This window comes from Cryptomeria japonica, chromosome 9 (assembly GCF_030272615.1).
Source record: "Cryptomeria japonica chromosome 9, Sugi_1.0, whole genome shotgun sequence".
Classification (NCBI taxonomy): domain Eukaryota; kingdom Viridiplantae; phylum Streptophyta; class Pinopsida; order Cupressales; family Cupressaceae; genus Cryptomeria; species Cryptomeria japonica.
Genome location: NC_081413.1, coordinates 218,313,721 through 218,385,809, shown reverse-complemented (window position 1 = coordinate 218,385,809; position 72,089 = coordinate 218,313,721).

Here is a 72,089-nt window from a genome sequence, read left to right as displayed (position 1 = left end):
CAAAGGTCCACGATAACATTTGAAGATTACCTAAGACAATGTAAATCAACAAATCATTAAGATTATACCATCACATATCCAATAGGATTTGGATCTCCATTCTTCCTATCTCCATTGATCTTGCTTGATATATTTGCTCTCAGATTTTATGTGTGCACAAGAGCTCAACAAAGAACAGAAATGTGGTTGCAAGTAGGCTTGATTGCATAGGAAAGTTTGAATGCTAGAATGCTTGAGAGTGCTAGTAGTTGAGAGTTGATAATGAAAGAAGTGTCTCCTTATATAGAAGGCACTATAAGGAATGGTGGGATAAGATTGAGAGGTGTACAAGATAAATGGTTGGCTAGGATTAGAGGGTAGGTAGAGGAAATAAGAAAATAATGAGAGGGTAGGTAGTGTAGGAATTAAGAGATGAATAACATGTGTCATGGGTAGAAAAGGCTAATTAATTAATTAAATAAATAAAGATTCATTTAATTAATAGAAGAAATGGGATGAATTAAATAAAAAAGTATTTATTTAATTTAGGAAAAGGGTAATTTAAATAAATAAATGTATTTATTTAAATGAGAAATAGGGCTAGAAGAGGATAAATGAATTAATTAAATAAATAAATATTTATTTAATCAATAGAAGATTTAGGATAAAATAATTAAATAAAAAAATATATTTATTTAATTAGACAAGACAATTTTAGGTGTCTACATTTTGCCCCTCTTTAAGACAATGCAGCTTGTCGCGTTGCTTCAAAGAAGATAAGATGAACTGATACAAAGTTGCCCCAAGATGGGAATGATATGCCCCCTCGAGAGATTGGATGAAAATGTCTGAAAAGATCGCAGACAATCTCTCGATAAGAAAGAAAGGATAGAAAGGACTAACAAGATAGGATAGAGTAACAAAGCCACAGGATAAAGAAGACTGACTCGGGAGACTAGGGCTAGGGTAGTTTATAAGATAGACTATGAGGGAAAAAATCCTCATTGTCATCCACACACCTAAGAGATCAGAGTCCAGAGAGAGCAGAGAGAAGTCAACAGTCAACAGCGATGGCATTGGTGTGTAGATTTGATCGCGCTTGTCGATATCAGAGGCCAGCAAATGCAAGAGAGCCGGTAAGTACCACAAAACCTCCTTGTACTTTGTTGCATTAATTGTTGTCATAAATATAAATTTTGTTTAGGTAGGGTGAAATAAATTTCAAGTAGAGGGAAAAAATGATAAGGCATGTCTATGTTGGTGCCAAGCACGTCTGGGTAGGCTAGGCACGTCTGTGTTGGTGCCAAGCATGTCGGGGTAGGCTAGGAATGTTTGTGTTGGTGCTAGGCACGTCTACAATTTTAGTAGTGTCTATCTTTAATGCATGCACGTCTGTAAAATGCAAGTGCATTTGTGAAAGACATGCGCATCTCTGCAAAATAGAGGCATGTTTGTGTGATTCAGGCATGTCTGTGCAGAGCAGGCGTGTTTGTGAAGTATGCAAGCACGTTTGTGTCATGAATGCATGTTTATGTCTTCAAGGTCAAATCGATAGTTTTGTGATAAATATACATTGTCGATTGGATAAACTGCTAAGAGGATACACTCAAGCAAGTCCTCTAGGGAAGACTAGGATAGAAAATAGGGCAAGGATTGACAATTCTGTGATAGAACATATGTTGCCAATCAGAAAAATACTCAAGAGGATACACTCAAGCAGAGGCCATAGGATAGGATAGATTGAGGCACTTTGTGATGAACAGGGAGTACCATAGAAATTGACAATTTTCTGATAGAACATATGTTGTCAATTGGATTAGCTACTCAAGAGGATACACTCAAGTAGGTGCCCTAAACGATAAAAGCAACACTTTGTGATAAATAGGTTGTACTACTAGGATAGAGTGCCATATGATAGATATAAGTATCAGGATAGAAAAGAAGCACTTTGTGATGAAAAAGGAGTACCACTATGATAGAGTGCCATATGATATATATAAGCACTAGGATAAAAAACAACACTTTGTGATGAATAGGGAGTACTACTAGGATTGACACAGTTGATTTGCTTGACTGTAGGAGGACTTATCTATGATGGAGTCACATGAGAGATTCCCTTCGACTCAGAGTTTGCGAGCAGAGCTGACATTCAAGGATAGAGCAGAAATGGAGGCTATGGGCTTGCGATATATTATGTATGTGCTGGAGTTTCAGGCGAACATGGGATTGTTGACTGCATTAGCTGAGAGATGGCACTCAGAGACATGTATGTTTCATTTGTCAATGGGTGAGATGAAAATCACCTTAGACGATGTATATAGGATACTGAGGATACCAATCAATGGGAAGTTAGTTCATTATGATCGAGAGGGAGATTGGGAGGCACTGAGACAAGTGTTCTAGGATCCAGTACTGGAGATGAGGGCAGGACATGTAGCCTGGGACACCATGACAGTAGCAGGATTAGCGCTACTGATGATGTTGGCGGGAGTTATCAGTGGATTCATTTGTCCAGATAGGGAAACATGAGGGTTAGCTGTGGGATGGGGGAGGACACTGGAGACATTGGTGATTGAGCACACCAAGTTTGCATGGGGACCGTGTCTACTACAACACTTGTACTATGAGCTGTATCACTTTGTGTATCATGGATCAATAGGATTGGGATGTGGAGTGACATTGTTGTAGGTATGGGAATATGAGCATTTGTTGGTTACACATCTAATACATTTTAGAGGCAGGGGACATGGGCGCAGTTATGTACACCTATATGATATGATCACTTCTTAGCCACAGATTGGGAGGCTAGAGTATTGGCATCAGGTTATTGATGAGGTAGATAGTGTGGTATGGAGGCCTTACTTAGACTATGAGGAGTGGGAGGATGATGCAGTGGAGCTTCCATATGTGTTCAAGAGAAGGAATCTGATCGGTCGGACACCATATATTATTGAGAGACATTTTATAGACAGGGTATGCAGGCAGTTTGGTAGGATACAATGGATGCCACAAGGGTAAGGGATGTATGAACAGATGGTGAGGGATCAGGTGCATTTAGGTCTATTATTGTATTATGATCAGGGTGTGACATAACTTCTAGAGATGGTTCCCATGCCTTGGGACATATGGGTAGATGTAGAGGATGCAGGGATGGATGCAGAGTACACTGCATATTAGCCAGAGCATCCGTTTCCATGGCTGATAGATCTAGGGGAGCCGATAGAGGGTGATGGTGGAGGTGATGAAAATGATAGTGGGGATGGAAGAGGCAGAGGCCAATGATGGAGGCAAAGGTGGGGGGCCATGGTAGAGAGGAGAGTGGCTCAGAGGCGAGAGGGAGAAGAGGAGATACAAATGCATGTAGTGAGGGGTTGAGGTGGATTGCCTTTATAGGTGCTAGTAGCATAGGTTCCCAGACATGTAAAAGGATGGGGATAGGGATAGGAGAAGCCATGGGGACAAGGTGAGGGGAGAGAGAAGGAGGAGGAGCTACTATCCTTGAGGGAGATCTGCCAGGGATAGATAGATGAGATCTAGGATCTAGAGAGGGATACGGCTAGGCTCAAGAGATAGCTAAGGGACACTAAGTGGGAGAGAGATCAGGCTATTTAGCACTATAAAAAGGCTGAGACAACACTGAGGGCAGGGAGGTAGGCAAGAAAGGACATAGGGGCTAGATATGCCTATGTTCTATGGGCAGGGGAGGAGATAGCCTACTAGAGAGACCTGTACTATGGAGTGGTGCCACCAGATCAGCGGGCTAGGAACTTCTAGAGACCATCACGAACGACGATGACCTCTAGAGGGAGAGACAAGATAGATGATCCTAGGGAAATTCCTTCTAGGGCTCAAAATCTGTCGAAGCCAACTGGCTCTGAGGGAGGGAGTTCATCATATCCTTAGAGGGCTTCCTATGTATCAGTGTTGTAGCATTTTTGTATGATGATGTAGACACCTTCAGGTGATTGTAGCCATATGTATTTTGACATCATTGTATCATTTCACTTATGATTTTTGATATATATATATGAGATTATTCATCCTTGAGATAGCTATATGAATGTGTACCTATGTGATGTTGCTTCTATGTGATGCATGTTTCTATGTGTTAATGATATGGATGCAAATATGTACATGATGAAATGCAATATATTTTTGTTCTTTTATGTTTTTAAATGTTATGAATATGTGAATGTGAATGTATGAAATGTAGATGAATATGATAATGCAAATGACTATTTACATGATGAAAATGTAAAATGTGCTAACATGTGTCGTGTGCAGGATGTGATGTAATTGTGATATCTATATGTATGCATGAAACAATAATATGCGGTAATGCAGGTGCAAACTACATGAAATGTAAATATTTTTGGTGTTTCATTCTACTTAGTCATGTGATAGTAGGCTACACAAACTCAAGAAGGATGATGGAGGTCAATCAAGAAAGGGGGATGAAAGATAGAAGATATGGAAGTGAAAGAGCTTCTTATGCTATTATCATCATTGAGCTTTTATTATGGAAAAGAGGTTATGGCAATCAAGGTATACGTTCGACCCAGAAAGTCATTGTACCTGTTTGCATGGAGATCAAATAGTCACAAACAAGGAATGCCCTAGTTCACACTAGACTCATAGTGTCCTCATATCCTTGGACAAGTTATACCATTACTATGAGACAATCCATAGATAGCAAAGAAAAATAGGTGATGATACCCCATCCTTGCCTTTCTAGTAAAAGACATCATGGAGATAAAATCTCTATTCAGAGACATCTCGGAAAAGATAAAAGACATGTCACCAAAAGATAAAATCAAAAGAACACCAAGACTCGACACCAACATCCACTGTAGTCCTCAATTTTTGGTGTCTCTTGTCACTTGTATAAGTCTATTTGATTGTGGTCACAATGTTTTTGTTCACAAAAGGATAAATAGAACTGAACCATAATGTTGGCTGAGATTTGATTTGTTGAAGCCCATTGTTGCTATTGTGTCTCATCTAAAACTAACTGAATCCATGAAACTGATACTTTATTGCAGAGAAGATGGAACTTTATTGTGGATTGGTGATGCAAGTGTTGCTTTATTGTGGATTGTGCACAGATAGACTGTAGAAAATTGGAAGAAACTATACTCCTCGGAACGTGTGATGCTCTTAGTTCCACACCCATCACTAGAATTAGGATTTTCCTTATCCATAGATAGGAGTTGCTTTATCATGGATGGAAATAGGTGAAAAGGAGGGATTATTATGAATGGCAAACCAATCTTGGGTAGATCAATAACAAGCCATGATGAGAATGGGTAAGTTTATTATGGATGGATAGGTTGTGAGTGTGTGCTGATAACTCAATGATGAGAAAGTAGTACCAAACTGGTACTAAGAGGGGGGGGGTGAATCAATACAGGCAAAAATATAGTCTTAAACTAGTTTGACAGCAAACACTTCAAAAGACTGGTAGACAGAGATACCGGTTTGAAACAGAGTGCAACTGGTAAAGCTAAGAATGTCTGAGACAAGCATTAACTGGTTATTCACTTAGCCTTTCACTCAACTTGAGACTACAATACCATTTCACCCTTATGCAGAAACAGGTGATCTATCATCAGATCATAATAACAGCTAGTTCAACATGTTTTATTAACAGGCATAAAACACAGAACCATCATATGCTTGACAAACAATAGCGAAGCATCACAAGATAAAAGCATCACACATGACACACATATTTTTCACATGGAAACCCAACTGGGAAAAACCACAGTGGGGATGAATACCCACAAGCTATTTTTGAACTCTTTGGAAGTCCGCTCTATTAGGAGCCTTGTCCGGTTAGAGACATTACAATAGGTTCTGCTAGGAACCGATCCTGTTAGAGATCACCCGGTTAAGGGATGGCTACAATACCCGATTAACGGTTAAACCCTGTTAAAGGTTACCTTGTTAGAGGATTTCAAGAACTCAATAGCTAAAGGACTTCAAACTCAATAGCTTAGAGTTGCCCTATTAAAGGATTTACAGCAAGCCGGTTAAGGCTACCTTGTTAAGGGATTTTCTGATTGTTGAGGTGGTTAGAGATCAACAGGTATTACAATGATCTGGTAACAACACTCGATGCTAATGTAGATCCGCTTAAGCTCCTCTTTTCCTTCTGCACATACACTCTGTAGGTATCACTTCTCTCCCCTTGGTCTGGCAAGAATCACGTATCCCTTCTCTTGGATACTCACACACAACTTTTGCCAACAACTCTAGAAAGAGTCACAACATCGACCTTATAGAAAACAATTAGGTTGGTAGCATAAACCCTAAACCCTAAACCTAATAGGTTAAGGAATTCAAACAGTTCAATCCTGACCATTGAGCATACTGCATTAATCTCCATCATTCATTTTCCACCGTTTTCATGGCGGCTGATAACCCATCACATGTTATCATCATTTTATAGTCTTCTCATATTCCCAAGGTAGATAGGCAAGATCTTCTTCATGCATGATCCTTCATGCACACAAGGCTTATGTGGAAATATGATCTTGTTCTTTGTTATCATGCTAACTCATTGCACAAAGCCATCGGTTGAGCCACACAGGCTTGAAACACTTCAACCGGAAGCCCTAAAGTTGAGACTACCAACCGGTAGTCATACAACACTTCCATGTGTCGGTTCCCATAACCATATGTTGGTTCACCTTGAACAAGCACACCACTTCACTTTGGCACAAATGCCCATTCATAGTGTTATACCGGTTCTCACATATGCCAGTTCACACCTCTGCAACATATTGACATCAATGACAACATACAATGTCATTATGTCCTCATACCAGTTCACATAATGCCAATAATCTCCCCCTTTGGCATTGATGGAAATATACAAAGATATCTCTCTGCTTCACATCTTCTCCCCCAATTTCTACAGATATCTTCTTCGCTTCACATCTTCTCCCCCTTTGACAACAATTCCAAAGTGGAGGCACAGGCTTCCCTGTTCCATTATGCTGCTCCCCCTGAGGAGTAGCATCCTTCAACACATCGATCCAAAATAAATTTGACTATGCAATACCTGACTGATGTGGAGCATATGCTTTTAGTTAATCTCCTGAAGGGGCAGTACCCCTAATTCACCTCATAAGTATGTAAATGTAGTCTTTGGGAGAGGCTTGGTGAATATGTCTGCTAACTGCTCCTTACTGGAAACATGCTCTAGTGCAATCTCTTTGTTTTGAACCTTTTCCCTCAAGAAATGATACTTAAGCTCAAAGTGCTTGGTTCTAGAATGTAAAACTGGATTCTTGGAGATATTAATTGCACTAGTATTGTCACAAAATATACTTACCGGTTCAGATACGGGAACTTTGAAGCCATTCAATACATGGTTCATCCAAATTGTCTAAGTACAGTTCATGAAAGATGCAACATACTCTGCTTCCGCTATAGACTGAGAGATACAACTCTGCCTTTTACTCATCCATGAGACTAGTCTACCACCAAGGAAGAATGCACCACCGATTGTGCTCTTTCGGTCATCTACATTACCAGCCCAATCAGCATCTGTGAACACTTTTAGGTTAAAATCATTATTGTATGGATACCATAACCCATAGTCAATAGTTCCTTTCAGATACCTAAGAATCCACTTGACTGCAACCAAGTGGGATTCTCTTGGACTTTTCTAGAATCTTGTAGTAATGCCAACTGCATATGCAATATCTGGTCTGCTATGCACTAGATAATGTAACTTACCAATCATTGATCGGTATTCCTTCTCATTAACCAATGCAGAGTCATCCTCTTTGGATAGTTTACAACCGGTCACCATTGGTGTACCAACCAGTTTTCTTTCTTCCATGCCAAAGGTCTTCAACACCTCTTTGACATACTTGGACTGAGTGATAAAGATTCCATCTCTCATCTGTTGGAACTACAATCCAATGAAGAACTTAATCTCCCCTATGAGTGACATCTCAAACTCTTTCTTCATCTCATCTGCAAATTCATGTCTCATCTTGTCATCATCAAATACCTCACATATCAAGATCTAATCTCCTTCAGACTTCAAGTAGATATTTCTATCTTCACTTGTTCTCTCAAATCCAATCTTCACAAGATGGGAATGTAGGGATTCATACCATGGTCTAGGTGCTCACTTTAGACCATATAAGGCTTTATGTAGCCTACACACCATGTCACTATCTTCAGATAGGGAAAACTCATCTGGTTGCTCTATATACACCTCCTCTTCAAGTACACCTTTTAGGAATGTATATATTACATCCATTTGATATACTTTGAAGCCTTTAAAAGCTGCATATGCAAAGCATACAAACTCCTTCCAATCTGGCTATAGGAGAAAAGGTTTCTCCATAGTCTTCTCCTTCTTCTTGGGCATATCCTTTGCACACCAATCTGGCTTTGTTTCTAATCACTGTGCCATCCTCATTCAACTTATTTGTGAAGACCCATTTGGTACCAATGAAATTTTTGTGCTCCGGTCTGGGTACCAAGGACCATGTACCATTTTTCTCTATCTGGTCAAGTTCCTCTTCCATTGCCTTGATCCAGTCTTCATCCTTATGTGCCTCTTTGAATGTTTTAGGATCGAATTCAGAGATCATACATGAGTTTTCTCTGATCTTTTCTTCTTGTAAGGATTCTTGCATCCTTATCTCCTATGACCTGCTTAGGATCATGATTCAGCTTGATATATCGAGGAATGGTCTTGATAGATTCCTCTTTCATTTCTTCTTCATCCTCATCTCCATCAGTATCAACATCTACATCTACCGGTGTAGGAACATTGTTACTGGTACTCGGTTGATTAACAACCGATTCCCAGAAGGTTGCAACCGGTTCACTTACCGCTTGCTCACTACCGGTTTCCTCAATTTTCTCAGAGGTTTCATCAACTCTTATATTGATGCTTTCCACAATTCTCTGAGTCCTATTGTTGAAACACTTGAGAGATTTTCTCTTGGTGGAATATCCTAGGAATATTCCCTCATCACATTTCGCATCAAATTTGCTTTGGTGTTCACTTCTCTTGATATAACATTTGCTACCAAACATTCTAAAGTAGCTAACCACAGGTGTCTTACTGGTCCAATACTCATAAGGAGTTTTATCCTTACCTTTCTTGATGAGTACCCAGTTCATTGTGTAGACTGCAGTGCTCACCGCTTCTCTCCAAAAGGTGTGAGCTACCTTTCCTTGAATCAACATGGTTCTAGCTGCTTCAACCACAGTCCAGTTATTCCTCTCTGCTAGGCCATTCTGCTATGGAGTTCGGGGGGCAGACAGTTGCCTCTTGATGCCATGTTCTTCATAGTACTTGTTGAATTCACCGAAAGTGAATTCCCCTCCTTGATTAGTTCTCAAACACTTGATCCTTTTACCACTTTCCTTCTCCACTAATACTCTAAAATCTTTAAACTTTACAAAAGCTTCAGACTTGTCTTTCAAGAATGTGACCCACATCATTCTTGAGCAGTCATCAGTGAGAATCATGAAGTACCTATCACCCTGCATACTCCTAGTTTTCATAGGACCACACAAATCAATATGCACAAGATCAAGCAAGTTGTCAGCAGTGAAAGATTTACCTTTAAAGGTTGAGGAAGACATTTTCCCCAATTCACACTCTCTGCACAAGGTATTATCCGATTTGCCTAGCACTGGCAACCCTCTAATTGCCTTGATCTTACTGGCCTTTACAATGTTATCAAAGTTTACATGGCAGAGTCTCCTATGCCATATCTAGCTATCATCAAATTTAGCCATAAGACATGTACTTATATTTGCATCCAGATGAAATAGGTTACCTTTGGTCTACATGCTGGTGGCCACCAATTCACCATTCTTTCCTTTGATTCTGCAAATTCCATTCTTGAATTTCAGAGTGAGGCCACTATCATTTAGTTGGGAAACACTCAGAAGGTTGTGTATGAGACCATCAACCCAATACACATTGTCAGCACTACTCTTTCCATTCAGAGAGATGGACCCTCTGCCTTTGACCATGCATTGTGCATCATTGCCAAAGTGAACCATACCACCATCATACTTCTCCAAGGATAGAAACTTGCTCCGATCACTAGTCATATGGTGAGAACAACCACTGTCAATGATCCACTCATTGGAATTATCAAACCAGGAGACAAGAGCCTTCTTGTCTGACACATCTTCCTTGACAACAACAAACACAATATCTTCATTTTCTTCATCCTCTGATTCTTCATTTGTGACACCTTCATCAACTGCCACAAAATAGTTTCTTTGGTTTCCTCCTTTGAATTTATTGAACCTTTTTGGTTTGTCCTTGTTGTTGCCATTAGGACAGTTTACAACAATATGTCCTATCCAGTTGGAAGAAAAGCATTTCAAAGGTAGCTTACCTTTGTATTTTCCAGTTCCCTTAGGAAGTTTCCTGACAAGGAGAGCTTTGAAAGCCATCAAAATCTCCTCATCATCCATTTCTCTACTCTGTCTTGGTTCACCACTAGTGCTAGCTTCTTTTCCTTTTCTAAATGGTATAGCAGAAGCTTTAAAAGCTGATTCAGTCTTTTGAACACTGCCATCAAAACTATTTAGCTCATAGGCTGTCAACTTTGCTATGATGGAGTCCAAGGATACCTTAGTCTTGTCTATTGATCTCAGCTCCTGAATAGCAGCAACCCTTATTGCATAGTTCAGAAATAGGGATCTCAGGACTTTGCTTACCATAGTGGAATCTTCTATTTTACCACCTGCACTCTTGATATCTCCAACAATGGTTTTGATGCTTATTCCATACTATTGAATGGTCTCACCTTCAACCATTCGCATATCTTTAAACTTCCCTCTCAGGCTTTCTTCCTTAGCCTGTTTTACATGTTCATCACCACCATAGATATTTTCAAGAGCATCCCATACCTCTTTGGTATTTACCTTGTCCTGAACATCAATAAACTCAATGTCAGATAAACTAATAATTAGGGCTTCCATGACTTGCCCATTTTCTTGTATCTCTCTCTTTTGGTCATCGGTGAGAGTACCGGTAGGGGCAACATAGAAATTCTCAACATAGCTCCAGTGTTGAGCACCCATGCTTCTGATGAATATCTTCATCCTGTCTTTCCATTTATTGAAATTTTCCCTGTTAAACTTTGGACCTTCCCTCTTCATCATTTGATTGTGATCTTTACCTCAAGCGGTTAAGCTTATAACATAGAGGACCTGGAGGATGCTCTGATACCAATTGATAACTCAATGATGAGTAAGTAGTACCGAACCGGTACTGAGAGGGGGGGTGAATCAGTATAGGAAAAAATATAGTCTTGAACCGGTTTGATAGCAAACACTTCAAAAGACTGATAGACAGAGATATCGGTTTAAAACAGAGTGCAACCGGTAAAGCTAAGAATGTCTGAGACAAGCATTAACCAATTATTCACTTAGCCTTTCACTCAACTTGAGACTACACTACCATTTCACCCTTATGCATAAATAGGTGGTCTATCATCAGATCATAATAACAGCTAGTTCAACATGTTTTATTAACAGGCATAAAACACAGAACCATCATATGCTTGACAAACAATAGCAAAGCATCACAAGATAAAAGCATCACACATGACACACGTATTTTTCACATGGAAACCCAACTGGGAAAAACCACAGTGGGGATGAATACCCACAAGCTATTTTTGAACTCTTTGGAAGTCCGCTCTATTAGGAGCCTTGTCCGGTTAGAGACATTACAATAGGTTCTGCTAGGAACCGATCCTGTTAGAGACCACCCAGTTAAGGGATGGCTACAATACCCGGTTAAGGGTTAAACCCTGTTAAAGGTTACCTTGTTAGAGGATTTCAGGAACTCAATAGCTAAAGGACTTCAAACTCAGTAGCTTAGAGTTACCCTGTTAAAGGATTTACAGCAAGCCGGTTAAGGCTACCTTGTTAAGGGATTTTCCAACTGTTGAGGTGGTTAGAGATCAATAGGTATTACAATGATCTGGTAACAACACTCAATGCCAATGCAGATCCACGTAAGCTCCTCTTTTCCTTCTACACTTACACTCTGCAGGTATCACTTCTCTCCTCTTGGTCTGGCAAGAATCACGTATCCCTTCTCTTGGATACTCACACACAACTTTTGCCAACAACTCTAGAAAGAGTCACAACATCGACCTTATAGAAAATAGTTAGGTCGGTAGCATAAACCCTAAACCCTAAACCTAATAGGTTAAGGAATTCAAACGGTTCAATCCTGACCATTAAGCATACTGCATTAATCTCCATCATTCATTTTCCACCGTTTTCATGGCGGCTGATAACCCATCACACATTATCACCATTTTACAATCTTCTCATATTCTCGAGGTAGATAGGCAAGATCTTCTTCATGCACGATCCTTCATGCACACAAGGCTTACATGGCAACATGATCTTGTTCTTTTTTATCATGCTAACTCATTGCACAAAGTCACCGGTTGAGCCACACAGGCTTGAAGCACTTCAATCTGAAACCCTAAAGTTGAGACTACCAACCGATAGTCATACAACGCTTCCATGTGCCAGTTCCCATAACCATATGCCGGTTCACCTTGAACAAGCACACCGCTTCACTTTGGCACAAATGCCGGTTCACAGTGTTATACCGGTTCTCACATATGCCGGTTCACACCTCTGCAACATATTGACATCAATGACAACATACAATGTCGTTATGTCCTCATACTGGTTCACATAATGCCAACATGTGCAAAGTGAAAGGATGAAATGGAATTCTGGTGGAGGGAGGAGTAATGTCTCTACACATGGTGTGAGTGTCTCAATTTTCACCATGGTACTTGCCCAGGGTGCTACCAAAGTGATTTTCACCATTGGACGAATTTTTTTCTCTTTACTTTTTTCGATTTTTAATTTTTTTTTTGTCACAAGGCGCTTGTTTGCTAGGTTTTTACCAAGTAACGATTTTTTATTTTTATGATTTTTTTGTATTTTTTAATTTTTCAATTTTTTTAATTTTATTGTATTTTTGATATTTTTGATTTTTTTGTATTTTTGAATTAGGATACCTTGTCAATCTATGTGTAAAACCTTTGAATGTGCATGTTGTTGATAGGATCTTCAAAAGGTTCTCTAGCTAGTGTTCAAAGCTGATATGCATCTAATCCATAGAGTGTTGTGATGATGTAAGGACCAAGCCAATTTGGTTTGAACTTTCCCTTCTTCTCTCTGTCTTGCTGATTTCTAGGATTTTCCTTGAGAACTAAGTCACCCACCTCTAATATGTGAGGATTTACCTTATGATTATAGTTGTGTTGTTCCTAGACTAAATGATAGTTATCTCAAGTGACTATCTTCCTTGATAAAGGAACTGAGATATAATTACTAGTGTGTGAACTATGTAGGCCCATATGCATATCACTTAAAGAAGTTTGAGCATCCCTGACAACAAAATCCCACGAGGAAGCTCCATTAAAGGCCTATGATGTATCGCTAGAAGGGAAAGGATCTGCAGAACAAGTGGATGAGTGTTGAAGGCTTATGATTATGAAATGAAGTGAAAATATCATGACATGATGGAGACTTAGGATCAACAAGTATGCTTTTTGACTTAAAATTGTAGAACGTTTGCCCCAATTATTTTTATATTAGGGGAGATCATCTCTTTCTCTTTTTCTTTCATAGGATTTTTATCCTTGATCTTGATTTTTTTATAGTCCAATAGCTTTTGATTTTGATTTGGACTAAAGGACTTCTCTTTATTTTTTACTTTTAGATTTTTCTCTCCAAGGCTTGATTTTTCATCCCTAGTGAGTAAGGGCTTTTGTGATTCTTGTTGATCCAAGTCTAGGAGAGGAATGGAAATGGAATGAGTGGATGAAATGGTAAAGCTATGTGAGTTCTTAAGAGGGTTGGCGATATATTCAATAGATTCTTTGTTGGAACCACTCTTAGGACTATTGATATCAAGAGCTACTTGCACCACTAGAGGAGATTTGCATTCAAACTTAGTAGCCACAACAGTAGGTGGTTCACACCCAATTCCTTGGTCTTTCTTGTAGACTATTCCTGTTGACTAAATGTCTTAGGAGATAGTGGGAGTTTATCAACATGAAATATATACTCACCACATCCCATGTATTTAACCTTGAATTTTTATTTTAGCTCTCCTTGCTTTGATGCAGAAGCTTTCAAGAATTTTGGATCAAGATATGCTGATGAAGGAACAACCTCTCGATTGATTGGGATTGTTATTTCTATTCTAAGTCACAGATTGTTGCAATATATGAATGGGTTTGGATCCACTTTGACAGTCACTTCAACTCCATTGTGTGGAAACTTGATACATTGATGATATGTTGAAGGAAAAACTCTCATTTCATGAATCCATGGACGTCCCAAGAGTATATTGTATGTGAGATCCAGGTCTAGGACTTGACAAACCACATCCTTCGTAACTGGCCCAACTCTGAGAGGTAAAGTGATTGTGCCTTTGGATGAACGCTCTTCATCATCATATGTCTTAATGGTGATTGCATGTGTAGAATTCACAACTTTTTCAGAATATCCTAATTGTTTAATAGTGCTAAATGTACAAATGTTCGGACTTGTTTTATTTGGTGTTTGTGTAGGAAGGATTCAATGTGTAAAGGTGCATTATGCAGTTGTCTTAGAGAGGTGTCGTGAGCTTTGGTGAATGTAAGAGAATGTGGAACAGAAAGATATCCCACCATGGCTTGAAACTGGTCCACGTTCAGATCAGTGGGGAAAGAGGTTTCTCTCAAAGTTTTATCAAAGCTGGCTTTATATGCGAGGGATATGTGTAAAAGATCAAGGATAGAGATAAGTGTTGGCGTCCTCCCTAACTGTTCTACCAGATCATACTCAGGTTTGGCTGATCAGGAAGTGGTTTTTTTAGCTAGAGCACCTTGCAAAGTGACCTTACCTCGATGAGTTGTGACATTACATTTAGAGGTAGATTTAGAAGAAGGTCCAATGCCTTTTAGGACAACTTTGGCTCTTTGGGTAGAATTTTTCAGATGTTTTGTCCTTTATGATAATAGTAGAAACATAGTTATCCATCAAAATGTGATTAACAGTTGAATCATAGTTATAAGATGCTCTGGTATAATTGGTCTGCTCATTTGTGGCTTTGGCTTTTCCCTTGTCATGTTTAGGGAATGGTTCCTTAAACATCTCATGTTCTTGATTGGATTAATGTCCTTCAATCATAATGTCACCTCTATCAATAAGATCTTGAATGATGTTCTTCAGTCGATGACAATTTCTTGTTTTATGTTCCTTTCTCTTGTGATACTCATAGTACTCATCATCATTCCACCAATTTGGTTTGACCTTTGGCTCATATGGAGGATTGTCTGAAATTGTTATTATCTTGTTTGCCACTAGCTTCTTGAAAGTTGATTCAAGTGGTTCTCCCAATGGGGTGTATTTCCTTCATGGTTTTGAAGTTGCTTGAGTGTTCACTTGGTTTTTTGTAGAACTTGATCCAGAAAGGATGGTTTTGGGACTCACTGTGTTAGCATCGACAAAACCATCATTTACTGTGTTCTTGTTTTTTTCTTCCAAAATCATGGCTTGTCTTTTCCTTTAAAGTCCTCTTTGTTTTCTTTGAATATCTTAATGACCCCTTGCTCAATTAAGACCTTCTCTATTGCTAAGCCTTTCTCAATGACATCCTTAAAAGTAGAGAAACAAGCTTTCCTTAAGTCATAACCAATTTCTCTATGGACATTCTGTGTGAACATCTCTACCATGTGTTTTTGTGGGATTTCACAAGAGCATATGCTGGCTAAATTCCTCCATCTTTGTAAGAATGATGAAAATGACTCCCCATCCTTTTGCTTGGTGTTGCACAAAGTGGTGACTGATATGTTTGTCTCTATGTTGTATAAGAAATTTGGTATGAAAGCTTCCACTAGATCACCCCAAGACTTAATTCCAAGTGGAAGTTGGGAAAACCATTCCATAGTTTGATCACCTAAGCTTTGTGGGAACAATCTCATCAAGTATGTTTCTTCTGATGCTACCTCAATGCAAGCTGTAAAAATTAGTCTTATATGTGTCTTAGGGTCTCCCTTGCCTCTACACTTATCAAACTTTGGAGTCACGAAATGTGTAGGGAAAGGAGGTATTGGAATGCTTTTGTCAAATGGATAGGGACATATGTCTCTCATTGTGTAAGTTGGATTTGGTGTATTTATATCCTCCATTTTATTTTGTAAGTCCTTTATTTGTTGTTCCAAATTATTCTTAGGTGGAGATCGACTTCTTAGACCACATCCCATGCCCGAGCCACTGGGTGGAGGAGGAGCATACTACATGTATGGATGGTATTGATCATAAACATGTTCATATGGGGGAGGTCTATAATGATACTACATATAGGAGCCACCTAGTATAGAGTCATAATGAGGAATGGAATATCTTCTTTGTCCATGCATATCATATTCTATAGGCATGTCATGAGTTTGTTCTTGTGTAGTGCCCCAAAATTTGACACGGGGTTTTCTTGTGTCCAAATTTTGAGCATTCCTTTGGATATCCAAATATTTTGGAGGTTGGTCCTTAGCATTGGTATGCAATTGAGTGTATTTATCTACATAATATTTCCATAAATGTTTGTAGAAACAAAGTTGTTCATGAGATTCTCTTTCATGAGTATCATAAGCTTGCCCATGTGTATTTGGGACCTCAGGTTTTCGAAACAAATATGATGGTGACTCGGGCATGAAACATGGTCCTCTAGTACCTCCACTATTAAGACTCCTTTGATCCATGTTGAGTTGAGTTTCTTGCATAGGTCGATTTTCCACTATTTGAGACATGTCAAAATCATGAGGTATCTTAGTTCCACTTTGTGCCATCACTTGTAAGAAATATTGTCTATCTCTTCTCATGTTTTCCTCAACCAATCTATTAAAATGGGGATCCATAATAGAGTCTTCCACTTCTGTTGAATGTACTGAAATGTTGTCCATATTGTCATTGTGTGTATCATTGTTGTTTGTATTATCCAAGTTCTCAACATTTTGAATGTTTCTATAGATATCTATGTCAGGTAATGTGGTAAAATAAGAATTGAAAAAGATATCATTGTCATACTCATAGCCACTCATGTTTGTGGACTCTTGAGCCTCTTTAGTTTCTCTCCTAGATTTTTGGGAATGGTTTTCAACCATGAACTAGGTCTTGACCAAGATGTGTGAGACTAGATGAAAATGGAAAGAGTATGGAAGACCAAGAGTTGGATTGAATGTAAATGAATCTTAGGTGTACCTACAATGTCCAAAGTGTAAGACCAAGTATGTATGTAGTAGAGTAGGTGTGACTTCCAAAGAGATGATAGATTCTCTTGATGAGGTAAGTTGACTTTGACTCTAAGTAAGACCAAATGAGACCCAAAGATGATAGACCCTGATGAGGGACCACTTAGCAAAATGTTGTTGTATGTATTATGTTGCAAAAGCAAGATGAGGACAAGCAAGTGACCTTTTGACTCAAGTTTAGACAAATGTGAATGTAATACAAGATGTGAAGCAATGATGGACTTTGTGAGACCTAGAGATAGGTTTAATGCTAGATGAAAACTCAGAGAAACAACCTAGGAAGTTCAATGAGTATGAAACTAACTACTCTTGTTTGCTGGACTGTAAGTATTTTTCAATTCTGAACACAGACGTGCCTATATACTTCACAGATGCAATTAAAGGACACAAACATTTTTGAACACTGTACAGACACATTTCTGAGATTTGTGAATGTAGCTTTACTTGTGATAACACAGACGTGTTTTTGTCCTACACGGACGCGATTAAATGTCACAGACGTGTTTAAACACTACATAGACGCGTTTCCAAAAACTGAGTGCAATTTTTCCAATGTGTAAAGTTGTTGTGACCAAATCTGAATTTTTTTGACTGTTTTTCATGACAAGAGGATACAATATTGATGAGGACTCAATGTTTGCAAGTGTTTGGAGTTAAAATGACTCAAAATAAAGTGTGTTGTTTGATGTAAAAATGTTTTGTATACACTTGAAGACACAAAAGACACAATGTTTTGATGTTTCATCTTGAATGTTTGATTGTTCAAAAGAAGACAAGCACAATTCTTATGGTTGGCTGAGACAATAGTTTTTTATCCCACATGGGGTTTCCCCTGAGGCTACGCTATTCAGAGCAGATACTTAGATGCTTGACCCCATTGGCTCCACCCTCAACACTCACTTCTCTGGGGAGGCCAAGCACCAATCCCCACAAAAAATCCCTGTGGTGAACTTTGTATCTCTACTAAGAACCGTATGTGTGTGGGCTGCTCTAGAGGTTTGACCTCCTGCCCCAACAACTAGAAGGATTTGGGATTTCTAAAACAAAAAGGTGCTACTAAAGGCATTCACTCATGTGGCCATACATGTGACACTTTTAGCTCTATAAATACAGAAGGCTCCTAGTTGGCAGGGGTTATGCCCTACAACTGATCAAATAAATTTGATCAAACGAGTTTATGGGGAGACATAGTGTCGGTATGAACTAATCAGCACACATTACCCATGGCTTTCACCATGGATACAATTATTTATAGTTGTTCAAAAGAGGTGGGTTTTTGTCACTACCACTTCAATCGTTCCCTCCTCACTAGTAGTCCTAGTGACCACATGGGGAGGCAGGCCCTCTAAAGATTAAACACAGAGCCTATTGCCCAAGACACAAAAAACACTGGTTCAATTTTAGTGCACCAATTGAAGTGTTTGATAATCTATGAAAACAAGGCACACAATGAAGATCAAAAGAAAATCCTTGCCAAAATTTCTGCAATAAATATTTGTTAGTACATTTGTAATAATACCCCTCTTGCAAGCACACAAGTTAGGTAAATTTTAGATCCAAAAGACTTTGTGAAATAGGGGCCTTTGACAAGCGTTTTTTTTTATAGATTCAAAGATTTGATTTTCCATGAGTTATTTTGCATCATAAAAAACATACCACCTGTAAAATTTCAAGACATTTCCAGAAATGTAAGAAAACCCAAAAAAGTTTCTAATTTGCTCCAAAAATAATTTTTTTATGAAAAATCATAAACAATTCATAGAAAATGTAACATTGATCCAAAAAATCTGAATTTTTTTACTAGAAACTCCTGATAGCATTCCACACCTGCAAAAATTCCAAACAGTTTGTGAGATATGAGCAAAATAATATAAAACCCTAATTTCAAAAGATCCGATTCTTAAGGAATTATTTTCATCAAAATTAAAATCACAATGAACAGATCCTATGTATAACTATGAGAAATTTCCAAAACTATAAACAAATTGAAAAAATTCGCTTATTTCCTCTCAATTTTTTTTTTTATGAAAATGCATAAAAAATTCATAGAAAATTCAAATATTCTCCCAATAATCTTTTTTTTTTATTGAGCATGTCTGATATGCTTTTTAACCTGAAACAAAAATTTTATGCCAAAATTCAAAGCAGTTTGTGAGATCTCATCAAAATAATGAAAAACCCTAATTTTTAAAGATCCAAATTTTTTTGGAATTATTTTGCATCAAAATTAAAATCACAAAGAACTAATCATGTGTATAAATCAGAGAGTTTTCCAACAATATAAGAAAATCCAAAAAATTCGCTTATTTGCTCTCAATTTTTTTATTTATGAAAATGCATAAAAAATTCATAGAAAATTCAAATATTCTCCCAATAATCTTTTTTTTTTTATTGAGCATGTCTGATATGCTTTTTGACCTGAAACAAAAATTTTATGCCAAAATTCAAAGCAGTTTGTGAGATCTGATCAAAATAATGAAAAACCCTAATTTTTAAAGATCCAATTTTTTTTGGAATTATTTTGCATCAAAATTAAAATAAAAAAAAACTAATCATGTGTATAAATAAGAGAGTTTTCCAACAATATAAGAAAATCCAAAAAATTCGCTTATTTACTCTCAAAATTATTTTTTTATGAAAATTTATAAAAAAATCATAGAAAATTTAAATATGTTCCAAAAGATCTGAATTTTTGATCGAAATCTCTTGATACTGTTCTTAACCTGTCAGAAAAATTGGGTACAAAAATTCCAAGTTGTTTGTGAGATTAGATCAAATCTCTCCAAGATCTTGATTTTGTGTCCAAAACCCTAGCCGCACAAGGTTATTCTCCAAATTGTTTTACAAAACAACAATATAGGGCTAGAAAAACCTACAAAAAAAACATAGATCTAACAAAAGCTCATGTCCCATCGGGCGTGCCAAAATTTTTATGGTGAAAAGTGGATTATAACAATATTGAAAGACTAAATGAATTCAACCACAAAACCCTAACCTAACAACAACAGAGATCCACCATAACATATGAAGATTACCTAAGACAATGCAAATTAACAAAAATCACAAAGATGATACCATCACATGTCCAATAGGGTTTGGATCTCAATTCTTCCTATCTCCATTGATCTTTCTTGATATATTTGCTCTCAGATTTTATGTGTGCACAAGAGCTCAACAAAGAACGAAAATGTGGTTGCAAGTAGGCTTGATCGCATATGAAAGTTCGAATGCTAGAATGATTGAGAGTGCTAGTAGTTGAGAGTTGATAATGAAAGAAGCATATCCTTATATAGAAGACACTGTAAGAATTGGAGGGATAATATTGAGAGGTGTAAAAGATAGATGGTTGTCTAGGATTAGAGGGTAGGTAGAGGAAATAAGAAAATAATGAGAGGGTAGGTAGTATAGGAATTAAGAGATGAATGACATGTGTCATGGTAGAAAAGGCTGATGAATTAATTAAATAAATAATACTCATTTAATTAATAGAAGAAATGGGATTAATTAAATAAATAAGAGTATTTATTTAATTTAGGAAAAGGGTAATTTAAATAAATAAATGTATTTATTTAAATGAGAAATAAGGCTAGAAGAGGATAAATGAATTAATTAAATAAATAAAGATTTATTTAATCAATATAAGACTTAGGATAAAATAATTAAATAAAAAAAAATATTTATTTAATTAGACAGGAAAATTTTAGGTGTCTACATATATATATGATTAAAACAAATCAAATTTGTGGGTTGTCTATCTTTATTATAAATTTACATAAATTAAGAGGTTTTATTTACAAAACCCTAATTTATTTTAATTAATTTTCTTGGATCTAAATTTAAATATTCATCATGGAAATTAATGGATTTTATTTATTTTCTAATTCACATATGATTACATTGCTTTTTACCTATGTTTATTATAATCATGTGTCAGATAATGGCTTCTTTCACTTCATGTTACTTCTTTTCATTCATAGCACTTGGACATATTGCATTTTTAGGGTTTCCAAGTTGTTTCCTTTTCATCAATTAGATCTCAAAGCTTTCATCTATCATGTACATTATGTTATGGTGACTTTTTGGGGAAAATCTATTTCATACATAGATCACCTAAAAGCTTTTGTAGATCCCAATCCTAGAGATGTTAATGGAAAAATTAATACTTGCACCACTCCTAGAGTATATAATAAGAATGCAGAATAAGATAATAATCCTATCAATGACCTCTCTAATAGAGAGAATGCATTGAAGAGAAACATGGCACCATCTTCTTCTCATACACAAACTCTAGTGCAAGGTGGGAAAAATCAAGACATTGGTGTCTCCATCTCTCTAGATCCTCCTTATTCTCCTAGAGCCTATCTTAAGCATCAATAGATTTGTACATAGAGAAGATGATTTTATGCATTTTATTCATGATCTATCTCCCCACATAGCATTAATTAAAGATGAGGCCTTAGGTGATAAGGATCTTCCTTCCCAGTCCATGAAAGAGGATATGCATGATGAAAGAAAGGAAGAATCTCCTTCACAAGATATTCCTTATTCATCTACTAATCCCTTTGTTTCTTCTCAACATCCTTACACTACAAACTTTAAATAAATTTATTACAATGTTCCTTCACTTTATCAATTAAAATTTTCCTATAGGAGTGGCTTTAACATAATATCAAAATAAGTTTTTAGAGGATGAGGACTTGGAAAATTTGAACAAGGAATAGGTTTTAGAGGACAAGGACTTGGAAAATCTAAATGAGGAATAGGTTTTAGAGGATGAGGACTTGGAAAATCTGAACAAGGAATTAGAGTCCCTATAAACCCTCCTACACAAATCACCACAGAAGGCCTAGGAAATGATAATAAATCTCCTATGGATGACCTCCTTAGGATTCAATATTTCAAAGACCATCTTGCAAGACAACAAGCCATTCATTCCCATAAAAGTGTTTCTTCTTCAAAAACTCTTTTTTGTTAATTTCATCAAACTCATGACCATCATGCTAATGATTGTCCTGATTTTCAAAATGCAATGAAAGAACTTATTGATAGTGGCAAAGTTAAAATAATCGATGAAAATACTTCTTCTTCTAATAATAACCCTTGTCCTCAATCTCAAAAGAATAAGCATACACGTATTGATGATCAAGAAAAATTGGCAACTAGAATATTTTGGAAATCAAAGTATGTTAAGAATATTGTTTTTCCCTTGTGAAGTTTAGCACTAAGCATAAAGAAGGAAGTGGATATTGTATTTTTCATCATGGTGGTTCTCATTCTCTTGGAAAGTGTAAAGCATTTAAGGCATTTTTTCAAGAACAATATGGTCATGCTCATATATGTCTTTCAATAGATCTTGCTCACTTTCTTGGTGAAAAGGTAGTGCCTTAGTACTTCTCTCACCCTCATGTTTCTCCTCAACCTATGAAACAAGTAGTTAACTTAATTGGGGGCTCTTTGTCATTAGAGGTGGTACTTTTTCAATTTCAAACATCCTGGGGTAGCAATGTGATTCCCTTTGACCACTATCCTATCTATTATCTTTAAAGTTTCACCATTTTCTTTATGGATTTCATTATTCATAGCTTGATGTTTTTTCTTGCATAGAATTATCTTCATGTGAGTACATATGTGTCCCTTGTTAGGACCTATTATTTTCTTGAAAAAGAATGTCTCTTATGAATAATCTCCCCTAATAAATTGTGTGATTCTTCCACTTAATCTATCCTTGCCCTCTTTCTTGGGGGCAAGGATGACATTTTCCCTTTCTCTCTTTTTATCTAAAGTATCACTATTCCCTTTAGGGGTTGTATTTTTCATGTGTTGATATCCTTTCTTGCATGGAATGGTATGTCTCTTATGAATAATCCCTCCTTAGCTTTGATATTTCTTTCTTTCTTTTTGAATATTACCACTTCTTTAGAGTTGCATTTTACATATCTTAATACCTTTTCTTGCATTGAATATTTATTCCTGTGGGTACATTGTGATTTTGCTTACATTCAATCTATCTTTGGAATTTGTGTATTTCTTCTCATTGTCCTTACACTTGGGGGGTAATGATCTCTCTCTCTCTCTCTCTCTCTCTCTCACACACACACACACACACACACACACACACACACACATTATTTCTAAGGATCCACTTTTCCTTTGTTGAGTGTTATTTATGTTTGATGTCATTCCTTGTGTGAAGTTGTTGTTTTCTCAAGGATTCTCTCTTATGGAAGAGGTGTAAGTCCTTGGCTACAATTTCTTCTTCACTTGGCAATGTACATCTATTATAAACTTTCCCCTTCACATTGTGTCAAAAGTGTTTCATCCTTCATCAAGAATCTCTTTCACCTAGCAATAAAAGGAACGTATTAATTCTTGTTCCTATTCCTTTCTTTTGGTAGAAGATGCTATGTTTGTTCAAGAAACCCCTCTTAGCGGTAGATGTCTTTTGAGAAACATCTCTTCTCATCCAACGATCCTCTTGACAGTTGTTGCAAGATATCTCTTTTTTTTAACTATTTTATCCTTGCTTGAAGAGTACTCCCTCTTTTAGCTTGGATTTATGAACATTATTGCTTGGGGGATATCTCCTTGGTGTTGAAGGCTAGGTATCCTTATCTCTAAGATTCCTTAAGACATCAACATAGGGTTATGTTGACATCTTAAGGGGGGGCCACCCACATCGCTCCCTTTGTATCATATTTTTTCATATCACTTTTTTCATGTCTTAAACAAGGTGTTCATTCTCAAAACCAAAGAAAATACCTATATGAGATGCTTCATGTCTGAAACCTGATATGTCATTAAAATATGTCTTAGATGAGGGTATGCATTGCTGAACCAGAGAAAACAAAATCTTACACAGGATGTCCTCAAAACTAGGCATGTATCTGTTATTCATCCCTTGGCATTTACATATACACCCCTTGGATTTTGCATTACATGTCTTAAATAGGTTGATGCATGCTCGAAACTAGATGAAACAAACTCTTATATGAGGTGCCATATATTTGAAATCATACATCACTTGCACATACACACAAGGATGAGTGAAACTAGTGTAACATGGCTACACTATTCTTACTCTTCTCCCCAACATGGATCACCTAGAAAACACATCTAGGGGAGAGGTATCTATGTTCTCCTTTTTCATCATTCTTCTCATCAATCATCTAGAAAAACACATCTAAGGTGTAATATTCATGCTTTCTCTCTTTTCTTCTTCTCATGAGCTCATAGCTTAGTTATTTCTAGTTCATGATGTTGGCAATTGGCACTCATCAGATTAATTTTGTTGTCATTGATGGCAACAAGATCAGATGGAAATCATATACCGACATTAGAGTATCAAGGATTATATCGACACTGACACTGACATCAGTACTTCAAGGAAGCCGACATCAAGGAAGATTTATTTAGAAAATCATTTTGTAATTATTGTCGAGGCCGACATTGAATATGTTTTGTAATGCATTGTAAGGTGACATAAGGCATATTGTTTGTAATGGGTATATAGGTCAGTCTGCTAGGTCATTTTGTAATATGTGAAAAATGTGTGACATGGGAGAATATAGCAGAATTGGATAATGCAAATTATATGTATGTAGATAATTTGTATGCGAATGTTATATCATGCAATGATCTGTAGATAGTTTGGAGGAGAAGAGATACTGGTAATAGTGTCTAGGGTTTATGAACCCATACATAGCAGAGCTAAAATCAGAACTCTATTTGGCATAGCAGATGCATTTTTGAGTTTATTTCATTGTCTTACTTCAAAAGAAGCTTGTAGTTAGTGAGACTCTTTAGTGATGAGCAATGTGCTCTAGGCAGTGTGCCTTCCTACATCTGCAAGCCTCCATTATATGTAATATCCTTTCATATGGCGAGTGAACTAATATTGTGGGTCAGAAATCCCACAATGGTTTTTCCTCTTTGAGGTTTTCCACATATAAATTATGTGTGTTATGGTGTTCATTTATGTGGATGGTTTATTTGCTTCAAGTTATATGTTTATTTGTTTACCGGTTTTATGTGTATGGTATAAAGGATAAAATCTTATCTTACCAGTAGAACACTGATTCACCCTCCCCCCCCCCCCGCTCTCTTAGTGTTCTTGGATCCCAACAATTGGTATTAGAGCCTGGTACCTCAGAAGAAGTTTAACAACTTGAGGAAGATCCAGAAACCAAAATCTTTGAATATGGCTATGGAGAAGGTACTTGAGATGGCTCTTGAGGATTATGATGTTGAGAGGATGAAGAACTTGAAATTGCAAGATGAATTGAATTCTATAAATGAATTCATTCTTATCCTGCAAGAAAGGTTATCATCTGCTCAAGCCAAGAGAAAGGAACTTTTGCAAAACCCAGATGATAAGGAGAAGAATGCACTTAAGGAACAATGTCAGAAACTAAGTCAAGCAAACGTGCTCATGAAGAATGAAATGCAAGATCTGACTATGAGGTTATCAAAAGATATTGAGGAAAGAAAGAAGAAGGAAGATAATCTTGTTATATCTCTGAAGAACAAATTTGATGAATGTGGTAGATTGACTCATGAGAATAATCTATTGAGAACTAATTTGGCACACTCCCAGAACAATGAACAAGAACTTGAAAGTCAAATAACTACTCTGAGAGATGATCTGACTACTGCAAGTGAGTATAAATAAAAATTCATGATTAGTGCTGCACAGTTGGATGACTTATTGAAAAGACAAAGGCAGATTGATGATTCTAGAGGACTTGGATTTGTACAAGGTGAAAGCTCTAGTACTGCAAATGAAGATCAGACAACCGGTATGCAATACTCACCAGAACAGAGGAAACCGGTAAGGCAGTCTAATGCTTATAAATTTAATGGTAGATGTTTTGTTTGCATATGGATAAACAATGTAGAAATAAAGAAAATCAAACCTACAATTTTGTTTCCGGTCAATGCACAAATTGAAAGAAATATGGTCATAGATCAGAAGATTGCAGAATGAATCTTAAATGTCATGCATGTGGAAAGTTTGGACATTTTTCCAATCATTGTAGGTCAAGGAATGATACCGGATATGTCAAAGTAATTCAAAATAACAATGTTACATGTTATGCATGTAACAAAATAGGACATACTGCTAAGTATTGCAGAAGCAAGACTCAACCGATTAGCATTGATAAAGATATTGAGAAAGGAAATCAGAAGGTAGATGAAATACAACAAGATCACACCAAGAGATGGGTTAGAAAATCTAAAGAACCAAGTGGAGATGGATCTACACCAGTAACTCCACCAGTAGAACAAAGCATTCCTGCACCGACAGAAAATTCCATCGGTAACTAAGACATAGGTCTTAGGGGTTAGAAAATTCATTCCAAATATTTCTTATTCCCCTGGAGGAGATCGGAACAGATCTGGAGAGTTGAGTTCATCATTGTTGAAGGTTCACCCGAAATAAGACTACGAAACCAACATCCAGTAACGTACATCGCGAAGCATTTATGACATAGAAAGATTAGGGTTTTATTCGCTGATAAAAAGGGAAAGTGAATTCATTTTCACTCACCCCACATTCAAGAATTCAGAGCGAAGTAAAGGCAAATTTCAAGCAAATTAAGAGTGAGCAAAGGCATTCTGAAAGGATTTTGAGCAGTTATCTGAGAAGCACTAAATCTTCCATTGGCGTTCACTTTCAGGTATTCTTCAAAAATGGCATCTGGATTTTCAGCTCCTACTTTCATTTCAAATCCAATTATTGTTGAAGTTAAGGATAGGCTGAAGCCCATATTCAAGGAGGTTCCCCTAATTGCTAAGAAAGAAGACTCCGCGGGAGCATTTTCTAGGATTCTTGATGACGTGATGTATGATGAAGATGTGAGTGATGGTATGATGAAATAATAAGTATCCGATAGAATACTAAGAGGGGGGGTGAATCAATATATTGAAAAAATGATACAAAGTTCCCAAGCTCAAACTCAGTCAAACAAAGTAAATATATCTTAGTCAAGATCAATATTCTTAGGAATATGTGACATTAACCGGTTTAACTGTTATGACAACTTTTAACAGTAAACACATTCAATCTTGTAAACATCAACAATTCTTAATCTTAACTCAACATATTCGTCTCTCAATGCTTCTACTTAACATTCCTCATCAGAAGTTAACCAAATCAACAAATAAGATCACAGCCACAAAAGCATTCACCACCTGGCACAAATGTTTATACATGGAAAACCCAAATAGGTGAAAACCATGGTGAGATGGGACTCACAAGGATAGCTATCTGAACTCTTTCGAAGTTCACCCTGTTAGGAGCCAAAGCTTGTTAGAGCTTTACAATAAGTCTTGTTAAGAACTAATTCTGGTTAGGAGTCACTTGGATAAGGGATTTACAAATATGCCTTGTTAGAAGCACAATAATCTATTAGGAGTAACCTTGATGGAGGATTTAAGAATCCAAGCTAATGGACCACCTTTTTAGAGGATTTAATGAGTAACCAAGCTTGTTAGAGCTTACTCGGTTTAGGGATTCTACTTCTGTTGTAATTGTTAGAAAAAAACAGGTTTTCTTGATCTATTTGATAGCACAACATTTGCTTGATTAGATCCTTCTAAGCTTCAATCTACCTTCAATCAAATTGCAGATCCATTCATTGGCTAGGCAACCACACACTCAATAGGTTTTCTACCAATCTTGCCAACAACCTTTACAAACAACTTCATCGACCTTAAATACAAATCAATTAGGTTGGTAACACAACAAAAACGTAATTCTCATCATTGAGATTACAAACAAGTCATTTCAATCTTGACCATTAGAAATCATGACAATCTCTTCACATTCTTCAAGACAATTCCAACCGCTCCATTGGACTTTGTAACTCATCACATGTTGTGCATTAAATGCAATCCACTTTTCTCCTTCCCTAGACAATAAGAAAACATGCCAAACCAATTTGAATTTATCCTCATACAATGATCACACATGTCACCATCATTACCACTCATCAGATAATAAACCAACAAACTTGATCGGTTAAGGTTTACCGATTACATTACATAGAAAGGTTTGACCCTTTACACCAGTTCAACTCACAAACTTTACATACCAGTTACAACATCATCTACAACTCTCTTCTTACCAATTACTAGCCAATATCAACAATAACATGAATACCATTTACTGGTTCAATTGACATGAATGACAACATATCATTAATGCAATCTCTATGCAAAATGACAATAAACTCATAATGCCAACAATATCCCCCTTTGGCATTGATGGAAATACAAATATCAATGCCTCTGATTGTTGCTGAGATTGGTGAATAGGAATCCTGGTTTACATTACCAAGTATTCACCTTGCTCTATGTGTCTTCAGCCTGCCGCTGGTGAATAAGAATCCTGGTTTACATTACCATGTATTCACCTTATCAGACACATAATTATTCTCCTTAGTCACATAATTATTCTCCCTCTTTGACAATAATGCCAAAGTGAAAGTAAAACATGTAATTCTGCTCTCACTGTGCATTAGCATCATTCTGCAACTTGATGCTCCCCCTGTGGAATAAATCCATTCCTTCATCAATCCATATAAGATTCTACAAGTAATTCAAGGATTGATGAAATCAACATCATGTTCAACTAACTTCATGAAGAGGGACAACCCCCAATTGACTTCTAAGATACTCAAAAGTGGTCTTAGGCAGAGGTTTGGTAAAGATATCTACAAACTGCTCCTTGGTAGAAACATGCTCCAAGATAAAATCTTTACTTTGAACTTTTTCCCTCAAGAAGTGATATTTCAATTCAATGTACTTAGTCCTTGCGTGCAAAACAAGATTTTTAGAAATGTTTATTGCACTTGTATTATCACACAAAATCTTTATAGGTTTTGAGATTTTCATCTTCAAACCTTCCAAAATGTGTCTCATCCACATAGCTTGTGTGCAATTCATATAAGCTGCTACATATTCAGCTTCAGTAGTAGATTGTGAAGTGCAACTCTACTTTTTACTACTCCATGAGACTAGCCTTCCTCCTAGAAATAATGCTCCACTAGTAGTACTCTTCCGGTCATCAATATTTCCTACCAATCAGCATCTATGTATGCTTGCAAGTTAAAATCTCCACCATATGAATACCATAATTCATAATCAATAGTACCTTTCAGATATCTAAATATTCTCTTAGTTGCCATCACATGTGCCTCCTTTGGATTCTTCTGAAATCTAGCCACAATACCAACTACATGGGCAATATCCGGTCGACTATGAACAACATAGTGTAGTTTGCCAATCATTGACGTGAATTCCTTTTCATCTACAGACTTAGATGCATCTTCCCTGGAAAATTTACAACCTGTAACCATTGGGGTTCCAACTGGTTTACAACCACTCATACTTAAATTCTTCAAAACCTCCTTCACATACTTGGATTGAGTAATGAAAATACCATTCTTCATCTGTTGTAACTGTAAGCCTATGAAATTTTTTATTTCCCCTACTAATGATATCTCAAATTCATTCTTCATTTCATCTGCAAAACAATTACTCATGTCATCATTTCCTCCAAATATAATGTCATCTACAAATACTTCACTTACTAGTATATCATCTCCTCCACACTTGAGATAAATTTTGTTGTCATCACTAGTTCTAGCAAAGCCTATCTTTATCAGATGAGTATGAATTTGTTTATACCATGCTCTGGGTGCCTTCTTTAATCCATACAAAGCTTTATGCAGTTTGCATACCATGTATTCCTTATCTATGAATGCATAACCATTAGGCTGCTCTATATAAACCTTTTCTTCCAGTATCCCATACAAGAATGCATACTTGAAATCCATCTGGTATACTTTGAACTTCTTATGAGCTGCAAATGCAAGTAGTGTTATGACACCTTCCAGTCTTGCTACTGGTGCAAAAGTTTCTCCATAGTCTTCTACTTCTTCTTGCACATAACCTTTGCATACTAAGCTTGCCTTCTTGCGAACTACAACACCATCTTCATTTCACTTGTTTCTGAATACCCATTTAGTGCTTATAACATTCTTGTTTACTGGTCGGGGTACTAGGGTCCAAGTGTTGTTCTTCTCAATTTGTTCCAACTTGTCCTCCATAGCTTTCACCCAATGATCATCACTAAATGCCTCCTTAGAATTTATGGGTTCAAAGGTGAATATCGTGCAAGAGTTCTCTCTTATTCTCTTTCTAGTTAGTACTCCAACATCCTTATCCCCAATTATCTGTTCAGGACTATAATTCAGTCTCACATACCTAGGAATAACATGATCATTCCCTTCAGGTTCATCTTCTTCATTGTCATCTTCCTTTGAATTTATTTGTTCTGGTTGAACAAGTACATCAGGATTTGCTTTACCGATTTCTGATTTAACAGTTTCAGGTTCTAAAAGCAAAATGCAAGGATCTTCATCCTTCTTCTCAGATCTGGTTCTTTTTGAAATTTCAGGACATTCATCTACACAAACATCAACACTCTCAATAATTTTTTGTGACCGGTTGTTGAAGCATTTATAGGCCTTACTCTTGGTGGAATATCCAAGAAATATGCCTTCATCACTCTTATCTTCAAACTTTCTTATGTAGTCACCTCTTTTAATAAAACATTTGCTAACAAATATTTTAAAATAGCTAACATCAGGTGATCTCCCATACCAGTACTCATATGGGGTCTTCTCCTTACCTCTTTTTACCAGAACTCGGTTCATTGTGTAGATAGTTGTACTTACAACTTCTTTCCAAAATTTTTTTGATACACCTCCTTGTATCAACATAGTTCTAACAGCTTCAACCACTGACTGGTTGTTTCTCTTTGCTATACCATTCTGTTGTGGTGTCCTTGGTGCAGAAAGTTGCCGGCTGATACCATTATCATCACAATATTTAGTGAGCTCTGTAGAAGTGAATTCACCACCTTGATATGTTCTTAGACATTTTATCTTTTTGCCACTCTCTTTCTCAGCTAAGGCTTTTAATGCCTTGAATTTGCTAAAAGCTTCATTCTTATCCTTCAATAATGTGACCCACATCATCAGTGAAGATCATGAAGTATCTGTCAACTTGAATGCTTCTTGTTCTTAATGGTCCACATAGGTCTATATGAACCAAATCTAATAAGTTCTCTGCTGAGAAGGACTTTCTCTTGAAAGTTGAAGAAGTCATCTTTCCTAGTTGACATTCTTTGCAAAGAGCATTAACCAATTTGTCTAGCTAAGGCATACCTCTTACCATCTTAGACTTGCTTACTTTAATAATATTGTCAAAATTTATATGACAAAATCTCCTATGACAAAGCGAGCTATCATCTATTTTTGCAATCAAATAGTTGCTAACTTTAGGATTGAGATGAAATAGATTACCTCTAGTCTTTTTTCCCAATTGCAATCAATTCACCTCTGTTGTCAAAGATTTTGCATATACCATTTCTAAACTCTAGTGGGTAACCTCTATCATTAAGTTGTGCCACACTTAACAGATTGTTCTTTAGGCCTTCAACCCAATAGACATCATCAACACTACTCTTCCCATTAAGAGAAATAACTCCCTTACCTTTTACCATATAGGGTGATTCATTGCCAAATATGACAACACCGCCATCAAATTCCTTTAGGGAAAGAAATTTGCTCCAATCATCAGTCATGTGATGTGAACAATCACTATCAATGATCCAATCATTAGAGTTATCCATTCTGGATACTAGTGCCTTCTAATCTAATACTTCTTCCTTAATTGCTACAAACACAATATCTTCACTAACAACATCATCAGATTTATCATCAATAATACCACTGTCAATAGCTACAAGACAATCTCTCTTTCCTTTACCCTTGTACTTCTTAAATTTGTCTCTCTTGTAATCATTTTCACCATTAGGGTAGTTTGTTGCTATATGACCAATCTTGTTGCATGTAAAAGATTTTAAAGGTAGCTTACCTCTATATTTACCAGTGCCTCTAGGCAGTTGTTTTGCCAACAATTTTTCAAGTTTCGCTAAGTTGTCTTCATCATTAGCATCTCTGTTGGATCTAGATTCATAGGTATTGCCGGTATCTCTACTTCTTCTCATGGATGGGTTAGAGACATAAGCTCTAAAGCAGATTCTGATTTTTGTAAACTACCATCATAGCCATTTAGTTCAAAAGTAGTATGTTTGCCAATAATAGAGTCAAGAGATACCTTTGTCTTGTCAATGGATTTTAGCTCCTAAATAGCTGCAACTCGGATAGCATAGACTGGTAGCAAGGTTCTCAGTACCTTACTGATTAATGTGGCATCTTCCACTTTCCCTCATGCACTCTTTATCTCTCCAACTATCTCTTTTATCCTTTGACCATACTGTTGGATGTTCTCACCTTCAGACAGTCTCATGTCACCAAACTTGCCTCTTAAACTCTCTTCTTTACCAATCTTGACATGCTCATCACCGCTATAGATATCTTCAAGTTTCTTCCATACTTCATATGCAGTTTCAAGACCATGAACATCTACATATTCAACATTAGATAGGGAACTCATAATAGCTTCTAATGCCTAGTGATTTTCTTGTTGTTCTTTCTTCTGATCATCAGTTAGGGGTCCAGTAGCTGTAGTATACTTATGTTCTATATGATCCGAATACTGACTACCAAGAATCTTAATGTAAATCTTCATTCTATCACTCCATATTCTATAGTTATCTTTATTAAACTTTAGACCTTCTTTCTTCATCATGATCTACACGATCTTTTCCTCAAGCTGTTAGGCTTTTAGATTAAGAGGACCTGGATAGCTCTGATACCAATTGATGGTATGATGAAAGAATAAGTATCCAGTAGAATAATGAGATGGGGGGTGAATTAGTATATTGAAAAACTGATACAAAGTTCCCAATCTAAAAATCAGTCAAATAAAGTAAACATATCTCAGTCGAGATCAATATTTTTAGGAATACTTGACATTAACCGGTTTAATTGTTATGACAATTTTTAACAGTAAACACCTTCAATCTTGTAAACATCAAAAATTCTTAATTTTAACTCAACATATTCATCTCTCAATGCTTCTTCTTAACATGCCTTATCAGAAGTTAACCAAATCAACAAATAAGATCACATCTACAAAAGCATTCACCACTTGACACAAATGTTTATATGTGGAAAACCCAAATAGGTAAAAACCATGGTGAGATGGGACTCACAAGGATAGCTATCTGAACTCTTTCAAAGTTTTCCCTGTTAGGAGCCAAAGTCTATTAGAGCTTTACAATAACTCCTATTAAGAATTAATTTCGGTTAGGAATCACCCAGTTAAGGGATTTACAAATATGCCTTGTTAGAAGCACAATACCCTGTTAGGAGTAACCTCGCTAGAGGATTTAAGAATCCAAGCTAATGGACCACCTTGTTAGAGGATTTAATGAGTAACCAAGCTTGTTAGAGATTACCTGGTTAAGGGATTTTACTTCTGTTGTAATTGTTAGAAAACACCAGGTTTTCTTGATCTGTATGAGTAGCACTACATTTCCTTGATCAAATACTTCTAGGATTCAATCTACCTTCACTCAAAGTACAAATCCATTCACTGGTTTGGCAACCACACACTCAATAGGTTTTCTACCAATCTTACCAACAACCTTTACAAACAACTTCATCGACCTGGTGAGGTTGGTGGAATTGAGCAACACCAACTAGGTGAAGTGTGAGCAAGCTAGGTATACCCTATGAACTTGGTATCAGAGCCTATAAGATTTGGGCTAGGAGAGTAGATGTCCTCAGTGGAATCTATAGGATACAACACCATGGTTACCAATATAGAGTTGGCAAAGAAAGTGGATGATCAGAAGGAAGAGAATAGACTCCTGAAGGAAAAGTTAATATAATTAGAAGGTAAGCTTGGTAAAATTGGAACCAAGGCTGATGAAATGTTGGTAAAGGTTGAAGGAGAAGAAGGGAAGGGTAAAAAGGTGTCAAAAGTACACAAAGTACCTGAACTTGATCCTATTTTAGAACAAGAACCTTTCCTAAAGGCATTGAAAGCCTTAAGTGGTAAATCACTAGAAGGATTGCCATTGTTCATGGGTAAGATAGAAGTAGAAGTGGTTCTAGAATGGATAGAGGGTATGGAGAACCATTTTGAATGTGAAGGCATAACTGAAGCTCAAAGAAATAAAGTGGCCAAGTCTAGGATGAGGGGAGATGTTCTCACATGGTGGAAATTTGTGCAGGTTGAGAGGAAGAAAGTAGGTAAAACTCCCATCTCTTCTTGGAAAGGGATAGTCAAAATCAAAGAAGCCTATCTCCCTCATGACTATGAAGTGTAGATCCATAGGAAAAGACAAAACCTAAGATAAAAAGACCTTGATGTAAGTGGTTATACAAAGGAGTTTCACAAACCTAGTCTTAGATCTCATGTGGTGGAAGAAGAAAGTATTAAAGTTGCTAGGTACCTAAATGGACTAAGATGGAACATCCAAGAGGAAATCAGTCTAATGAGCCCAAAGACAGTTCATCAAAGCTATCAACTTGCCCTTAAAGTAGAAGAAAAACTGAAAGGAAAACATGATTCAAGTGGTAATAGGGGCAGAGGTAGAGGAAAATAAAATAGAGGCCATAGGGGAGGCTTTGGAGGAAGAAACTCAGAGCAAAGAACACAAGGTGAGTCTAAACTCACTGAGTAGCAAGAAGGTCGCACTAGTAAAGGAGGATTCAATAGAGAAAGGGGGTCAAATAGTGGTTTTAGAGGAATATCTAGTGGCCAAGGTAGAGGTTCCTCATATTTTGCCTCAATGAAGTGTTACCATTGCAATCAGCTTGGTCATCCAACATATAGGTATCCAGAGAAGGGGTCATCATCACAGAGTAGTGAAAGGAGAGTGAACTATCTTCAAGAAGAGACTTCAAGCAACAAGACTTCAGAGGTTGCCTTGGAATCAGAGGTAGGTGACAACCTAATGATAAGAAGGACTTTGATAAAAGAATCTGTCAGAGAAGAGCCTAGCCAAAGGAGATCATTATTTAGTATCAAATGCAAGATTATGGACAAAGTTTGCAAAGTGATCATTGACTCGGGGTCAATAGACAACATTGTGTCAAAAGAGGCAGTGGGTAAGGTCAAATTACAAAGGATACATCACAATAACCCATATAGGGTCACTTGGTTGAACAAAGGCCAACATGTCCTTGTCAATGAGCAAGCATGGGTGGAATTTACCATCCAGAGGTATAAGGACAAAGTGTTATGTGATGTCCTACCCATGGATGCATGCAATCTTCTATTAGGAAGACCATGGCAATTTGATAGACAAGCTATTCATGATGGAGCCAAGAATGCATATTTGTTCAAGAAAGATGGAGTCACATTCAAGATTCAATCTATCCTTGAGGAAGGTGAAAAGAGAGAAGCAGGTCCTAATGTCCTCTTAGTGAGTGAAAAATAGTTTTTGAAGACACTTGAGGAAGGTGAAGGAATAGGGTTTACATTAGTAATGAAACCTAAAAAGGAAGACAAAAATGAGAAACCAGATTTTCCAATAGAGGTTCAAGACCTATTGAAACAAGTCAAAGGGATAGTGAGTGATGGACAGCCAACCACATTACCTCCTAAAAGTGCCATAAGCCATCAAATAGACTTCATACCTGGAGCATCTCTATCTATCAAGGTGTCTTACAAGATAACTCCCCAACAAAATGTTGAGATTTCCAAGCAAATCCAAGAGCTTTTAGACCAAGGCCTAATTAGGAAAAGCATTATCCCTTGTGTTGTACCTACCGTTTTAGCCCTAAACAAAGGTGGTACTTGGAGATTGTGCACTGACTCTAGGGATATAAATAGGATCACCATTAGATATAGGTTTCCAATTTATAGAATAGAAGATCTAATGGATTGTTTAGGGGAAGCCAAATACATTACCAAGATTGACCTTAAAAGTGGATACCACCAAATTAGGATCAAGGAGGGTGATGAATGGAAAACAACATTCAAGGCAACAGAGGGCCTTTATGAATGGCTTGTAATTCCATTTGGCTTATCTAATGCTCCAAGAAATTTCATGAGACTCATGAATGAGGTAATGAAGGACTTCATAGGTAAATTTGTGGTGGTAGATTTAGATGATATTCTCATTTTCAGTAAGGATAGGGCAGATCATGTTAATCATTTGCAAATTGTGCTACAAAGATTGTATGAAGAGAAGCTAACCATGAACTTGGACAAGTGTGAATTTATTAAACATGAGTTGGTTTATCTTGGGTTTGTGTTGTCACATGGGAATCTCAAGATGGATCCTAGCAAGGTTGAAGCCATAGTAAATTGGCCTACTCCTAAGTCAGCAACAAAGGTGAGAAGCTTCCATGGACTAGCTTAGTATTACAGGAAGTTCATTAGGCAATTCAGTGCTATATGTACACCAATGCTGGAAACTATTAGATGTGGAATGAAGGAAAAGTTTAAGTGAAATGAACAAGCAAATAGGGGTTTTGAAACCTTGAAAGAAAAGATAGCCACTCAACCGGTGTTGGTGTTGCCTAGTTTTGAGAAACTCTTCACGATGGAATGTGATGCAAGCAATGTTGTAGTAGGTGTTGTCCTAAGTCAAGAAGAAAGACCAGTAGATTTCCATAGTGAGAATATAAGTGATACAAGAGGAAATACTCCTCATATGACTTGGAGCTATATGCTTTTGTGCAGGCTTTAAGGAAGTGGAGACATTATCTCCTTCCTAAGGAATTTGTAGTCAACAGACAATCAAGCTTTAAGCTTTCTAAACTCACAAGACAAACCTGGTCACAAAAACATGAAGTGGGTAGAGTATATACAAGCCTACAAATTCAAAATCAAGCACAAAAAAGGTCAATTAAACCAGGTTGCTGATGCATTGAGCAGGAGACTCTTGACAGTCCAAGAAATTCAGTTAAGAAGCATAGGTGTTGATAGTTTTAGAGACCTATACTCGGATGATGAAGGCTTCTCAAATGCCTACAAGGTCTACAAAGGGTATCAAAATCGTTTTCATAGTGAGTATTTAGATTTTACCTTGCAAGATGGGTTATTGTTTAGAGGAGGACAGCTTTGTGTGCCTAGAGGGTCAATGAGAGAAAATCTCATACAAGAGAAGCATAATGGCAGTCTTAGTGGTCATTTTGGAGTCAACAAGACTCAAGAGTTAGTTCAAAGGTATTCCTACTAGCCTAGGATGAATCAAGATGTTAGGAAGTATGTGGAAACTTGTATTGTTTGTGAAAAGGCCAAGGGCACTTCTTCAAATGCCGATTTATACCAACCTCTTCCCATACCAAATAGACCTTGGGAGTGCATTAGTTGTATTTTGTAGTAGGTTTACCAAGGACAAAGAAGGGATTTGACATCATTTATGTCATAGTGGACAAGTTTAGTAAGATGGCCCACTTTATACCTTTCAAGACTACTCATGATGCATGTCATATAGCTCAGTTGTTCTTCAAGGAAGTGATAAGGATACATTGTTTACCCATGAGCATTGTTTCAAATAGGGACTCAAAGTTCATGAGTCATTTTTGGAAGACACTTTGGCAAAAACTTGGCACCAACCTATCTTTTGGATCAGCCTACCATCCACAAATAGATGGGCAGACCGAAGTGGTTAATAGGAGCTTAGGAAAATTATTGAGGTACCTTACCAAGGACTATAGTCAGACATGGGATCAAGTGTTATCACAAGCTAAATATGCCTACAATGACACAATAAATAGAACCACCGACAAGAGTGCTTTTGAAGTGGTCTATTGTCAAGGGGTATATTGGAGTTAAGGGATTTAGGAAATACAACAACAAGGAGTGGATATGCTGAAGATTTTTCTCAGTCAATGAAAGAGGTACATGAATCATTCAAGCAAGCATTGATGAAGAACACAAGTAAAATCAAGCAAAAGGTTGATGAGAGAAGGAAGAACCTATAATTACAAGTAGGTGATCTTGTCATGGTGCACCTTAACAAGGCAAGGCTACAACAAGGAGTACCTAATAAGTTGAAGATGAGAAGGTTGGGTCCATGTGCCATCCTAGCCAAGTATGGAGAAAATGCATACAAGGTGGACCTACCTAGTGAAATAGGACTGTCATCGGTTTTCAACATAGTAGACTTAGTTGTTTACAAAGGGCCAATCCCAGGTTTAGATTGTAGTCACTCAGAGGTATCAAATGATGTAAATAACCTTCAAATACCAGCAAAACCAAGTCCAAAGGCTGAAAATGTATTGAGTTCAAGGATCGCTAAGAAGAGAAGAAACCATATTTATTGGGAGCACCTAATTAAGTTGTAGGGAATGGATGATGCTGAGGCTACATGGGTGCTTGAGACAAAGTTCAAGAAGTTAGGAATTGATCATAATCTGATCTCCAAAAGAGGTGACTTAATTTTCTTTTGTTTGGGAGAATGGTACAGGAGCACCTAGGACTTAGGCTCATAGTCCTTCTACAATTTTGGCTTGTACTAACCTTAGCAAATTTAGATTTCTAATAAGAACTCTAGGAGGGTCCAAGGTGTGTGTGTAAAGTATGTTTTGAGTCAAGTGTAGGCCTAGTTGTGTTAGTTTTCTTTCTAGGTTTGCACTTTCTGAGTAGGTGGTAGTTTGAGTAGGTAAATGGCCTTCTTGATGGTCAAAAGAGGCATATCTTGGTAAGAGCATTAGAGATGTTTAGAATAATCTTAGGAATGTTGAAAAAGACATGAATAATGACTTGTAATAGGTTTCCTAAGTTGGCAAAGAAAAATATGGAAAATTGTAAAAGTTGTCATGACAACTTTTGTCCTAAAAGAGATTAGCGGTGGAGTTAGGGTTAGCACTTTGACCTAAGAAACCTCCACATGTGGGGAAGACTATTTAAACCTCCTCTTTCATGGTTACCAAAGTTGGAAGCATTAAATTTTGTGGATGACAATCTGAAACCTCTCATTTTTGGACTGTTATCATTGTTTTTGTCTTATTTTGCATAAATGTGAACACAAATGGATTGAATCCATTGATCAATTTTTGGATAGTAGTTCTTTGGTATGTTCCAGTGCTATTTGGTTCATTTCATGCTTTGTAGATAGTGTGTGTTAGTACATTTATTGTTTTGTTTTCAATAAGCCAGTTTGGGCTTGTAAATAGCAAACTTGTGTAAAATGGTTGCCCCATAAAATCCCTCTGCGCTACCATCATGACCTATTAGGAAATGGAAGGAAACCCTATTTATAGTGTAAATATGTAGGGAGGAGTTCTAGAAGTGGATTTTATCATAGTTTCCACCTTGTTCTAGGCAAGTCTAGGAGGAAATTGGCTAGACAAAATAGGGTGTAAATTGAATGCATACTGCAGGGGTGAATACAAAACCTTAACCAAATAATTTGGGATGGTTCATGAGGTCCATACAGAGTTGCAGCTGGAAGGATAATCCTTGACAATTCCTTTAGATTCCCATTTCACAAAGTTCGACAGTCACTACTGGTTAAGGCCTAGAACCCTAACAAACCCTCATTTTTGGGGTTAGGGCACTGTACGGTAAGTTGGAAAGATAAAACCTACAAAATATCTTGGGCATGGGTGAGTGATTGAACAAAAATAAACCTTTTTGTAGGGTCTTTTGGACTGATTCCCTCAAAACCCCTGAAAACTAGATTTAGGAGGCCTAATTGGGGCTCATCCTTGTAGCCCTATTTCTAGGCAAATTCATGAAATCGGTAAGGAAGATAGAGATTGAAAAACCTCAAATGGAAAAAATTGAATTCATTCCATGGTAAATGCCACCTCCACCCCTCTGAAATGACTCACAACAGTATGGGGGTGAAAAGTGAGAAATTGATAAGCTGTTGTCAATATTGTAATATTAAGCATATGGGAAACACATTGAAATGGTAGGGTTCTTAGTCAAACACTTGTTGCAAACACCTTGAAATTGGAAAGGAGAAAGTCGTAGCAGAGATTGGGAAGGACTTAGGGGTCTTGGAGCATAGATAGACCTGGTGAGGTTAGTGGAATTGAGCAACACCAACTAGGTGAAGTGTGAGCAAGCTAGGTATACCCTATCACCTAGACAATAAGAAAAAATGCCAAACCAATTTGAATTTATCCTCGTAAAATGATCACTCATGTCTCCATATTTACCGCTCATTAGATAATAAACTAACAAACTTGATCAGTTAGGGTTTAACAGCTAATAGGGTTTACCAGTTACATTACATAGAAAGGTTTGACCCTTTACACTGGTTCACTGGTTCAAATCACAAACTTTACATACCGGTTACAACATCATCTACAACTCTCTTCTTATCGGTTGCTAGCTAATATCAAAAACAACAATATCAGCAATAACATGAATACCATTACCGATTCAATTGAAATCAATTTGACAACATATCATTAGTGCAATCTCTATGCAAAATGCTAATAAACTCAAAATGCCAATAGCGAGGGCATACATTCACTACACCCTAGAGGATCTAGGCACAAAGGACATCAAAAGCATGTATCAGTCTGTGATACTGGGAAGCTCTGGAACCATCAAGTCAGAACACAAATCAATTGAGGATCTAGGGTTAACCGGTATTCTGTACATACCAGAATTCAAAGATGAGGTCATCATATATGTTTTGAGTAGGGTTCACAATGAGTTCATCTGGCTAGATCGACCTTACATGATCACCAAGGAGGCTATTCAAGTAGTCACCAGCTTACCCAAATTCAGACAAGAACCTATCAAGAACAATTCCAACATTGAGGTTGAGAAACTCACCAGTGCAACTCTTGATAGCAGATCAATGCGGATCAGCACAATCACCGATATTGATGTGAAATTTACAAGCATGATAATAGGCTATAAGGTAACTCAATCTAATCGATTGAATTTTGTTGCTAGTTCTATCATTCATGCTGCATATCAGATGTTGATGAATAATGTAAAATATGATTTATGTGAATGGTTGAGGAGTGAATTGATGTTGAACATTGGAAAGATCAAGGGAGTTAAGAAAGCAACTTTCAGGTATGGAAATTTGATTGTTTGTTTAATGCTTTACTTCCTGAATGAGCTGCTTGGTCTAGGGAAGAAGCATTGGCCTCTGTAAAGCGGAAAAATCGAACCCTAGTCGTTCTCCCCTCCCCGACTCCGAGGAGAGAGAAGGGAGAGTCACTAGGGTTGATGGTTTTCACTTAGGAGAGACTTTACATTCAAAAGAGGGGTTGAAACCCACAAGATCCAATCCCACGCAATGCGAGATTGGATTCTATATGAGTTTCAAGGGTTGTGATAGCAAGGATACCCTCTTTTGTACAGAAATGTAGATAGAAAGATTGAACTAGGAATGCATGCAAAGTAGGAAAGATTCACTTATAAACAGAGATAGGAATATGATATGAAGCTGCGGACCTGGAATTAGCAGTAAAATGTCGAGACGGCGCTATCCTGCAAATTTGAGCAAAAGTTGACGGGACGATGGCGCCCGGCATGCACACGGTCCTCCGAAAAATCTGCGAAATGAAGGGGGATCTGTTCATCTCTGCACAAGGATTCCAGATCTTCAATTTCAGCCGCGTACCTGCAACCTACACACAGAAAAGCGAAGACGATTGGGGGGTTAGGGATTAGGGGTTTGCCCTTAGGTCAAACCCCGGTTTTGGAATTAACCAAGAAATGAGAAACGCTTGTAAATGTAATGTAAAACAAGTACTAATACCTTGTTGTAAGGATGTTTGTATCCTTATATGCGAAGGTATAGATGTTGTTGTATGTTGTATGTTGTATGTTGTATGTTGTAATATGTGATCTCCTCTTCAATGGTTGAATCCTTGTCTTGAATGCAACACTTAGCCTTGAATGGCGACTTAGAATGATCAATTGCTTGAAGGAATGCTTGAATGCTTGAATGCTTGAATGTTTGAATATCATTTCCACATCTTGTACACATATCTCCTTCCTCCTTTTTTGAGAGAGGAAATGTAGTTTATATACTTGCCAATTAGGGTTGAAAGACTGATTTTCCCGACCTTAGGCCGACCAGGAAATGTTATTTTCCAAATTGCAAACAAAAAGACCTGAAGTCCCATAGGAGACTAGGCCCAAAATAGGGCCAGGGACCAGGGCACTGGGCGCTCTGGTCTCACCTCCCGGGATAGCAGGGTGCAAGGAGGATCAGGCCAGGGTGCTGGAAAAATGCAGTTTTTGATGTCATGAGCAAGTTTCGGGGTCTCCATTCAGGTTTAGTGTTGCGTCGCCATCGTGAAGACCCAAATGCGGTCGAAATTGCAAGTGTCACAATTTTAGGATGCTACATTTAGCCCCCACTTTAGCGGGAGTATAAGCGTACGCTGATACTTCTGGTAAAATACAAGGAAACAATATTGAAAAACTTTCACCACGTTAGGGAGGCAAGATACACCAAGCCCCCAGTGGACTAAGGATCTTACGAGTTCGATTGACAAAGTAAAAGGGAAGATCATAAGGGAGAGCCATGACTGTCAGTAGTAAGGTTCCCTCACTATGAGTCATGCAAGAAAGATATCAAAAATTTTCAAGGCAAAGCTAAATTTGTCAAGAAATTTTCAAGTATCTTGAAAAGATATGAATGGGATGTATGCCCCCCTACGTTAAAGCAATCACACACGCCTCACCGGGGGTGATTGCTTTAAGGTAGTGATACATATAAGAAATGAGAAAGGAGCACGTTATCACAAGGATTTAGCCCCCAAGTGTGAGATAAGCCCAAGGATAATAGACACAAAACATAAAGCACAAGGTGACTTTGCTTTCCTCGGGGTCAGTATGCTGTATGATAATTCATGTATATCATATGTATGTATGAATAATTGTTCTTCATTCCCCAATCAAGGAAAGTCACCTAGAAGAAAGGAACACATGTGTCTTTTGAGTCAACATGAGAGAGACCAAAAGAGGTCGCAATGCTTTGCATCATCCTCAAGTAGACAACACTAAGGACAACAAATAGAAGAATGAGAATAACATATAGAAGAAGTAACAAAAGAGAGGAGAAGAGAATCTGCTATGCTAATGAAACTAGTCTAGCACGTCATCTACCCCCCGATCTTGCTGATCAATATTTCAGGAAGGTAGGGAACACGCTAGAGGAGGAACATCCAACACAGCAGATGGAGCTATCACAAGATCCAAACAAGGGCTATGTTCATATCCCAAGCCACAGTGTTCTTGTCTAGGAGCTAGGATAAGTTCTTTAGAAAATTCATTAGATAAATGGTTATCAATATCAACAAGTTCATATTCACTATCAGAATGAACAAGAGTAACATTTGCATCATGAATAACATTTTCATCTATATCATCATCAAGATTTATGAAAATAGGATCTTTAACTCGCACAGGATCAAGGCCATCATGCATCTTATGTTTAGGAGATTTCGGCTCAATTGTCGGCTGAGAAGAAAATGGAATAATGCTTGTTGAAGGTGTTTTTGGGGATTGCAAAGTTTGAGAAGTAGCTGCCTGAGCTCTAAGACGACGCTTTCATCGGTGTTCACGTGCAGAACGATTTCGTCTAGTCTTAGTAGGAAGATGCAAAGATTGAGGAGGAGGAATGTTCTCATCCTTATCACTTGGGTGTTTAGGTTGTGGTCTCTTAGGTTGAATAATAGGAGAAGAGAAAGGTCTCTTCTCTCCATAAGAGGAAGGAGGAGGAACTGCTCCATATAAGGGAGGAATATTTGGTTTAGGAAGGAGACCAAGTCCATCATGACGAGGAGGTATAGGTCTACTCTTAGAAAGTTTATTAGACATAGGCATAGTCACATCTATAGGGATGGGTTGGGAATCTTCTTGAGGAAAGACATTAGTTTTATCTTTCAAAGGAAGAACTTCCTTCTCAAGAATGATAGGAATGTCAATTTTGGGTGTTCTAGGTTCACTTAGAGATAGGATCATATCTTTTTTCCACTTTTGATAAGATTTGAAAAGATGATCACTTCGCGGAGGAAGAGACTGGAATTGTTTAGGCCAAAAGTAATCAATAGGAACGCTAGAAGTTCTTTCAGCTGGTTTAAAGAGACTATGATTGACAGTAACAACTTCACCATTATGGGGAAATTTCAAGCACTTATGAATAGGAGAAGCAATAGCTTTCATGGAAGACAGCCAAGGATAGCCTAGCTTCACACGAAATTGTTCAGATGATGGAATAATAGAAAAGTCCACATCAAGGGATTTGTTATGGACCTCAATAGGTAATGTAATAGAACCAATTGCAGGAGAAGAAAATGCATCAAATAGTTTCACAACCACATCTGTTTTGTCATAGATCACTTGATTCAATTGCAAAGTAAAAAGAAATTCTTCAGTAATGACATTAACCATACAAGAAGGATCAATAAGCACCCCACGACAAGGTGTATTCTTGACTTTTGCAACTATATATAAAGGACCATCAGGTGCCCTAATAGTTTCACTGGAATCAAATGTGATGGAAGGTTCTTTAGGGATTTTCTGCTGCTCTACAAAGTTAATCATATTCGGAGTCATAGACACGAGATCATCAAGTGAGACAGAGGAATCAGTAGTATCAATCACATTAGAGGTATGAGAAGGCAATGGATCAGTTAAAATCTGAAGATTTTGGTTAGGAGGAGCTACAGATGTATTGCCTTTATCATTCACTCCAGAAATAGAGATAGTATTATTATCAATCAAATCTTGAATTTTCCCCTTTAAAGCAAAACATTTTTCAGTATCATGCCCAGGTTGACGATGAAATTGACAAAAAGATTTGTTATCAAAATAGGGTGAATTAATTTTTGTAGGATCAATTTGCCTTATAGGAGGAAGAGTAAGCACATTTTGTTCCAATAACTTATTCATAATACTATGCAATGATTAATTCAAAGGAGTAAACTTTCTTTCTTTCTTGTAAAACTTAGAAATAGGAGACACACCTGATGCTGCATTCACATTGTTGTTGATGATGTTTTCATTGAATTTAATGGACTCTCTGTTTGGTTTAAACTTCCCAAATGGTTGTTGACTACTATCACCCTTATCACTCAGAGCCATAGGATGTGATTGTTCCATTTGACTCACAATCAGTTGATAATTGTGAAGAGTTGCGCACAACTGTTGGAAAGAAGTAAACTCAGAAAATAGGAGTTTTTCTCTAATGTCTTTTTGTAAGTTAGAAATGAAGATTCTTTGAATATCATTGTCAGGCACTGGAAAAGAAATTTGAGCATACAAATGCTTATATCTACCAATGAAATCAGTCACTTTTTCTTTAACACCTTGTTTACAATGCATTAAATCAATCAAAGTAACTTTAGGACTTATATTGTTTTGAAATTGTTGAATGAAAGCATTTGCAAGTTGTTCGAAAGAAGTAATAGAATAGGAAGGCAATGAGCAATACCATTGTAGGGCTTTGTCTCTTAATGTTCTAGTAAACAGTTTTGCAAGAAACCTTTGGTCATAAGTAAAATCAGTACATATTGTTTGAAAGGTCTTAACATGTGTTAGAGGATCACCCTTACCATTATAAAGCTCCAAATGCGGAATTTCAACATGTTTAGGGGGAATAGCTCGGACAATGTCAAGAGAAAGTGGGCTCGCAACATCAAATGTGGGCACACTAAACTTAGATTGATTCATAGAGGCAATTTGTTGCTGTAAAGAAGAGACAGTTTGTGCAAGATTGTTAATGGTCGCTTCAGTTGAAGAGTTCATATTAGACGTGTTAGATTGTGATGGAGGTGTTATGTTATTGAAAGAAGGTAGAGAGTAAGGTGGTGGGACACTATGATAGTTAGTCATAGGAGATGATTGGACAGGAGGAACACTACAAGGAGGAATGGAAGGGTTAAATGAATTGCCCCCTTGTGTCATGTTCATTTGTGGAGATATAAGAGGAACACTCACTGAAGGAATGAATGAAGAAGTTGGATTGAATGAAGGAAGAGGGTTGATTGAAGAAGAGGGATTGCCCCCATGACTGGTGATCATAGGAGGAATGTCTTGTGTTGAAGTAGTCATTATGTTTGATGTAAAAGTAGGTATACTACAATAGAAGTCGTCAAAGGAATAGAATGATTGACTTGAGTAGGAGGTTGTGTATAACCTAAAGTTTCGGCACAACTTTTCATAGGCATCACATTTGAATCCACAATGTGTGCAATACCACGCAAAATATCAATTCCATTCTTATCACTTTGAAGCATACGTTTTAGACCCTCAATTAAAGGAAGAGCTTGACTATCAGGGTATTCTTGAGACATCCATTGTCGAAAATTGTCAAATTGGTTATCCAATTTTGAAAGTTGTTCTACAGAAACCTCATGGAGAGCTTCTTCATCATTAAGAGGATTAGAGGAATTACCCATGTCCTCATTAAAAAGGCCATTCAAATTAGGTTCCATCTCCTCAGTAATTAAACCTTGGAAAGACTTAATTCTAAGGCTTCGTCTAACGGGAATAGTGTAGGTAGGGCTTATTGTTGTAAAACTCATGCACTAAAGAAAGAGAGAAGATTTTGAATTTTAGAGGTAGCAAATTTCAGTAAAGCTAGCCAATCTTCCAGATTTAAGCTGTTAAATACAATCAGGACAATCTCCCAAAATTTCGGAAAAAATGTCCGGGACCGTGGCGCTCGGGTTGCACACTGTCCTCGCAACTTTTTTCGAAATTTGCAGGGATGAAAGTTATGATGATTTTACAACTAACCTGAAAAAATTGAGTGATTTTATGATCTGTAGATAGGCCAAATTAAAGTTGCAATGTCAAAATTGAACCCTACCACGATTGTCGAAAAATGCAAAATTTGAATTTTGAAAAAGGGAGGGAAACTGAAATTTTGAATTTTATGATTTTAGAGGGAATACCAAAAGCAATGCAAGTTTTGAAATTTGAAAGTTGACTCAATTTCACGCAAAATTCAATTTTGAAAGCGGAAATCAAAGTTGTTGTAATTAAGCACTTAATTTCAAAAGTCACAAATTGCAAAAATTTGAATAAATCACTGAAATTTCGAATGAATGATAACACACTTTTCAGATTTAGGACTGTAAGAAACACAATTTTGACACAAATTTCAATTTCAACAATTTTGGAATGATTAGAAGCCTCAATCCAAGCAATCGCTAGACCAACTTTGACTGTAATTTTGAAGGTGTTAAAATTGATAAAATCAGCCAAAATTCTGGATTTTAGCAGAAAAATACAGTAAGATCTAGCTCCCGAAATTTTGAAAAAAATGTCGGGGACGATGGTGCTCAGAGTGCGCATGGTCCTCACAACTTTTTTCCAAATTTTCAGGGATGAGAGATATTGTGATTTTGTTGCGAAATCCAAAGTTACAGCCGATTTGGAGATGTTTTGATTAGTGAAATTGTCGGACAAAGGTTGAATCAAGAGGGTTTCAAAAATTAGGGTTTTGACACTTAACCACTTAATTTTCAAAATTAAAGCACAAATATGAATTGATAATTTGTAATAGAAGGGCAGATTGAAACAAGCATCAACAATTAAACATTTCACAAGTTTAATTACTTAAAAAGAAAATTTAGGGTTTTTATGCAATTAACCTCTAAAATTTCGCAAAAGATCAAACATGGAAATGTAAACAAGGAATCCAATTTTCAGATCTAACTATGAATAATCAGAAAGGATGTTCACGTTGGGTTCACCAAAATGTAAAGCGGAAAAATCGAACCCTAGTCGTTCTCCCCTCCCCGACTCCGAGGAGAGAGAAGGGAGAGTCACTAGGGTTGATGGTTTTCACTTAGGAGAGACTTTACATTCAAAAGAGGGGTTGAAACCCACAAGATCCAATCCCATGCAATGCGAGATTGGATTCTATATGAGTTTCAAGGGTTGTGATAGCAAGGATACCCTCTTTTGTACAGAAATGTAGATAGAAAGATTGAACTAGGAATGCATGCAAAGTAGGAAAGATTCACTTATAAACAGAGATAGGAATATGATATGAAGCTGCGGACCTGGAATTAGCAGTAAAATGTCAAGATGGCGCTGTCCTGCAAATTTGAGCAAAAGTTGACGGCACGATGGCGCCCGGCGTGCACACGGTCCTCTGAAAAATCCGTGAAACGAAGGGGGATCTGTTCGTCTTTGCACAAGGATTCCAGATCTTCAATTTCAGCTGCGTACCTGCAACCTACACACAGAAAAGTGAAGATGATTGGGGGGTTAGGGATTAGGGGTTTGCCCTTAGGTCAAACCCTGGTTTTGGAATTAACCAAGAAATGAGAAACGCTTGTAAATGTAATGTAAAACAAGTACTAATACCTTGTTGTAAGGATGTTTGTATCCTTATATGTGAAGGTATAGATGTTGTTGTATGTTGTAATATGTGATCTCCTCTTCAATGGTTGAATGCTTGTCTTGAATGCAACAGTTAGCCTTGAATGGAGACTTAGAATGATCAATTGCTTGAAGGAATGCTTGAATGCTTGAATGCTTGAATGTTTGAATATCATTTCCACGTCTTGTACACATATCTCCTTCCTCCTTTTTTGAGAGAGGAAATGTAGTTTATATACTTGCCAATTAGGGTTGAAAGACTGATTTTCCCGACCTTAGGCCGACCAGGAAATGTTATTTTCCAAATTGCAAACAAAAAGACCCGAAGTCCCATAGGAGACCGGGCCCAAAATAGGGCCAGGGACCAGGGCGCTGGGCGCCATGGTCCTGGGGGACCAGGGCGCTGGGCACCCTGGTCCTGGGGGACCAGGGCACTGGGCACCCTGGTCCTGAAGGACCAAGGCACTGGGCGCTCTGGTCCCACCTCCCGGGACAGCAGGGTGCAAGGAGGATCAGGCCAGGGTGCTGGAAAAATGCAGTTTTTGATGTCATGAGCAAGTTTTGGGGTCTCCATTCAGGTTTAGTGTTGCATCGCCATCGTGAAGACCCAAATGCGGTCGAAATTGCAAGTGTCACAATTTTTGGATGCTACAGCCTTGTGACATACTAGTAGGTATGCAGATCAAGGAAGCAATCACCAGTCTTGGTACCGATAGAGATGAGAAACTTTCGAGTTATTTGAAAACATTCCAAGAAAACATGAGGCAGAGGGAGAGAATATCAAAGAACATTGTGGGGAAGTACTCCACTGATATCTGTTTTATGGTGAAAACTAATGAAACTCTTATGGAAGCAGTTGAACCAAGGATGATATGGGTTACAAAGCTTGGATATGAGGTGGATGATAGTATTTTTGAACTCTATGCAAAAATGTTGCTAGATGCCCCATTGGATGAGAAAATAGAGCATTTTGGCACGATAGAAGAGAAGGCCCTTGAAGTCAAAACTAGCTTCAATAGGAAGAGAAGAGAGAAGAAAATAGAAACTATGTTCGCATATGTATGAGATGTAATTCATAAGATAGACACTCAACTGGGTTCTCGATCCAAACCAGCAAGAGAATCGACAGTGGCTAGTACTGCAAAAGTAAAGAAGCTTGAAGCTTACATTTGTACCATCACTTCTGATTTTGACCCTAAGGACAATGAACCTCTAGCTTTTAGAAGGGTACAAAGGAAGAAAGTAGATAAGCCACCGATAGAGAAGAAGAAGGTAGTGCCTAGGAGGAGACTTGTTAGAAAGGCAACTAAACCTACTACACCGCCACCTTCGGCAAGGAAGCCTATACAAAAGAGAAAACTAGTTACATCTACTCCGGCAACCACAAGCAAAAAGAAGAAGAGTAATGATACTGAATCTAGTAAGACCACAAAGACCTGTGCTAAATTAATTGATGAAATTACAAACGATGAAATATTGAAAAATGTATCTAAGTATTATGAGGATATAGAAGAAAGTGAGCAAAATGAAATTGAAGAGGAAATTTTGTTATACATGGATATATATAAGAAAGCCTTAGTAGAAATTTTGAAGGAAACTCCTCTATCACTATGTACAATAAATTAGATGCTAGAAGACTTGATGCAATAAAAAGGGATAGAGAAATTAAGGAAGTGAAACTTTTGGAAATGTGTGGTGCTATAAACAATGAGGAAATGAAAAGATGCATAGATGTTGCAAACATAACAGTATTTAGTAGAAACCCTTGACAAATAAGCCTAATGATGGGTAGAGTTAATGACGTGATAAATGAGACCAGTAAGGGTTGGACCAAACTCTTCTAGAAGAATCCAGATTTTCTCACATCTCATGAAGAATTTGTTAAGGCAATAGCTTCCACCATTCCAGATAAATCAAAAGGGAAAGGTATTTTGGATAGTTCAACTCCAATTTTGAATACACTAGAAGTAACTATAGATATACAAACACAACTAGTAGTAAAAGAAAGTATACAGTTTGTACTGGCACAAACTATTTTTGAGCAAGGCAATGTACAGGACACTATCAATATTGTGGTAATACTCCATCGACAATAATTGACACTGCACCAAGTGGCGAAGCCACCGGTGCTAAAGAAGATAAGGTAAAGGGAATTGAGTCTACAACGATACTTCATGTTGATTCCCCAACAAAGGTTTTGGAAATTGACACTTCTCAAGTTGAGAAGAAACCAGTCACTTAGATGAGTCCAACTGAGTTAATGATGTTGGCTACTCAGAAACTATTAAAGGATGGATCTGTAGATAAGGGAATAATAGATCAATTAGTTACAGTGATGCATTAATTAATCCCTGATTATCAAATTGAGAATGAAGCAAGCCCTTCCGACAAGCTTAAGGCCCTAACTGAGTACATATCTAACAATTTTCAATCATTGCAACAGATATTAAACTGACAGGCATTAGAAAGATTTATTGTGGCTAAGAAAGCCACCTTTGACAAGGTCTTTGAAACAAAGAAAAAGAAAATTGAAGCTAAACTCATTCTTATTGAGAAATATTTGAAACAATGTACAAATATCTATAGGGTCTATTGTAACATAGAAATTCTTACAGCAAATGTAGATAGCAGATTAAAGGAATTACATGATAAGGCAGTAGCATTGCTAATTCTTTTGATGGATTAACTGCGCTAACAAAATCTGTTGATGGACAAATTTTTTCCTTAGAGAACCAATTTTTTTCTTTTGATAAAGAGAGAGATAAACTCATTCGAAGAGAAAGGAGTCTTAGAGGATTGGTGAGTTACAGATTGGATTCACTGGGTGTACATAAAAGAGAGTGTATGGACATGATTGCTAAACCCACACTGACAAAAGTTAAAGAGAAGGAAACACCGACACACTTACTAAGTGGACTAGCATCCATATCCGATACTTTCAAAACCGACTAGGATACATACCTACAGTTGCTAGATAAGGCTTACCCAGAAATTTTGAAGTTAGTCAAGCTCTGGTAAAACAAACAGTATTTATTCATTCTTTTATTTTGAATTCTTTCAATTCTTTCACTAGTCTTTGGCATTGATGCCAAAGGGGGAGTGTATATATGTGAAAAATATCAGACAGGAACATATGTAAAGGACATCAGAATATCAGAAGGAGTGTATTGCTCAGGGGGAGCATATTTTAGTTGAACCGACAGGGAATCCATTTTTCACATGAGTGTTGCCATCAATGGAAAACGGGGATATTGTTGCCAATAGACACTCATCGGATTCATTTTGTTATCATTGATGGAAACAAGATCAGATGGAAGTCATATACTGGCATTAGGAGGCATATACCGGCAGACACCGGCATTAGAGTATCTAGGATTATACTGGCACCGACATTGGCATCAGTACTTCAAGGAAGCTGACATCAAGGAAGATTTATTTAGAAAATCATTTTGTAATTATTGTCGAGGCCGACATTGAATATCTTTTGTAATGCATTGTAAGCCAACATAAGGCATCTTGTTTGTAATGGGTATATAGGCCTGTCTGCTAGGTCATTTTGTAATATGTGAAAACTGTGTGACATAGTAGAATATAGCAGAAATGTATAATGTGAAGTATATGTATGTAGATCATCTGTATGAAAATGTTATATCATACAATGATCTGTAGATAGTTTGGAGGAGAAGAGATACCAGTAGTAGTGTTTAGGGTTTATGAACCAGTATTGAGCAGAGCTAGAACCGGAAATCTATTTGGCATATAAGATGCATTTTTGAGTTTATTTAATTGTCTTACTTCAGAAGAAGCTTGTAGTTAGTGAGACTCTTTAGTGATGAGAAATGTGCTCTAGGTAGTGTGCCTTCCTGCATGTGCAAGCCCCCATTATATGTAATATCCTTTCATATGGCCAGTGAAATGATATTGTGGGTCACAAATCCCAATGTGGTTTTTCCTCTTTGAGATTTTCCACGTATAAATTTTGTGTTATGGTGTTCATTTATGTGGATGGTTTATTTTCTTCAAGTTATATGTTTATTTGTTTACTGGTTTATATGTGTATGGTATAAAAGGATAAAATCTTATCTTACTGGCAGAACACTGATTCACCCCCTCCCCCTCTCTTAGCGTTCTTGGATCCCAACACATGGATGGTGCATTCTTTTCTCTTTTATGTGATCATTTGTGTTCTTGAGATGGCATTTTTTTCCTAGATGATATTAGTGATTGAGACATTTTGATATCGAGGCCTCTTGGGCTAGTCTTGAGGTCTTGTTTTTGGTCTTTAGCTTTTGGTGTGTGTCTTTTTGCCTTTGTCTGCCATTTTTGTCTTTGTTTATCTTTTTGCTTTTTTATTTCTTTTTGTGTGCCCTTGCATATGTTTGAGTGAGTTAAGATCCTAATATTGGGGGCTTGGTTTCTCAAAATTACTGATGTCCTATACTTCTTTTGATCTTTCTCTACATTCCTCATCTTCTTTGTCTCTCTTCCATCTACTTTAACATGAGCATTTGCATAAGCTCATACACCCGCTAAAGTAGGGGCTAAATGTAGCATCCTAAATTGTAACTCCTTACAATTTAGACCACATTTGGGGCCCTCACCTTACTGTTTACAACCATATGCTTGACTTGGACCCATTTATTCTTGCACCATGCAAACATGGCCTTAATATTGCATTTTACCTTGCATTCCCCCTTTATACTAGCCCCATATTAGGGTAGGACCAGGGTGTGGTGCATTGGTCCATAGTGGGACCCTAATTGGGAACTATTTTAAACCCTCTACCCCATCTCAAATTTGAGCGAGAAACCTTCCTTCATGTCGGCCTATGTCAGAAAATCAATATGTTTTCCAAAAGGGCAAGTATTTAAGAAGGCTTTCCCCTATAATTTTGATATACATTCATAAGGTGGTGAAATTGGGAGCACAAGCAACCAAGCAATCAAGCATTCAAGTATTGAGGCATTCATCATCAAGCATTTTTAGAGGTATTCGAAGATATTCTTAATCTATCTATTGTAGAGAAACTTTTTATCTCTCCTATGCAAGCACGTGTATGTGATTAGGGTTTTGTTGAATGTTCATGTCATTTCATACAACATGTGTGATTACATTCAAGAAGAAAAGCATCATTATCAGTGATAGCATATATGAGGTATATCTTTTCATTATTCATTTCAGGATTTGCAATATTTCATTCAAGGTTGATTCCTCAACCGGGGTTTCACTTTGGACAACCCCTATTCCCAACCTATTTCCCCTTGTTTCTATGTGTAGTAAACAGGTATGGAGTTGCGATCTTTAGAATTGATATTATTTACAGAGACGAATCAATTCCCCTTCGATGTGTGAAAAGTTTGTAGGACCAAGGAGACCACCGCCATGGTCCCGACATTTTAGCTACTCTTTCAGGGATCAGATCTGATGCAGGAGCATCCCCGGTTCATAGCAATCTTGCATCAACCAAAAAAATTTTCCTTTATGTTTTGCTTTCTGTTTGCAGTTTTAGTTTTCTTTTTTATGTGTCCCAGTTTTGGCTCACTAGATCCTATGGAGTTGGATTCTACTTGAAGACTTGATCATCTTTCTTGCTTCCAGATTGCATCACATTTGGATCATTTTTCAACAAGATATCATTACTGATTTCCATGATAGTTTCTTGTTACCAGTTGATAGTCCTTTGTTACTAGTTGCCTGGACCTATTTTGTTGATCTATCGAAACCCGTTTGAAGTTTGCGGAGCCTTGGGCATTGATTATGATGTTCCTTGGCTTGTGGCTGACCTTTTCCCATGATCTATGTTTCATCCTTTGGATTTTCTGAAGGAATCTCTTGGAGGAGGCCGACCTTGTTTATTTTTACATGTCAGGTCTTGTTCTTTGGGTTCTGGTCCCTTTTGGGCCGACTGGATCCTTTGGATCGATATATATAATTTTAATTGCTCATTAGAATGTAATGAAGGAGAGAATCAAGTAGCTAGACTGTGTGTAGAAGATAGATTTCAAGATTCAAGGTCCCGGTTGTGACCTATTCTATATGTTCTGCTAGGCCTGTGAGCTGGTATGTTGTAACCCGATTGTTACTAATTGGATGTAATCAATTTTCATGCAATAAAACAATCTGTTCTGCATTGCCTCCATCATATCTTTGTGTTTCCGTTGTGTTTACTCTTGTTGACCGGTTTGGATTGATCTCTTTGAGGTCCCTCCTTACCAGTGACTACTTCAAGATCTAAGTCTACATACATTTCTCATATCCAGGTGCATATCTCAACCTCACATTTGTAGCTCACTATTTTTATGTTTTTACATTCATTTCCAACACTTTATCTAAATTTAGCAATTCAACTTACAAAAGAGGACCCCAAATTAATAAATCCAATTAGTATTCAGTCCTAATCTTTGTTGATTTGTGATTGAATCTATTTCTAGATTACCCCTCTTTTGAATGTAATGGTCATCCCAAGCAAAAATTAGTGCTTTTCTCCCTCTAATGGTGGAAACCCTAATTTTTCACCATTACAAAAACAACTCAAAACAATGGAGAAAGTTATGTTTTTCTTCAAATTTGGTCATCCAAATCATTCCTCTACCACTTAGAATTAATTTAGGGGGCTATATCTTTTGTTTGGGAGTATATTTAGGGTGTTTTCTTGTTGATTTTACAAAGTTTTGGGCTGTAATTTTGCCCCAAAATCCTAATTTCGGTTTTGTAATTCTACACTTGTAAAGTCTATATAAACTCCCATTTTGATTGTGAAAAGGGCTGGATGATTAGCATATGCTTTGTTCATGATATATTAATACAAGTTTTGGTGTGGATTCTCCTATTAGATTTTGTGAAATGTGAATGAAGTCTATTCATATTTCATATCTCTAGTATATGTTATTGATTCAAACAATCTTAGTGATTAGTAGTATTCATTATCATATTATTCAATAATAAGGATAACTTGGGTACATCAATATTTTAAAGAGCTTAAAAGGGATTTGTCCTATATGTGTGCATGGGTATGGCCTTATAGTTTCAATAAATCTTGAAAATTTGTTTGTTGTTTTGTTCCTTTGAAGATTGCATTATATTTGTATGAATTGTGTTGATCTAATTTATTCAAATATGATTAAGTTGATGTGGTTTCATCGTCAAAGCTTTTAAATAATATTTTGATGTGTATTTTCCAGTAAATTTATTTTGAAAAGTTTCTTTAAACTTCCCTCTATTACTATTTATTTTCTGATAAAAAATTAGAGTAGGAGTGTTAGAATAGAATTGTTATTTAAGTTATTATTGTAAATCTAAATCAAGAAACACAAAAAAAATAAAAAATATAGAGAAAGGAGCATTTTTGGTTTTAGAAGTAAAGGCACTATATTTCTGGTCTCAAGAGTAAGGATACTAGCAATCCCCCTTGTTTACAATCACAACTGTTTATAGTAATCTATCTTGCATGTCTATGGCCTAGCCTTTTGGAACCTTGGAGTGCATAGTCCTCCACTTTTCAAGAGAGAGTGTCCGCGTATGGATCTCTTGTCGCTGGTCGTGCTAATACCACAATCAATAAGAACCAAGGCAATAAAGGTATTATTGATCTAATAATGAAATTCTTTAGTTTATGAAGTGTCTCCATCCATTTACATCTATATTTTAGTGGCATTAGGCAATAACCCCATTTTTGTTCTAAAAAATTACCAAATGTGAATTGTTCCATTCATTTAACTCTACTTTTAATAATAGTATTAATCTTTTGTACCACCTTGTACATGTCAAATTCATGAATAGGTATATTCCAACAATTGGAGATATGATCTCTGAAACTAGGATCTAGCCATCCACATAATCTTGTATTTGAAGAGGTTTAAGGACTAGTACACGGGGTAATCTTCTAGGATAGAAGTAGGGGCTTTTAATTAAAGGAAGTTCTTAAAGCAACTTGAAAAAAGAATAAAGTTACTAATTATGTCCTCGTTAGAATAAAATATAAACTATCTAATTTAACTTGGATAATGTGATCACCTTTCCTTTGATTTATCCAAGTGAAAAGATAATCATGAATATCAATATACATTAGTCTGATAAAATAGGACTGATTCTGGGTAGACAACTAAGAGGGGGGCAGGGTGAATCAGTTGTCTCACAAATATGAACAAATTAAACTTAATCTCAGATCTAATTATTAAGCATGAAAGTATAAATCAACAACACAACATGAACACACATAACACCAAGATTTTTGATGTGGAAAACTCTGTCAAGGGAAAAACCACAATGGGAACCTACCCACAATATGATGATACTCTATTACAAGTATATAAAATATTACAATGGAAAATGCACATGAATTCAAGCACACTACCTAGAGCTCACTGCTCGAAAACAACAAAGGCTACAACCCAAGGAAGACTCACTGTCTTACAAACACATTTAGATCAAATCCAAAAGATCATGAACTGATAGAATAACATCTCTTAATGCCTAGTTATAGTTCTGATTAAGCACAACTTCAATCTTCTCTTCCTTTGAAATATTAATACATTACTTGCTCATGCATTTGATTCTCATTCATTCACATCACCTCTCCATACCACTACACTCAATTATAAAATATATTACATATATTTCTACATGACATCAACCTTGAAAAATTTCAACAAGGTCGGCTCAACACACATCACCTTATTAAAAAATATAATCACATGCTACAAAATCATATGCAAACCAAGCAATGTCAACTAAGACATACCACAAACCCATATCACATGCCTCAAATACAAAATACCTCAAAGAATTATGCATCGAACATCCTCAACACGTTACAAGCATTTGGTCAACGAAAATAATGAAGAACACCAACACATCGGAGAAAATAATCAATGCGGACCACCAACACAAAATGCACATGATCTAGAAACATCCACAAGCATCATGAATTACCACCGCAACATCCACAACAACTCAAATTACAAGAATCACATCATCATTATACCAAACTTCAAGAACACTAACACAAATGACTATAAACCTAGAAAAAATCACTTGCGGAGCACTAAACAACGAACCATCTGAATTGAAGACACATATCAATGTGCCAGAACGTTCCTCCAAATCTGTAGATCAAGATATTGCAATGCAAAGCAATGCAAATCAAATTAATGACACTCTAAATAATTGAAAAACCTATCAAAAACATAGATAGCCATAACTCACTCAAATATTCATGTGGACCATTAAAAATTGCACTGAAACATCTAAACACAATCCTCTACAAACCCTTTAATCTGCAAACTCTGATCATCAACATGTTGAAAAAATCAGCTTACTGACCTTCACTGCAACATTGTCATAGACATAGAAATATGTTGATATTGGAATGACAATGCATCCCTCAAATATCATTAAAGCACATATTTGCATAAATCTTACCAAACATCCAATATAGCCCAATAGAATTTAGAAAATTCATAAGATTAGATATGTTATCAATGTAATCAATTAATCCCTTGGGTTTCTCAAAGGGAAAAGGGGACAAATTAAATTCCCCTACCACCATCCATAAACCATTCTTATCGGTGATTATATGAGAAACCACATCATCCCACACCTCTTTTCTTGTGTTTCTTATATTAAGGGAATATATATTAATAAGGTTCTGAGATCTAGTATGATACAAGAACCTCACTTCAAAGATACTTTTATAACATGTGAGATATAACCTTCAAAAAGCTTTTTTGAGTTCTATATTATGACAATACCACTAGATGCCTCAAGAGCCTTAACAATGTAAAACTCAATATTTGGCCATATAAATTTACAAATAACTTGAAAAGTATTCACTGTCATTTTAACTTCCTAAAGGAGAATGATTTCTATTTTATATTTAATAATACAGTTCTTAAGAGAAAATAGTTTTCAAGCACTATTAAGTCCTCCAGTATTCCAAGAAATGATCCTCATTTACTAAGCTTTCTGGAGAAATCCTCTATGGTATTTTTCCTTTCATTCGCTATTTATCTAGCTAAGTCTCTTTATCTTATCTCTTTTAAAAACTGTTGACTAGCCTAAGTGTATACTTCAATGTATCTATACCTTTTTTTCCTTCCTTTCTTTTTGGTAATAGACCATCCCTCCTAGTTAGGAGAGTTTTGAGTATCACTCTTATTTGTACATGCCTCAAGTGAAAAGAATAAGTGATATTATAGTTGTGAGTGGAAATCCACAACCATTGGTGGTTTGGAAGAACTCCTTTATGGGTTTTTGTTTGTAAGAGATTAGTTTGTAAAATATATACAACCAAGGGATCAATAATGAAATTGTCTTTTTTTATTCCATAATGGGGGAAGTCACCCTCACCTTAGGGACATTTGTTTGTTTGTCTATTGTTTTCTTAATTAAATATTAAGTGTTGTCATTATTAGGAGTCCTTTTAAGAACTATAGAAGTCATCTTTTTTGGGTTAGAGTTCTTACATACAATAGGATTCGCTGATCTAAATGGGGAACTTATAATAAGAAAAATACCATCTTTTAAATGGGTAATCTTCAAACCCATCAACCTAAAAAATCATAGGTCCTTTGATTTTTTGAGTTCTATTTCTTAGGGGCTTCACACACAATGATTAAATGGCCCACCATAGAGTTGTTTTGATAAAATACCATACTATTTTTTACATCATTAGTTGGGTCCATTTTCCAAACTAGAATTGAGAATGATGGAATTTAGAAGGGTTTCGTGGATGTATATATTAACACAAAAATGAGCAAAAAATATCATAGATTTAGCTTGTGTGATGTTGTCAAATGAGATTAAATGTTGAAAATAATTATAAATTCATATTAGGACTTATTCATCCCAAAACTCTAGTGGGAGGCCTAGGAGTCTTACCCAAATAGGATGTATTTTGTTCCAGTCTATTATGAGGGTGAAACTTGACTTCCATCTATAGAGATAAATTTATGTTTTTCATAGATCCATAGTAATGAGAACTAAAAGGATATTTTCCTTAACAATTAATTCAAAAAGGAAGAGACTTCCATCCATAATTCTAACTATAATGCTTCCTTTTAATGTCATTTGCCCACTATCCATCACCTAATCACATCAATGGTAGAGTAGAAGGAGAAAAAAAATTCACCAAGGAATTTTCCATTGAAGAGACAATCCTTTCCAAAGTAGAGTTAGGAATATTAATAGAAATTTCTTCAACACTCATGAGAAGCTCAAGGATAGTAGCACCAATAAGGTGTTCACCATGAGCATCACCTAAAATAACAGTTTTATAATCATTGAGATTGAAAACCTCAATATGATTCATGAGATCCCGAGGGGTGTCCAAGGTAGAGTAAATATTAAATTGTATTAGGGAAGAATCAAGAAGGGGTATAGGGGTCCCTTGATTTATTTGGCTTCATGTACAATCAAGATTCAAACTTGTGTTGGTTGGGACGGAGGAGAGTGCTAAAAAAAATTCCACGTTGATTTGTTTGTTTTTGTACTTAGTATAAAGGATTTTAGGGCCACTCAAAAAGTTATTTTACTATCTTAATAAAATCCAATTCAAGGTAAATTTCAACAATCGTTGGGATTAACCTCTTCTCAAGATTTATCTCTAGCTAAATTATCAAATTTAACAACACTAATTAAATTAGGAACTAATCATAATAATATAGAGCAAGAGGATTCCCATTATCATGTGGTTCCAAACATACATCTAATATATCCACACATACCTAGGTAATAAATCATAATGTTTGTTCTCTTCTCTTATGACATGATTGACTAATGCATTTTCAAATCTAATAGAGAGGCTCCTACTTTCCTAAATATAAGCATTAGGACACTAGTGTGCTGCATTTTCATTGTTATTATTGTTAAGGAGATACACTAACAACATGCATTTAGTTAAAAATAATCCTAAAGAACATCATGATCTAAGAAAAACTAAAAACCATTCTAAATACCTAATCATAAATGGTGTTAAAATTGATCTCTATATACTTAGCACTACAAAATAGAGAATCATCTTCATAATTTTTTCTTGTAAAGCCACTTCTATCCCTAGAAATGTTTCTTCTAGATGTTGTATTTGAATTAAACTTTAACGAAGGACTAAGCTTAGAGAAAACCACACATTAGAAAAATCAATACTCCTAATAATTGGAAGTGGAGAATCCTTACAAAGAAGCCAAAATTTAGAATAAGTTGTATCGCATTGGCATGTCCAATGGTTTCACAAAAATAGAAGACTCTTCCTATCTTATTAGAAAAATGAAGCACCTACCGCAATTCTAACCAACAACTATAGAGAAATGTTGGAGGAATCTGAAATACTAGTCCACCCAATATTTCCACTATATATTTTAGAACCATAAAATCTATGAATCGGATTTAGAATGGAATTTTACATTTATTTTTATTCCATCTCTTAATAAGATGTACAATATTCTAATTAAGTATTTTCCTTGTAATCAAATGACACAATAGAGGAGCCAACAGATCTACAATTTAAATTTTTCATAATTTTTTTTTCATGTATGGATGATTAGGATAAATGTTTAACTTTGGGTTGGTTTAGGGGATTTTAGTAACTAGATCTTCATTATGATATTGCTATTTAGGATTCAACTATGTAGTTTTCTCTAAGTCAAAATCATCAATCCATGTTTTATGAGTAGTGGTTCACAAGAACCCATCTATCATGATAATGAATCCAGTATGCATTCATTGCATCTAGGTGATGCTCACAAAGGTGAAGCATTAGGCCTTCATGGGAGGGCACTCATCCTAACACTACTCTAGTCTCCAACTCAAGTGTGCTGAACCATGGTGTTTCCCCCAAGGTTAAGCCAACTTAGCTTGCTACCCCATTTCAAAGTTAAGTGGGCTAAGTGTCATTTGGAATTATATAAATATATTGAGATATTGCCATCAATAAAGCATAAAAGTAAATTATAAATGCATTAAGACATGTATATTTCACCACTATAATCATGATTTCCAATTTCTTCTATTCTTAATTTTATTTTTAAATTTTAAGATAATTTATTTGAAAACTTATAAAAATCTATATTTATTTAAAATTAATAGTTTAAAAATTATTTCAGACTATTCCATCTTTTTTGCTTTAGATTTCTTACATACAATAGGATTCACTGATCTAAATAGGGAACTTATAATAGGAAAATACCATCTTTTAAATGGGTAATCTTCAAACCCATCAACCTAAAAAATCATAGGTCCTTTGATTTTTCGAGTTCTATTTCTTAGGGTCTTCACATACAATGATTAAATGGCCCACCCTAGAGTTGTTTTGATAAAATACCATAGTATTTTTTACATTATTAGTTGGGTCCATTTTCCAGACTAGAATCGAGAATGATGGAATTTGGAAGGGTTTCATGGATGTCTATATTAACACAAAAATGAGAAAAAAATATCATAGATTTAGCCTTTGTTATGTTGTCAATTGAGATAAAATGTTCAAAATAATTATAAATTCATATTAGGACTTATTCATCCAAAAACTCTAGTGGGAGGCCTAAGAGTCTTAACCCAAATAGGGTGTATTTTGTTCAAGTCTATTATGAGGTTGAACCTTGACTTCCAAATCTATAGAGAGAAAAAATATGTTTTTCATAGATCCAGAGTAATGAGAACTAAAAGGATATTTTCCTTAACAATTAATTCTAAAAGGAAGAGACTTACATCCATCATGTTGACTATAATGCTTCCTTTTAGTGTCATTTGCCCACTATCCATTACCTAATCACACCAATGGTAGGGTAGAAGGAGAAAAAAAAAGCACCGAGGAATTTTTCATTTAAGAGACAATCCTTTCCAAAGTAGAGTTAGGAATTTTAATAGAAATTCCTTCAACACTCATGAGAAGCTCAAGGATAGTAGCACCAATAAGATGTTCACCATGAGCATCACCTAAAAGAACTTTTTTATGATCATTGAGATTTGGAACCTCAATATGATTCATGAGATCTCGAGGGGTGTCCAAGGTAGATTAAATAGAAAATTGTACTAGGGAAGCATCACGAAGGGGTATAGGGGTCCCCTAATTTGTCTGGCTTCATGTACAATCAAGATTCAAACTTTTGTTGGTTGGGATGGAGCATAGTGCTAAAAACATTTCCACATTGATTTGTTTGTTTCAGTACTAAATATAAAGGATTTTAGGGCCCCTCAAAAAGTTATTTTACCATCTTAATAAAAACCAATTCAAGGTAAATTTAAACAACCGATGGGATTACCCTCTTCTCAAGATTTATCTCTAGCTAAATTATCACATTTATCAACACTAATTAAATTTAGGAACTAATCATAATAATATAGAGTAAGAGGATTCCCATTCTCATGTGGTTCCAAACATACCATCTAATATATCCACACATACCTAGGTAATAAATCATAATGTTTGATCTCTTCTCTTTTGACATGAGTGACTAATGCATTTTCAAACCTAATAGAGAGGCTCCTTGTTTCCTAAATATAATCATTAGGACACTAGTGTGCTACATTATCATTGTTATTATTGTTAAGGAGATACACTAACAACATGCATTTAGTTAAAAATAATCCTAAAGAACATCATGATCTAAGAAAAACTAAAAACCATTCTAAATAGCTAATCATAAATGGTGTTAAAATTGATCCCTATATACTTAGCACTACAAAATAGAGAATCATCTTCATAATTTTTTCTTTTAAAACCACTTCTATCCCTAGAAATGTTTCTTGTAGATGTAGTATTTGAATTAATATTTATCCAACGACTAAGCTTAGACAAAACCACACATTAGAAAAATCAATACTACTAATAGTTGGAAGTGGAGAATCCTTACAAAGAAGCTTTTGACCTCACATTTTATCCAATTTTGATTTGAGGACAGTATCGAAACTGATAGCTTATTGGGTTTCCATAATATACATAAACATCTTGAGACGCCAAATGCCCCATGTAGATATCCCAGCTAGCCATAAAAATAATTTACAAAGGCCTTTGCATTTTCTGTTGATAATTATGTTTCTTGCAATACTATAATATCAATTAATTGACTATCAATTTGTCGGTTAATCATGCACCTTCTATTAGAAGCATTTAAGCCCCTAACATTCCAAGTAAGAATCTTCATTTCCCTCGAAAGGACGATTTGCCACCCTTGGATCTCACAAGCTATGTTTTAATGGAAGCCTAATCGGGAAGAATTTCATTCTCTACTCTCTTTTATCTATTAGTGTTCCTTCTCATTCTTGGTTTTGGAGGTGCTTCTTTAGAAGAATTTTCCATTGCCTAGCTGATGGTCCTTGGTTCGATAATATATAATTCATCTTCCTCTTCTTTCCACATAATCATAGGAATATCCACCAAATTTTGAGGCATTATTGAAGACTCATACAACTATGTTTCCTCTCTAACCATTTCTATATTCTCTTGGGAACATTCTCCTTCCTCGTGACTCGTCCCAAAAACAATAGCCTTATTTTTGTCCACTTCCAAATTTACTTTTTCCTTTGTCTCTACCAGAATGTTTATATCATCTATTGAAATATTCTTATACTTTTGTCTCCAAATTTTATTAACTAGTATTCTGCAATTGTAAACATTGTGATTCCTTCTCCAACATCTAATGCAAAAATAAAATCTCCCTCTCCTTTTCTATCTTTTGTATCCACCACCCAGTGGAGGTCAAGAATTTCATTTCCTTTAGAAATGAAGCTATTGTCAAAATCTTTATTCGAGCATGATGAATCTGATCACTATTGCTCATATCTATCTCTAAAGTTTTTCCTATTCTATTCCCAATCTTCCTCAAGCAATCTTCCTTCACTGTATAATTCAAAAGGAAGATTATGCAAATGCACCTATAACAGTTTTTTCTCAGGGTTAAGGGTAGTTGGATCAAAGTTTCACACCCACCTCTATATGTATATGTAATTATCTCCAAATCTCCATGGTACTCTTTCTATAAAAAGAGCTGCATTGCAGCGTAGTTCCTGTCAGCTGCCAAATACTAGAAGGATGGGTATTGGCATAATGTTCTTTGTATGTCTCAGATTGTATGTTTCAATTAGAGGATGCTAGATGTTTTTAGTGGAATGGATAAATTTTTCATAGTCTTTCAATACTGTGGTCTTGGATTTTTATCACCCATTTCATGGAGCACTATAGCTCAACCAGAAGTTTGTTTCATAAAGTGTATATTTTTTCTCGCCTTCTGGTAGATAACTCCTAACTATTGAGCATTGATATGCTTTCAGGATAGACATTTTTTGTTCAAATTTATCAATTATTTATGAATAATTGAGTTTGGGACAATCATGTATTTGTATACAGCACCCTGATCACATACTTGCTCCACTTGTAATGGGATCATAACTGATGGTTTGAAAGCTAACATCAACATCTCATGGAAGCTACATTTGTCATTATGTGATGATAAACCCCACCCAAGAAAATAAAGATAAGAGGTTAGATGTTATCTAGGATTTGTTTGTGTTTGACTATCATACATACGTGCTTCTGTTGTCTTTGATATGGAACTGAAATGGCCTCTATTTTGGTTTTTTTCTTCATAGCATTGTCTGCTCTTGGAGACTATGGCAGCAATGTTTCCTACATTCAATACAATACGACTACAGGGTCAGTGGAAGGAAAAATCAATGTGCATTTGGTTCCTCATAGTCATGCTCAAAACTGTTGATCAGTACTACATTGGATCCAATAATAGTATTCGTGTCTTTAATTCAATCCAAATTAATTTCATTATAATTCTTAGGCATTCACATTGAGAATGTTGTCCATAGAATCTTAAATTAAGATGTTATGGAGAGTTTATTTAAAATTACACAATCAAAATAAGACATCCCCAAGTAAACAGATTGTCATTTGGCCACAGACTATTTTTGTTTAAAAGATAGTATTTCTCTCTATCTTGACAGAAGTTTGATTGTGGATGGTAAATAGTAGCATAAGTCTTTTCCATGACTTGGGAAACTAAAGGTTAATTTATCAACTAATTGGGATATAATGCATGAAAATTTTAAAATTTTAAAAATGCTGAAAATTTCATACTACAAAGATACAAATCACTAGCTATGTTAGGCATCAAATTTTTATTTAGAATTTTTGTAGTGGTATACCAATAAAAATAGTAGTACATTAATGATACTATCTAGTGGGACAAGGCTACAAAATGATGCTTTAAACATTTCCTTTTTCACCTAGTCTAGCCAAAGTTGTCTCTGCGTCTACCCCTGGAATGCCCACCTCTGGTGTGATCATGATTGCAGAATCATATCGCTGCTTTTAATTTGCTCCAATTACGGACAGTAGAATGAGAAAAAAAATCAAAAGTTTTCTAACAGAAAAATCAATTGAATAGTGTTTGCATTGTGCAAAATCCTTGTGAAAACCTTACTCTAGAGGAGAAACAAGAGAAATTGAGAAATTTATAAATTTGACAGAAAACTCAAGTAAAATTAATTTGCAATAAAATTTTTTTACTATTACGGATGAAGTGTTGCATATGCTACATATCAGTTTGCCCAAACAACGGCACTGCCCAAACCTCTTACACAACTGCCCAAATTAAAGTTAAGATCACCAAACAAAGATGTGAGGGTGGTTGACATGATTTTGGCAAATGAATTTGAATTCCAAAATTAATGTATTTGATCAATCTAATACTAGCTATAGGTCAATTTGCTAAAGAAAAGTGTTAGATAGATACAATATATACCTTTACCAGCAAATCAAAATGCAAATGCCTCTTTTTTTAGGGGTGTAGACTCGCCAGCCATGCCAACAGCAAGTGCAGAGTTCATTTGAATAGATCCAGGAACAACTTTATCTACTTTCTCAGGAGATTTTGGGTTATGCTTATCAGCCCTCCGGTTGAAAACACAACTATCACTTGAAAATAAATTTGATTCCTAGATTTACACAGTTTCTAGAGGGAGATGGTCTTTTGAATTTCTATAAATCACCAAAGAAAATGACAATTTCAAAATAAATTAGCATTGGATTTAAATGGAACAAACCTTATTATCAAGAGGCCTAAATTGAAACAAAAGTGCTGACTATGTCCGCAAATAGTTCCACGCATGAGAATCCCACCATATGTGAACCTGGACATGAATGGAACTGCATATGGCCACCAAACGGCTTATTTATATATATATATATATATGTATGTATATATATATATGTATATATATGTATATGTATATATAGTCTCTGGATAATTGCCCTCATCAAATAGCTATGTCCAATACCCTAATTAGGTTTGAAAAAAAATTGAAACCAAATTTTAAAAAAAAAAAAAGCTATAAGCAAAATCATAATCACTAACTTGTGAATAAAACCGGAAGTAGAAGGGTCATGGACAGGAGTACAATGTTGCAATGGTGTGCTTGGTGAATGAACTATGAATGAGTTATGAGCAGATGTAGAGGGCTTTTCATGCCTCCCACTTTACCTATCAATGCAAATAATCTTTCTTTCCTTCACAGAAGCGGAGGCTTATACATGGCTCATTATTTTCCAAAGTAGTAGGGAAGATGTACCTACAGTAAATTCTAAAATATAGGCACTCTACAACAGTGATTCTAGAATTGTCTTCCTATTCTTAATTAAAAAGATGGAAACAATCCTGCAAGTAGAGGTCTTTCAATAGCAAAACATCAACAAGCTACAAAAAAAGCGACAATTTTCTATGTTTTATTAAAAAACAAATATTGGAAAATACTTGAACCCTAAACAGTAAAAAGCATCTCATGGAAAAAAAGCCTCACCTGGAAAATCAGCATATGAAATCTTTGAAAACTTTTTATGTCATGGGCTCAAGCAGCTGAATGGCAATAGATTCTCACTATCAAGGTAATATGCATTCTTAATTTGCAAGGAATCTGCCATGGCACATCTCTTTCGAAAACGTGGATACATAAAGAAAATACGTGGACTCTGTATAAGGTGCATGTAAAAATGTGGAAGCATAGGCCACAATGTATCTACACTAGCTCCTACAATAGGGTCACAGTGACATTGTGGAACGTGTGCTAGCTCCTGTAATACACTGCCAGTGACATTGTGGAACATGCATTCTCTCTAATCGTATTTCACTTTATTTCTCTGACAATATGTTCCTGTCAATTTTAGCCCAATCAAATGAAGGAAAAATAAATTACGTAAATTTTATGTTTAAAAAACTTGCATCTTTCTATGAATGAACATAGCATTAAAATAGATACATACAAAAACATAAAAAGAGAGCAACTTTTGATTGGGTACTTCCTATAAGTTTAATCACGAGTTAGCAAGCAAAGCCTCCACTATAGTTTCCTTCTGGCAGGAACTAATAATATCATTCCCGTCTCCTTCAATACCCAATTCAACCATAAAAAACTGTCTTCACATAAAATACACTTCTCTAGTGTTCTCCTAGTTTTGTCTCACCCACCAGCGAATCTCCTCTCTTGAGTTTTTGACCCCCATAATTCAGCCAGTTATGGCCAAATGGCAATATAACAATATATATCTTTGTCCATGATCCCTAATAGATCTAAATCCCATGTTAAATCCTCCTTGTCATCTATACTAGGGTTTCCTTCTACATTCCCTTGGTTTCTTTACCCTTTCTTGCTCTCCCCTGCCTCTCCATGGAGTCAAAAGATGGTTAATAAGAGACTAAATTAATAAAAAACAGCTAGGCAAAGGATAGGGGGAATGTTGTTAAGTACCGATTGTGGAGATCTCATATCATTAAATGTGTAATCATTAGAATAAAAGAAAAAACCTCTAGTTTTTTGGAGAGAATCTTAATTAAGATGTAATAACAATATTTATATGTGGGGTACACATTATCTTGAACTAGTTTGATAAGACATTTAGTAAAAATAGTGTAAAGTTTTGAATCATAAAATTTATATAATCAATTTTCAATAAATGGAAGAGAAAATCTTCACATAATGTTGTATCCTATCAACTGAACCCTAGGCACTCTTGAATAAACTAAAGCAGTTTTTACTCTAAGGCCTATAACCAATTTGAATTTCTTAAAATAGTCTTTGTAACAATAAATAAATGAATAGATCAATAGGACAATAAATAAAAATTAAATAATACAATATTTGAATATTTATGAAAACATTATTGCTAACACTATATCCTTATATGTGAAATCTACAAATATCTCTTACGATCTCCTTTCCATCATACATAGAAAACTATGGTGCTACAAAATATTATAGTTGATAGATATCTTACTAGGTAAAAAATAAGTGGAATTTTCTTAAGGTCTCTAATTAACCATTGTGTCCACTAGTCTTGTTATCCACTTATTCAATTCATAAATCTTTTATAATAGTGAATCTAAGGTTGAAGAGGGGATCATAACAAAGAATTTCTTTACATTATGATGGTCTTAGGAATATGATGTAAGAGGGACATAATGTCCAATGAGTTAAGACAAAGGAATGATGCAATAAAGGTTTCTATGTGCATTGCATGCTTTAGAAATATTATAAGTAGATGTGGCTTGGATAAACAATTAGGTGATTGGATTGGTGGTGGAGGAAAGAGGCATGGAAAAGAATTTCTTGTAATGGTGGTAAGAAGAATGCTATTAGTGGATGAAGTAATGGTATATGCAGAGGTCATACTAGAGGTGGGAAAGCCACAATAACATTAAGGAATGGTGTAAAAAAGTTTAAATTACCTTTATTTTTTATTTTTTATATTCATGATTTTCAAACAGCATGCGAATCATATACATTAGTTCCTCCAAATTCCCTACATTAGCCAGACTAGAAAGTGGTAATATGCCTCATTTATTCATTTTAATACAACCACCACCAAAGATGTCACTATAATTAGAATAAGTGGATATACTAGGGCTTAAGGAAAATCTTCTTCTTAATAGAACATAATAATGATTGTATATACTCTTTGGCATAAATAATGATTTGAATGGGACCAAAACATCAAAGACGCATTAGGCCTAGAAATATGATATAAATATAAACTTTAGATTATTTTGTGGGTTTGCATAAGAATAAAGAATTTTTAATCAACAAATCTTCAAAAAATATGAAAAATAAAGTAATAAAGATCAATAATAACTTACACAAATTAAACTTAATCTAAGATTTGATTATTAAGGATGAAAGCATAAATCAACAACACAACATGAAAACACATAACGCAAATATTTTTGACATGGAAAACCCGGTCAAGGGAAAAACCACGGTGGGAAACTACCCACAATATAATGATACTCTATTAGAAGTATATGAAATATTACAATGGGGAATGCACATGCATTCAGACACACTTCCTAGAGCTCACTACTTGAAAACAACAAAGGCTACAACCCAGGGAAGACTTACTATCTTACAAACACATTCAGATCACATCCGGAAGATCATGAATTGATAGAATAACATCTTTTAATGTTTGGTTACAGTTCCGATTAAGCACAAATTCAATCTTCTCTGCCTCCAAAATATTAATACATTATTCGCTCATGCATTTGATTCTCATCCATACACATCACCTCTCCATACCACTACACTCAATTACAAAAGATATTATATATATTTGTACATGACATCAACCTTGAAAAAGATCAACAACGTCGGCTCAACACACATAACCTAATTAAAAAATATAGTCGCACACGATACAAAATCATATGTGAACCAAGAAATGTGCGCTAAGAGCTAGCACGGACCCATATCGCATTCCTCAAATACGAAAAACCTCCAATAATTATGCATCGAATGTCCACAACACGTTACAAGCATCTGGTCGGCCAAAACAATAAAGAACACCAACACATCAGAGAAAATAATCAATTACGCGCATAATGATCAATGCGGCCCACCAACACAAAAGGCACATGATCTAGAAACATCCACAAGCATCATGAATTACCACCGCAAAATCGACAGCAACTCAAATTACAAGAATCACATCATCATTATACCGAACTTCAAGAAGACTAACTGCAACGACTAACAACCTGGAAAAAATCACTTGCAGAGCACTAAACAACGAATGATCTGAATGGAAGACACACATCAACATCCCAAAACATTCCTCCAAATCTACAAATCAAGATATTACAATGTAGAGCAATGCAAATCAAATTACTGACACTCTGAACAAATGAAAAACGTAGCCAAAACATAGATAGCCATAACTCACTCAAATCTTCACGTGGACCCCTGAAAATTGTACTAAAACATCTAGACACAACCCTCTATAAACCCTTTAATCCGCAAACTCTAATAATAAACATGTTGAACAAATCAACTTACTAACCTTCACTGCAACACTATCACAAACATATTTGTAGAAATCTTACCAAACATCCAATATATCCTAGTAGAATTTAGAAAATTCATAAGATTAGATATGTTATCAATGTAATTAATTAATCCCTTGGGTTTCTCAAATGGAAAAAGGGACAATTTAAATTCCCCTACCACCATCCATAAACCTGTCTTATTGGCGATTATATATGAGAAACCACATCATCCCATACCTCTTTTCTTATGTTTTTCATATTAAGGGAAGATATATTAATAAGGTTCTAAGATCTAGTATGATACACGAACCTCACTTCAAAGATACTTTTATAATGTGAGATATAATCTTCAAAAAAATTTCTCCAGTTCTATATTATGACAATACCACTAGATGCCTCAAGAGCTTTAACAATGCAAAACTTGACATTTGGCCATATAAATTTACAAATAACTTTAAAAGTGTTTACTGTCATTTTAACTTCTTAAAGGAGAATGATATCTATTTTATTTTTTATAATACAGTTCTTAAGAGAAAATAGTTTTTGAGCACTATTAAGTCCTCTAGTATTACAAGAAATGATCCTCATTTACTAAGCTTTCTAGAGAAATCCTCTATGGTATTTTTTCCTTTCATTAGCTATTTATCTAGCTAATTCTCTTTATATTATCTCTTTTCAAAAATGTTGACTAGCCTAAGGGTCAGCTTCAACATCTATAAAAAAATTTCTTCCCTTTCTTTTTGGTCATATACCATCCCTCCTAGCTAGGGGAGTTTTGAGTATCACTCTTATTTGTCCATGCCTCAATTTAAAAGAATAAGTGATATTATAGTGTGGAGCGGATTTCCACAACCATTGGTGGTTTGGAAGAACTCCTTTATGGGTTTTTGTTTGTAAGAGCTTAGTTTGTAAAATATATAAAACCAAGGGATCAATAGTGAAATTCTCTTCTTTTATTCCATAATGGGGGAAGTCACCCTCACCTTACGGACATTTGTTTGTTTGTCTATTGGTTTCATAATTAAAGAATAATTGTTATCATTATTAGGAGTCCTTTTAAGAACTATAGAAGCCATCTTTTTTGGTTTAGATTTCTTACATATAATAGGATTCACTGATCTAAATAGGGAACTTATAATAGGAAAATACCATCTTTTAAATGTGTAATCTTCAAACCCATCAACCTAAAAAA